The 72,089-nt window shown below is 34.4% G+C and overlaps 8 protein-coding genes across 8 annotated transcripts; 5 read left to right on the top strand and 3 right to left on the bottom strand.

Annotated features, from left to right (window-relative positions):
- Window positions 1–18,257: 18,257 nt before the first annotated feature.
- Window positions 18,258–18,779, top strand: LOC134805820 (cytochrome b-like; the record flags this gene model as incomplete). The annotated part of the gene is given in 1 exon segment (XM_063779032.1): window positions 18,258–18,779. A coding segment is annotated over 1 exon segment (516 nt), but the record flags the coding sequence as incomplete, so codon positions are not given.
- Window positions 18,780–33,801: 15,022 nt separating this feature from the next.
- On the bottom strand, window positions 33,802–34,742 carry LOC134805806 (NADH-ubiquinone oxidoreductase chain 1-like). Its single transcript, XM_063779019.1, is given in 1 exon segment — window positions 33,802–34,742. A coding segment is annotated over 1 exon segment (870 nt). The 3' UTR covers window positions 33,802–33,872.
- A 3,322-nt stretch (window positions 34,743–38,064) lies between these two features.
- On the top strand, window positions 38,065–39,280 carry LOC134805819 (NADH-ubiquinone oxidoreductase chain 2-like; the record flags this gene model as incomplete). The annotated part of the gene is given in 1 exon segment (XM_063779031.1): window positions 38,065–39,280. A coding segment is annotated over 1 exon segment (915 nt), but the record flags the coding sequence as incomplete, so codon positions are not given.
- A 32-nt stretch (window positions 39,281–39,312) lies between these two features.
- Window positions 39,313–41,563, top strand: LOC134805805 (cytochrome c oxidase subunit 1-like; the record flags this gene model as incomplete). The annotated part of the gene is given in 2 exon segments (XM_063779018.1): window positions 39,313–39,372; window positions 39,374–41,563. Coding segments are annotated over 2 exon segments (1,506 nt in total), but the record flags the coding sequence as incomplete, so codon positions are not given.
- A 296-nt stretch (window positions 41,564–41,859) lies between these two features.
- LOC134805816 (ATP synthase subunit a-like) lies at window positions 41,860–43,343 on the top strand. The gene is given in 1 exon segment (XM_063779027.1): window positions 41,860–43,343. A coding segment is annotated over 1 exon segment (678 nt). The 3' UTR covers window positions 42,538–43,343.
- On the top strand, window positions 42,552–43,343 carry LOC134805814 (cytochrome c oxidase subunit 3-like). Its single transcript, XM_063779026.1, is given in 1 exon segment — window positions 42,552–43,343. A coding segment is annotated over 1 exon segment (777 nt). The 3' UTR covers window positions 43,329–43,343.
- Window positions 43,344–44,216: 873 nt separating this feature from the next.
- On the bottom strand, window positions 44,217–45,079 carry LOC134805817 (NADH-ubiquinone oxidoreductase chain 5-like). The gene is given in 1 exon segment (XM_063779028.1): window positions 44,217–45,079. A coding segment is annotated over 1 exon segment (630 nt). The 3' UTR covers window positions 44,217–44,449.
- LOC134805818 (NADH-ubiquinone oxidoreductase chain 4-like) lies at window positions 44,217–46,909 on the bottom strand. The gene is given in 1 exon segment (XM_063779029.1): window positions 44,217–46,909. A coding segment is annotated over 1 exon segment (483 nt). The 5' UTR covers window positions 46,798–46,909; the 3' UTR covers window positions 44,217–46,314.
- Between the last annotated feature and the right edge of the window lie 25,180 nt (window positions 46,910–72,089).

The following is a 72,089-nucleotide window of genomic DNA, read 5'->3' as shown; positions in this document are numbered from 1 at the left end:
AGTTGCGTCGTACTGTTTATTGTGTAATCGTCACATCTCTCCCTTTTTATAATGATTTATTTATTTTACTTTATATATTTATCATGCAACAATAGTTCAGTTTATCGTATTATCTTATACTCGCTAGGTTAATTTATTTTTCCAATCTAGATATGCTACCACCGGTTCGGAAAGGTTAACCTCAGACCCGAGAAGAACCGGCGTAAGAAACTCGGCGAGGTGTGGATGTATTCATTTTACAACAGTTAAATAATAAATATTTTCCAACACTAGCAAGCCTTTAAATCTGTAAAACTATTATTCTACTTTTACAATTTCTTCTTAGGTGTCAGTCCCTCTCCTTCTCCTATTTGCAGTTTTGAGTTTTTTTATTCAATTGCTTATAACTCAAAGATTTACTTTAAACGCCTTAATTACTACATTTTCCTTTTGATGCTTACACATTTCCAGGTATTTCCATTAGCATACAATATAATATTTTACTAATTAATACCTATCTAGACACGCGGTAGCGTGTCCAGCCAAGTTCAAAGAAAAAGGAACTGGCGACGCAGCAACCGTGTGTAATATTACACGAACCATTTCGAGCTACTTTTGACCCCTTCACAACTTGAAACCTACTTAACCTACACTAATGAAATTTGGCACATGTATTCAAGCCCCTTAGCTTGTCCAAAATACAAAATTTCATAAACGTAGCTCAAACAGTTACTGATAAATTAACGTTTAAAAACCGGCATTTTTGTGACTGACTGACATATAGATCATAAACCTAACCCACTTCCAGATGACCTACAAACTTGAAATTTGGCATCAAGGTAGACTGTTAGGTGTATATAGAGGGAAAAATCTGAAATGTGGAAATTATTGATATTTCGATGGAAAAAAAATTATTAATACTTATAGACCAAAAACCTAACCCAATTCTAGATCACTTAGAAACTTGATATTTGGCACCAAGGTAGACTATTAGGTGTATATAGAGGAAAAAATCTGAAAACTGGAAATTATTGATATTTCGAGGGAAAAAAAATAATTAATAGTTTTAGACCAAAAACCTAACCCACTTCTAGATCACTTAGAAACTTGATATTTGGCATCAAGGTAGACTATTAGGTGTATATAGAGGAAAAAATCTGAAAACTGGAAATTATTGAGATTTAGATGGAAAAAATAATAATTAATACTTATAGACCAAAAATCTAACCCACTTCTAGATCACTTAGAAACTTGATATTTGGCATCAAGGTAGACTATTAGGTGTATATAGAGGGAAAAATCTGAAAAATGGAAATTATTGATATTTCGATGGAAAAAAAAGAATTAATACTTATAGACCAAAAACCTAACCCACTTCTAGATGACTTAGAAACTTGATATTTGGCATCAAGGTAGACTATTAGGTGTATATAGAGGGAAAAATCTGAAAACTGGAAATTACTGAGATTTAGATGGAAAAAATAATAATTAATACTTATAGACCAAAAATCTAACCCACTTCTAGATCACTTAGAAACTTGATATTTGACATCAAGGTATACTATTAGGTGTATATAGAGGAAAAAATCTGAAAAATGGAAATTATTGATATTTCGATGGAAAAAAAAGAATTAATACTTATAGACCAAAAACCTAACCCACTTCTAGATGACTTAGAAACTTGATATTTGGCATCAAGGTAGACTATTAGGTGTATATAGAGGGAAAAGTCTGAAAACTGGAAATTATTGATATTTCGATGGAAAAAAAATTAATACTTATAGACCAAAAACCTAACCCCTCTTCAAGATCACTTAGAAACTTGATATTTGGCATCAAAGTAGACTATTAGGTGTATATATAGGGAAAAATCTGAAAACTGGAAATTATTGATAATTCGATGGAAAAAAAATAATTAATACTTATAGACCAAAAACCTAACCCACTTCTAGATGACTTAGAAACTTGATATTTGGCATCAAGGTAGACTATTAGGCGGATAAAAAAGAAAAAAATGTGAAAACTGAAACTTTTTAACAATTGACCGCAGGTTAGCTAGGGTCTCCTTTTCAGCTTAGGCAAACTGCTTTTATGATGAATACCTACTATAGTAATTTCTGTACAAAAAGTAATGATATCCCAACAAAAACATAAATGTGAAATGAGAGCCAAATTCAATATTAAGAATATGTGTCGTTGTTGACTCGCTGACAAAAGAATTTAGATCTATATGGGTGCCAAGTTCTGTGTTGTGTAGAAAATCCTGAAATTATAAAGAAGTTGTCTTGGCTAGTTTTTACGTATAGGCTACTTTTCTAAAATTTGGTTTGTTGGTAAAAACTAGCCAAGTCAAATCCTTTATAATTTCAGGATTTTCTACACAACACAGAACTTGGCACCCATATAGATCTAAATTCTTTTGTCAGCGAGTCAACAACGACACATATTCTTAATATTGAACTTGGCTCTCATTTCACATTTATGTTTTTGTTGGGATTTCATGATTTAGGTACAATAACATTGTAAGGTTGCCAAGCGCCTTGGACATTAGTTACTTATTGGCAATAACTGATTGACTCTGTTTTACTTGTCTTGTATGATGTTAATATATATAATGCAATTTAAAATACTTGTAGAAAATCCAAGGTCAAATAAAGTAGAAATGTTACATTCGTTGTAGAGGTACCACGTCAAGTACCTATGATTAGTTTTACTTGTGAATAGGTTAAGCAAACAATAATCTATATAAATAGATTTATATATTATTAATTTGTTAGGTACCTACTAAGATTTACCTGCCTATTTGACCATTATTATTATTAATTGCATTGCATACATATCTAATTATCGTTCTTTAATTATAATACTTGAATAATATAATCTTGACATCAATTAATCCAAATATTTATTTTATTCATTTTATTGCTCAAAAAGTAACACAGCAAATATAATATCGAATGTAATATTATTCTAGCAACTTACTTATGCGAAGAATCATAATAACAATTTATGTTATGAAAATAACGTACCACTTTACTAATTGAAAGCTGATTTTTCAATTGAATTGTGACCAGTAAGTATTGTATTATTATTCCCACAACAATTACTGTCAGATTGTCACATAAATATTATTATTTGTACTTATACACTTTTTCATCGGTTTATTTCAATTACTTGCAACATATTTTATAAACCTGAAACATAGGTATACACCTTGTAAGTATGTCTGCTTCCTATATCCTGCCATTGGTAAGTATGTCATTTAATTTCAATAAACATCTCCCAACGAACCAATGGAATTCCATTAAACATCAAACATCATCAAACATTATTCTAACCATGATCCCATGAAATACTGAGTACACCAGAGTACAGTTCGAATGTTTAGGTACTTTACCATTTTATCGTTACGTTTAACGTTTCTAAATGATAAGACCTAGGTTTTTGGTCTTTTCAGTCTTAGTGCTCAATTAGTACAATAAATGTGTACTCTTGGGTAGATCAATGAAATGGTTCAAGCTACAACTTTAATCTACTAGTTTTACTTAATTTGTTAGCCTCAACAAATTAAACATCAGGCAAACTGTCATTGAGAGCGATCAAAATCACGGTTAATTCGAATAATTATTGTTTTTATTTTAAAATGTGTATACACACAGTATTTAGTTATTTGTTTCTGTTTTGATTTAATGTATCGGTTCTGAGACTATGTATAATTTCTAATGTATGTATTGTCTCAACCGCATACCTAAGCGTTTTGGCATCCTTAATTATTGTAAGTTTATGCATGTGACTGAGATAAGGAAATATATTTTCCGGTAAAGTGCCTTTTTAATTACACTTAATTATAATTAGTCATCACATCACACACATCACTCATCTTCATCTGAGTAGGTGTACCTACTACCTAGGTAGTTAAAAAGGGACTTCGTCATCTACACTGTTAACCGACAAAAGTCGTATGTCTATTTACAAGACATTAGGTTAACTGCTGGTCACTAGAGTTTTTTTCTGTTAGTACCTTAGTCATGGTTGCCTTGGGTATAGTTTCGTAGTTTAGTTAAGTAAGCAGTGCTTCCTCACCGTGTAAGGCTCCCCGCATCGCCACTTCAGTTTTTACAGCATTGACTTTAGGTACTACATGACATGATGTATTATGACAGGCCCAGCGTCTATTTACGTACCTGTTGTACTTGGGTTTGTAATTGAGCTTTGCCCTGATTATTATTCTATAGAATCATGTATTCCGGCTCTAAAATAGATTGGAATAGGGATTTATTATATGAAATCTGGGTCATATACGATTTTGAAGAATTGTATATCCTCATCTATTTATAGGTTTTATTTGGGCAGTTTAGGCATGCCTCTGTGTTCCACAATTTCCACGGCTACTTACGCAGAATGCATTATTACTCTTATCCTGGTCACCTGCTTGTTTCTCTTAAACTATAATTTAACCTGTCTTCTAACTGTTCCAACAGGATTGCTACAACAATCTTTAACCGGAATACCGTCAAAGTCGTCGTATAATATATTTTTATACTTTGTTCGTTTTTATTTAAGCTAAGTTCTTACCCATACGAACATCTGCAAAATGCAGTAAATTTATGATACGGGTATAGGTTAGAAGAAGGTTAAATTGTAATACTTTACAGGAAATGTTTTCCAACTGGCGTATTTTTTTTTTGTATAATTGAAATCTATCCTGAATCTACATTAGTAGATATGCCTATTCCCGAGGCCATCCATCTATACCTCCGCCTTAAGTTAACTGGAACAGTAGGCAGAGGCACTTAACTGCTTATTATATAATTTCGAATTCAATAAATACATTACATAATAGGAGGTCACTCTATACTAACATAATGTCAGTTAATAGCTATTTTGCCTGCCTATTAAATTTTGGTCGGCTAAAGAATCCATCTAATGGTGGTATCTAGGACATTTTGGATGACCTAAAACAAGATACTATCGTTAGTACCAACCAACACTATATCGCGTCAGTTTACTTTTAAGTACTATGTTGTACTAATTTGGACGACCTATAACAAAAGGTCCTATCGTTAGTACCAACCACCACTATCGCGTCTACTAGACTAGTTACTAGGTACATTTGACTCTTTTGGTTTGTTAGTACCAGTTGAACATTCAACTTACTAATTATTCTCTGTTTGTATCGTAGGTAAGTGTTATGATTTCGCTTATCATTTCTTTTGTTTTGCTAGTACTAGTTGAACATTCAACCTACTACTTATTTATGTTGCTAGTACCAGTTGAAAGTTCCAACCTACTAATTATTTGTTTTGCTAGTACCAGTTGAAAGTTCCAACCCACTAATTATTTGTTTTGCTAGTACCAGTTGAAAGTTCCAACCTACTAATTATTTGTTTTGCTAGTACCAGTTGAAAGTCCCAACCTACTAATTATTTGTTTTGCTAGTACCAGTTGAACAATCAACCTACTAATTATTGGTTTTGCTAGTACCAGTTGAACGTTTCAACCTACTAATTATTTGTTTTGCTAGTACCGGTTGAAAGATTCAACCTACTACTTATTTGTTTTGCTAGTACCAGTTGAACGTTTCAACCTACTCATTATTTGTTTTGCTAGTACCAGTTGAACGTTTCAACCTACTAATTATTTGTTTTGCTAGTACCGGTTGAAAGATTCAACCTACTACTTATTTGTTTTGCTAGTACCAGTTGAACGTTTCAACCTACTCATTATTTGTTTTGCTAGTACCGGTTGAAAGATTCAACCTACTAATTATTTGTTTTGCTAGTACCAGTTGAACATTTCGACCTACTAATTATTTGTTTTGCTAGTACCGGTTGAAAGTTTCAACCTACTAATTATTTGTTTTGCTAGTACCGGTTGCAAGTTTCAACCTACTAACTATTTGTTTTGCTAGTACCAGTTGAACATTTCAACCTACTAATTATTCGTTTTGCTAGTACCAGTTGAACATTTCAACCTACTACTTATTTGTTTTGCTAGTACCAGTTGAAAGTTTCAACCTACTAATTATTTGTTTTGCTTGTACCAGTTGAACGTTTCAACCTACTAATTATTTGTTTTGCTAGTACCAGTTGAACGTTTCAACCTACTAATTATTTGTTTTGCTAGTACCGGTTGAAAGTTGCAACCTACTAATTATTTGTTTTGCTAGTACCGGTTGAAAGTTTCAACCTACTAATTATTTGTTTTGCTAGTACCAGTTGAACGTTTCAACCTACTAATTATTTGTTTTGCTAGGACCAGTTGAACGTTTCAACCTACTAATTATTTGTTTTGCTAGTACCGGTTGAAAGTTTCAACCTACTAATTATTTGTTTTGCTAGTACCGGTTGAAAGTTTCAACCTACCAATTATTTGTTTTGCTAGTACCGGTTGAAAGTTTCAACCTACTAATTATTTGTTTTGCTAGTACCAGTTGAACGTTTCAACCTACTAATTATTACTTATACCAACTGCAGCATAGATGTGATGTACAGTTTACTTCTTGCAATTTATTTTTCTTGTTAGTCCGACTCCGACTTACTACTCAATTCATTTGATGCTGAGTTTACGTGTCTACTCCTACAGTAAAACAATAACAAAGCCCTCGGCATTCATCAGTCTAAGTACGCTATCTATGTTCTTGACTCACTTGACATCGTAACGGTCCTTGATAATTTAACTGGTCCGTTACCTGCTAGCATTGTTTATTATCATAAACAGCACATACCTATGTATATATAAATACATGTTAAGTCGACACTAAGTTAACATCGATTCATACCCATATCGTGCTATAAATAGCATTTCAATTGATTATAACTGGTTATTTTAATCGAACAATATATAAGGTCCATAAAATGTATACAACTATACCGACTTAATATGCAGGTTTCTCTATACGTTCCCTCATGTAAAAATATCTTAGTATTTGATTACACGACTACACGACTAAGTAGGTCGGTATATTTTAAGTATGAACGGTAAATACACAACTCATAATAATTATGATTTCCGCGAAGGTAGTTTGATTATTTACCCTTTATATCATATGAATTCTAATATACGATTTTGAGTCAGAAAATAAACCATGTACCATCTGTATTTGTAACACGCAAACCATCAGCATATTCGTTTCTGTCATTTCATGGAAATATTCATGGCTAATACGTCGGTGCCACATCTTAGGAATAATGTAACACGAGTACATTATTTTTTGTAGTGACCCCAATTATTGATCTATCTTGCATTGATTACACTTTTGGATTTACATTTGGTAACCAGGCTCACGCACAGTAGCCATTGTCAAAGAGTTAGTGTAATAAGCACGCGTATATTTCTTCTTTGCTTAGTAAACATTCCTCCCGAGCTACGTACCATCAATTATTTACTCAATAATAGTTGTAAAGTTAACCACTGTTCTTATGTAAACAGTCAACAAATTTTCGCATTATGTACAACCGTACGTCACTCGTTACACTGAATATCACCTCGCCCAAAATTTTGTATTACCTGAATACAATCGGCAGCTCGGGAGGAAATGGACAAATACGGTAGCTATTAGGGTAGGATTTCCATACCTTAGGTTTGTTTTTTTTCCGCCACCGTTACGTTTCCTTTCCGTATTTTTTTTGTAATATTTTACCCTCGTCGCCATCTGTGACGTCCAGGCTCCGTTGTGTACTGGGTGATCAAATGAAACAACTGTTATTGCTCGTGCACTCCGCCAGCCACCTGCCCGCCATGACACTTCTCCACGGAGTGAAGCTAGCGGGTAGTTGCGTCGTACTGTTTATTGTGTAATCGTCACACATACCTAGAGTTGCGCAATGATATAATCTTGTCCGGTACAAGCTGATGTAGAACTTAATAGAGAGGGTACTAAACTAATAAACAAGGTGTTAAGGTATACAAGAAAATTTATGTGGGAGATTAGTATACATACATGGTGATTCAGAGTGAAAGCAAAGGGTAAATATGTTTCCTATCAAAGCAATTGATATATGTTAAAGATGTTATTAAATATAAAAAAAAGTATTGATATATGCGAAAAGTAGGCTTGAGTCAGTCATTAACTATAAAAACTAAAAAAAATAACCGCCGAAAAAAAACTAAAAGGAAATAAGAAAAAACCGGCACTAACACGAAACGAGTCGACCAACAAAAACAATAGCACACTGAAAAGAAAAAAATAATTATTTTGTCTTCAATAACGCAAGTGAATACCTATAAACTATGTATATACATACTTCTGAAATCAATCACACAAATCTGCGTATTTATATATTTACAATCTGTTATTTTTGGAGTCCAAAAATAACAGATCCCAAATTCTCTTTAAGATCACAAAATTGTGAAATTAAAGAGAATCTGCGTATTTATATATTTACAATCTGTTATTTTTGGATAGGATGAATAAAAATGTCCTAGATACCTCCTTTTTTTTTCGTCGGTTGAAAAGACAGATCTAGTTCTTTTGACCAATTGACTGCATGAGAGCGGAGCACTCTCTTTAGTGAACGAGCAGGCACAAGCCTAGTGAAAATTGCGATCAATTTGAGGTTTATTAATCATAATTTATAATAAAGTAGTATTCATAATCAAACTAATATTTGTGATAATAACTTGGAATTTGGAATTCAAGAGAGTCGAGAGTTTGAAAAACTTAAATTTTGCATTTGACTGTTGAGGATATTAACTATTTATCTTTCTGTTGAAATTGTGATTAGATCACTACAAGAGTAACAGTAATATGAATATGATGAAATTGTGAAAGATATATTCAATACAACTTGTTAAGAAGTGAAACAGAGAAACCTATATTATTAAAGAGATAATTACCTGACCTATGTAAGATGTTCCCTAACATTTATTTATTTTATTTTATATACCTATAGGTACTTATCCATGATCATTTTCTAAAAGTGAGATGGGGAATTTTGTGATCTTAAAGAGAAAAGGTATTGTATAATAACTAACTAGAACTTCATTATATGACATCTGATTCTAATTGTGATTCTGATTCTTGTGTAGCTCCAGCCTCCAGCCTGCATTTTATATCTCAATATTCTGATTAAATCTGATAATCAAGTTAACAGTTGAGGCCACGATCATATACCAATAATTATTTGGCTCATGATTGATCTCTTCCTTTTACTATAACATAAAAAGTTTAATACTTAATTGAAGTTACCTATCACCCTTTCCTTCCTTCTTCACAGGTTTAAATCAACACATTTTATGTTAAAAATAATGTTCACTCGCATCACAATGTCTGTTGTGATAGACGACAGACAACTCTACGTGCCAAAGGTATGCTTTTACCGAGTTTTCAATAACAGGCATTATAACTACATAATATTACAAACACCTAATGTTGGTACACACTGTATTATCCATACTATTTTATTAACATCTGAGCAAAATCTGTGTTGACAGACGAGATAAAATAATTAGCCGATACGCTGTTGAGCCTGGAATAAATATAATATGATATAAAAGGCTAATTTCTAGCCTAGTGTTAAAAATAAAAAAATATTAATTATTATTAATGTTTCGTCTAGACCATCTAGTATTATTACAGTTTACCACATAACATCTATCGTGGCCCATTTTTATTGTAAATATGATTTTTAAGGCAAAAAGAAACGTGAACAAAATAACTGAAAAGTATGTGAATTGACAGAAACACTGCTTGCTAACTTGTCATATTGTCATTTAGCCACATCAAGCGCTGAGTTTGTTTCGGCTCCCCCCACCACTTGCCTTGCACGCAGCGAATACCTACTATTCCTTTTCGTTACCTAGACATAGGTAATATTATTATACTCTGTAACAAATGCTCATGTGTCTTTGTCATTATGCCATTATTTAATTTCAGAACTACTTGCACAGAGTGGTATAATGACTACTATCATAGTTAAAAATACGTTATCACATTTATTTAAATAACCGAATACTTGAGAATTTCTCTTATTCAGAAACCTATCCACCATGGTCTTACTACCGTCTCTATAATTATTATGAATATGTAGGTTCGTATACTTTAGTATTTAGTATCTCGGTTGGGTAGGCGATATCAATTAATATGTGTTGCTTGATTCCAATTCATTTAACAAAATCAAATTAGTTATGCATGGCTAATGGCTATTCTTTAAATTATCTACCACTCCCTTATCCATTTCTGTTCGAGTAAAAGTAAAGTATGTACTATGTACTTAGAAGTATCTAAATCAGTTAGCAGATAATATAGAAACCACTAGCCCATTCAATCAGTAGGACTTTCACTGGGAGTCTTTTCAATAATAACTTATTTTAGCATTTTTAACACTTCAGGTTTGGGTCATCGTATGTACATACATACACAATTCAGAAGTTTAGTTAATCTTTATCTAATCACTAATCTATGGACTTTCCACACTAAGAATCAATGGTTCAGTAATAATAGGAAGTCATTATACCTTAGGGTATTGCTTAAGTGCAAACATATTAGTGGTGGCTTATACTAAACAGTTTTGCCTTTGTCCTTTACATATCCAAGTTGATATTTACTGATTCTCTGATAACAATCTATATTGAAATGTTAATTGGGAATAAATTAAGATACTATGCTTTATTACATCAACAGACAAGTCTTTGGAACCTTAATGTAACGCTGATTAAACGCAATCCATAAAGTAAGTGAATATTGTTTAAATTAATTCGGTAGTTTTTTATTCGTTTACAATCATTTTACCCGTTTATTCTTTCAGAACAGAAATATCATGCATGCCAATTGAGTATGTTACTATTGTTAAATCTAGCGAGCCCCATTTTTGGCCGTTTGCTGGTACCATTAGAATGGCTGAGTGATTCTGATTGAGTTCCAATGATGTTCCTGGTCCTTGGAGTTTGAGTAGTATGTACCTACATTGTACATATGACGTCAAGTTGTAATCTGATTTCAAGTGCCTCCTGCATTTTCATTCAGGCACATTACAACTAAATTGTACCGACTTCCAAGAAACCAATCCGTTACAATTCCTTACGATTGTAACAACAAACAACGATGAGGCAAGAAATTCCATATTAACATCTCTTATGATATGAGTGGTTCTAGTCCTTCAAACGTGGTGAGTGTTAAATTCGAGTTTTTAATTAAACTCAATGGTTCTGATTAAAGCCCAGTGAAAATATGGATCCGCAAAACATACCATTATAATAGCCTGGTTTGTTTGTCTGGAAGATATCAATCTTTTAGCGATAAGACCGCCCGTTGTGCACCATAGTATGAGTGATATGTGTTAAGTTCCTTTACATATTGGTGAGCAATAAAGAATATTGTGTTGTTGTAAAAATATTGATCATATAAGTATAAGGCTAATACGTTAAACATGATACATTCGCTTCATGAAAAGATACGCAGTATAAATTGTTGTCATTTCACCACACTTGCGCTCACGACTAGTTTAATCATGGCTGAGCTGATAATTTGTGATGAAGCGGGTATTCTGCAAGCAATGCATCTTCTAGAAAAGCATGCAATCCAGTAATAATTAACTTGGCGTGGAACTTCATAATCACAAAATATTGTTTACCACCAATTTAACGAAATACCGATGTAATAGAATATATACAAAATCGGAGGTCAGACCTAAACTGGTTTGTAAGCAACAACAGTTGGTAAGCCATAAGTAATATCAACTACCCGCATTAAAAATAAACTTTCAATTTGGTACTAAAACTATTCGGCCACACAGAACAATGAATGTGAGATTATGATTCTTATTATTTTAATATTAAGATCTTAACTCATGCAACGTTACAAACAAAATTGCAAAGGCATGGATGCCAAAAAATTCGCATATAATTATTTTAACAGATCTAATCATTTATGCGATTTCATTTATGTCTTACATTTAATTAAATTACGAAAAATGTCATAATCGTCACTTAAGAACCCAATTTAAAAACAAATATAATTAGTAATGTTAAATTGTTGATCAACTGCATAATTTGAATCTTCTAGCTCAGGTGATAAAGTCGCTGTTTGAAAGGATCCATTCTGGTTCACAAATCGACCAGCAAATTTTAATTCAAAATATATTTATATAGACCGTGATTACCTTTCCCTTAACCGTGAATCGTTCAAGACTGTTATTTTTCAAAATGTCGTAAATTTTTATTAGTGCATGATTTTATCAAAGATTGGTCAGGTAACTAAAACTAAACAAGTAAAGCAACTTGTCAACTACATCATCAAACATAATAAATAAATCAAAATGAAACCATGTTCTTGTGAACATAATCATAACATACACCCAAATATAGATTATATATAAACCTCCTGTTCAACTTAAACTTGTTAGGCATGAGCAGGTATGGTAACGGTACCAATCATATGATATTTAAGAGAACAATAAGATTATTCACAACTTTGAGAAAAAATCTAGTTACTTTTATCAAATATTGCCATTGGAGCTTCTTCACCTTTTCTTTGATACATGACATATATATATTTCAGTTCAGGATTATTGCTGATAAGTGTAAATTTCTACTGCTTAGGGCGTTAAAACTTGAGTTGAATGTCCGTTTCGTCACCCACGTTTTTAGACATGTTTAATGAAAAATGTACGTAATGATTGGTTTCAACGTAATGAAATCTGAGACTTAAGCAGTTCCATGGCTCTTGTTGAAGGTAGTCTTACCAAGTTAGTGTTTAAAAACTGATTATAAACACCTCTCTGATAGAATTTATAGTAAACATACCCATATTGTGCTATCTTTTCTGATGTGACAATCTTAGCCACTCTCTCATTCTTATAACATAGAAATGTTGGAATCCTGAGCGTTGCGAGGGTTTCAAGGCACGTGGGTTAAAAACAAACTTTGCTGCCCTGGTGACACAAACATTTTTATCACATCAACCAGTGACAAATACTGGCTGTAAAACGTTAAATATATAACATATGCTTTCAAATATTTTTATCATTCAAAACCATCACTTGAAATTCCATTCTACTGCTTAACATGAGGAATCAACTCCAAATTTGCACTCTATAGGACTGATTGATTAACACACTGCTTTCAAAGATTAAAGCGAGTTTTTTAGTATTTTGTATTTATATAATTTACCAAGGAAATTGAAATTGAATTGAAATTTTGTATTTAGATAGGTACCTATTTTTTATAAACTATATATATATTTACTGACAGTTGCAATCTCTTGTATATCAAAGAGCAAGAATGTTCAATAAAATGTAGGCACTTAATTGCATATGTGCTCCGGTGAACCACTAACATATTCGCCTGCTTAACGCCTTTTTGCAAGAATAGGATTACATAAATATGGGCTTCATTTCATGCCTGAAATAAAACATTAAATTGAACTGAACAAACCAAAAAATGTAACTCTTTAGTTGTACGTGCATATATAAATTGACTTTTCATATGTTACTTTTGATGATGATTACAATGCATGTGCATAAAATCCCAGCATCTCCACCATGTCGTCAAGCTCACCATACTTGTTAACCTATCGAATGAGATGATGCCTTTACTGATACTGGTTAGCGATATGTAATCATACTACATACCTATATGAGGCCTGGACGTTAGTGAGATGACGATTCACTCATTGCTGGTGTCCTACTTTATTACCTGCATATAAAATAAGTTTCACCTGATTATCCACCTGGTTTCTTGAACCTCATAGTCGCCTCCAAACCTCCCCTTATAGCGACCCCATTCCTCACACTAAGTTTACCATAAGTTCATATTAGCCATCAACAATTCCCTCGGATCACTGTTCACTCTGAATACTGATATACGTTAGTCACAATTTACATGAGGCACATCATTAATCTAATAACACCATAAGAAAACCGTTGAATTGATCCCCAAAGCAAAATTCTCCCCCCGTATATCTGTTCGCACATAACCTCCCTTTCTTACTATCGTTCGGCGTCTACCCTCTTGTCTTGTCCTAAAAAATCACAATAACCTAGAAGCGGTTATTTAACTTAAACATGACTGCGAGCGCCATCTACTCCATGACGCTGGCAACTATTAGCCGGTTCGCATGTTCGCGACAGCTTTGGTTGTTAAACAAACAAACAGACAGATATAAGCCTTGTGGCTTTTAACTCCGCGACGGCGTATATGAGTAATATAAAACGGTCCGCCGTAATCGACAGCCGTGTGTACAAATGCTTTTACTTGAGAGACGCGGATGGCGGGGAGGTCACCCATCGGTGGTTGTGTAGACAACGGTTTAAGTTTGAAACAGGAGTTGCATTTGTGTACTCTTTGACGAATTAAATTTCGAGCAGATAAAATCCAATATTTTTGTCTAATTAATGCTAGTACTAAAGCGGGACCGGTATGCAGGTTCGACGAGTGATAATAATCTACTAAAAGCGATACTATTCTCCTTTTTGCGGACAATAGTGTTTGATGTTTTTGATCAAAACCTAACTGAGAATGAGTGAGTCTACCTCCTACTCTTAGGAGACCTTGGTCGTCAATAAATGGGTGCAGTTTAAGAACTGATTTACTAGGAATTAGTTTGTTATTTTTAATAGCATCAAACTCGCGAGAGAAATGTGTTGCTTGTTCGTAGCGTAGTACGCGGTATTCTGCATATTCTAAGTCATTTGGAGTTATGGAACCTTGAGAGTTAAGTAATTTTGAAAAACGAAATGCGTATACGAGTGAGTGAATTAATTTAGTCCACGTCGCACATCTTACAGCGAGGTCGTGAATTGGGTGGGTAGGTACATCCGTAGATACAGTTTGCGCGGGAAGCGATGTAATTTTAATTTCTTGTAAATCTTCCTGTTTATTATTATTTATTTTAAATTCCTTTACAGGCCAGGTACTAATCGGAGCGGACAGCCATTGCGGGCCGTGGAACCAGAGTGAGTTATTTACTAATCCTGTTGGCGTTACAGGCCGCGAAACAATATCTGCCGGGTTCTCTACACCACGAACGTGGAACCAGTGGGAAGCGGGTAAGTACTCATTTATTTTAGCTATACGATTAGCTACAAATGTGTGAAATTTATAAGCGGGTGAATGAATCCATGTGAGCGTTACAGTGGCGTCTGAAAAAGCGTATACCTTATTTATAGTGCATCGTTTACTTAGGACGTCGCGAACTGAATTTATTAATTTTGCGAGTAACACGGCGGCGCAGAGTTCTAAGCGAGCGAGAGTTTTATTAGGATTGGAAACTTTGGATTTAGCGGTGAGTAATTCTACTGACTGCGCGGTTGAATTTTCATCTGAGTCTACGCGTATATAGATCGCAGCTCCATAGCACTGCTGACTAGCGTCGGCGAATCCTATTAAAGTGATTCTGTTTGTGGATGTGATGCCAATATGGCGCGGTATTTTAATTTGTGATAAGTGCGGAAGTTCCTGGTGGAATTGTTTCCATTTGGAGACAATGAAGTCGGGCACTTCATCATCCCAATCAAGTTGAAGTTTAAAACACTCTTGAATGAGTAGTTTCATGTAAGCTACAACCGGGCTAATTAGACCTAGCGGGTCGAACAAGCGCGCGGTGACAGATAGAATCGAGCGTTTAGTACAAGTCTCTGGAAAATCTATGTTTGTTTTGAAATGAAAGTTATCGTCAGTAGGCTGCCACTGCATACCTACGATTTTAGTGTCAGCGTTAGAATCGTCATCAAATTTGACAGCGAGAGGGCTTTTTAGTGCGGATGGGACGCGCGACATGAGTTGATTATCATTTGAAATCCATTTAACTAAATTGAAACCTCCCGATTTGAACATAGCGATCATCTCCTTATATATTTTTTCTGCCGTATCTACGTTATCAACGGAGCTAACATAATCGTCGACGTACATATGGTTTTCGGTTTCGTAAGCGGCAAGCGGGTACGAATCGCGGTTATCTGCGGCAAGTTGTCGCACGACACGCAATGCTAAATATGGTGAACTGGAAACACCGAAACAGACCCTATTAAATTGATATATTTCAATCGGTGTGTTAGTGTCAAATCTGAATAAAATTCTTTGGAATGAGTGATGATCAGGAGAAAGTTTCACTTGAAAATACATTTTCTCGATATCTGCGGATATTGCGATTGAAAACATGCGGAGATTTAACAGCAATTCGAAAATATTATTCTGTAGGACTGGGCCTACATATAGTAAATCATTAAGGGATTTTCCTGAGGTGGTTTTACAACCAGCGTTCAGTACGATACGCGTCTTTGAAGTTTCTTTGTCTGGACGATAAACGGCTCTATGCGGTATGTAATAAGAATCAGTGGTTTGAAAATCATTTGGGACCTTTGTTAAATAACCTTGATCTATGTAAGTTTGAATAGTTGCGTTATAATCTGACCGTAATCCAGTTGAGTCGAATTTCTTTTCTAAATTTAATAAGCGGTGCTTCGCTGCGGAATAAGAGGATCCTAATTCAGTAGGCGACTGTTTGAAAGGAAGAGCAACGGCGTAGGTACCGTCGTCATCGCGCGTGTAAGTAGACTGAAAATGTTTTTCACATGCTTCGTCATCTGGACTAAAATGGGTTTTTTCTGGGACATTTTCAATTTCCCAAAAGCGTTGCGTTAACTGATCGAGACAGAAGTCTTCAGTTTGGCAAAAGAAAGTCTTTTCCAAATTATGAGCGTTTAATGAGCGAGTTTCATTTTCGAGCGAATTAGGAAAACATTGCGCCCTTCCTCCGGCGATGTATCCGAGCGTAGTTTCGATACCTACAACCGAGGAGGTCGGCGAGGTCACTTTACCTGGTCCGAGTAACGTGGGGAACAATTCATTACCTATCAGACAATCTATTTCACCCGGTAAGTAATAAGCCCCTGCTACACGGCAGCCGACAAGCCCCCAAACCGCGTGGCCTTGGTCTGTCCCGGACCGTGTAGACAGTTGTTACCAACAAAATTTCGTTTGACCTCCGGACGCCCTTGGCATGCGAGCGCGCGCCAGCGACCGCGGTCTGAGCGGTCGGTCCGGAACCGTGTAGCCGCCCGACGCCGACCGCACTAGGCCATTTCGCTTGAAGGACGCGCCGTGTGCGCTCGTGTGGTTAATAGCCATGCCATGGGTACTCAGTAGCATTTCTAATAATTCATCAAATACTTTCCTCTTCATTCTCAGAAAGTTATGTATGTCCCCGTAGCGTAGTCCAGCGAATTCATTAAGTTGAAATGATTCAACAAATGCCGTTTTTTGAGCCAGCGTTTCATTCATATACCCTTTTCTTTTTTTACAAACTTTTTATTAACTTGCAATATACCTAATGTAAGTATGTAAATATGTTTTTATGGGTCAAATCTTGCAAGTTAAATTAGACCCACTTTCTAGTTTCCGATGGAGCTGAAAATTTGCATACATATATAAGTCGGGTGACAATGCATTATTATGGTACCATAGAGCTGATCTGATGATGGAGACAGGAGGTGGCCATAGGAACCCTGTGATAGAACAACGCGACCTAATTGTGTTTGGGGTTTTTAGAATTGTCTCGACGAGTATTAGATGCCTCTGGAAAGAAAAGTACAGTCAGCGATAAAAGCTTGTACCAAATATTATTTTTTTGCCAAAAACTTATTTTTTTGTCATTGCACTAGTATGAGTAGGTAGGTTATGAAATTTGGCGCCCCGGCCAATAAGTTTTGCCGCCCCAGAAGTGAAGGAAGAAAAACAAAATGCAATCCGCCAGGGGTGGCATACGCAGCCCTTAGGGCCATACGCCACTGAGTAGGTACTAATGCCACGCCAACTTTCTGAAAGGTTAGGGGCCATTTTGTGCGCTTGCAATACGTGTTGTCTGTCCGCGAGTTCTGAACACACTGTGGTTTGCCACCGTCTAGCCAGACAACTCAGACGGACCCACACACCAAGGACAGACCTAGGTCAGACGGTTAGTAGGCTTGTCGGCTGCCGTGTAGCAGGGGCTTAACGTGTCACTGTTTAAATTTCGAGCAGGAATGGTAACTGATAACGCGATGTTGTCGTTATTCACCTGAGCGCTTGTCTGACCGCCGTGCGTGCGAGCGGCACTCGTCGTAGGCGAGCGCGGCTGACGCGGCGGGTGAGACAGAGACGGAATATTCGAGGAGCTAGTGCTTGGGAGCGGCGCTGTGGAAGCGCGCGCGCCAGCTGAGTTGTTGTTATTATTATCATTTGCTGAATCAGCTGATCGCGGGGAATGCGTTGTATTCGAATGGGTTTCGTAGTGTAATAAAGAATGATGTTTCTTATTGCAAATCGAACACCGGTTTGTTGATTTACATGTATTAATATGATACTTAGGAAATATATTAGTAAATTGAATCTGAGGTGGATTTGCTGTTGATAATGCAACATTAACACGGTTTTATACATTTCATTTTCTTCTTCCATTTATTCTCGCAATAATAACAATAATTCACTTATTATTCCTACATCAAACAGGTTCTAATAACCCATTAGGTATTAATAGAAACTTAGATAAAATCCCATTTCATCCCTTTTTCTCATTTAAAGACTTAGTGGGATTTCTAATCATATTATTTATTCTAATTATATTAACTATGATTAATCCATATCTTTTAGGAGATCCAGATAATTTTATTCCAGCTAACCCATTAGTAACTCCTGTTCATATTCAACCTGAATGATATTTTCTATTTGCTTATGCAATTTTACGATCAATTCCCAATAAATTAGGAGGAGTTATTGCCTTAGTTATATCTATTTTAATTTTAATTATCTTACCTATTACTTTTAATAAAAAAATTCAAGGAATTCAATTTTATCCCATTAACCAAATTTTATTTTGATTTATAGTAACTGGGCGTTTTCACTTTTAGGGACACCCCCCGTTTTTATGATGTCCCGCGTGTTCATAAATATTTTACTCCGTTATGTATTCTTTTTTCCTGACTTTAATAATTTATACCCATAGAACACATATTTAACTAATGGTTTCGTCAATAGTTTTAGTTAAGATAAGCATAATGTAATTATAATATATTTTTTAAACAGTTAAAATAACGGTTTTTGACGTGTCCCACCCTAACTTGAAGGTTTTGCAAGTCACATCGTGCAATTTTTTTCTACTAAAGCTGTCGAGTTTATATGTTACCTAGAATCTAAAGAGTCTTACGGGGGACATGAACAAAGTTTTGAATTGAACCTTGCTGCTTTTGAATTAAAAACTAAATCAAATTAACATTACTTGAAAGTTATGCCACCTGACACATCAGGTTTGTAACGATCAAAACTACATTTAAATTTCTACTAATCCACATTAAAATTTGGGAATGGCAACATTAATAACACGTGATCAGACCGCAAACAATTTTAAACCGCCAGTACGCGACAGGAAGTTGTAAAGTGAGCTTGTGTCAGTGGACTGCAGACCGTACACGTTTCGTCAGTCAGGTTTGTGATCAATTTTCTTTAATAATATTAGCTTTTACATAATGCTCATATATTATAGATGGAAATTGATAATCTCGCAACTGTTTTTTTTATAAAAACATAAATATAGTATCTAAGATGAGTTCAGTGTTAAATTATGATTGTAGTAAAGTAGAAAAACGTGACGTCAGGTTTGTAACAAATCGCTCCGTTACGTATAGGCTGACCGACAATGTTACAAAACTGACGTCTATAGGGTGGTATTACATGGGCGTTCCATTCGAAATCTCAATATCGTCAGTAATTTGAAAAAATAACACAGAATGAAAATGTAGTAACAACGCATGAGTTGAATACATACTATTAGGGCGTTTTAACTTTAATTTTTATATAAAGTTTGATATTTTGGTCATGAATACGAGATTTTATCAAAATATTGACGATTATTGATAATTGTTTAGTAGTAGCAAAAAGTATAGGTAGATTGTATAGAGGGGTCCTGTCGTTGTAAATTTTGTAGTCACAGTAAATTTACTGCCATTTATCGACACACGACTAAAACTCAAAATGAAAACGTATAAAATTATCAAAAAAATGTATATATATGGATAAATGCTTTTATTATTTTTATATCATTTTGATCCATGTTCATCCACTGATATCTATGTGTTAAAATTGTTAAATATGAAACGGTGTCGTCACGCCATCTACCCGAACATAGGCTAAAGGTGTGTGCGCCATCTATGCGAGAATGACTATTTCTTGATTTCCTGTTCATCTTATACGAAGTTACATATGTCTTTGGTAGTATGTAGTTAGAATCGTCGTAGTAGGTACAGTTATTTCCAGTAAAGACGACAAACAAAACAATACAGTATGTTGATTGTAGAACCACCATCGCGAACATCTAATGTTTTTTCATCATGCACACTTGCTCGAAAAATACCTTATTTCATGCAGGTGTATTGAAGGACAAAGGCCTATTATTGTTCCCGCGGGAGTTATGGATTGTGAAAAAAAAGCTTTAACTCCCATGGGAGTTATAGCTTTTTTGTTTTAATTATGTCACTATATCGTAAGAACCATGTAAGTTATAAGTAAAATACTTTGTTTAAAGTCATGGTAAAAAGGATTTTAACTTTTACCTTTACCTTTTACCTTTATTATTTAATATTTTTGTTTATGCTTAAAAATATTTAATTTGATTAATTTAATTGGCGTTTTAAATATTTTTACACAAAATGTTCAATCGTGGCTGAATGTGAAGGTTTAGTGACAATTTAGCGGACGTATTTTTGAAATGTCACCGTATTTAATACTGTCACAAACACAAACTGTCATCAAACAAACTGGATTAGTATCACCAAAGACATATGTAACTTCGTATAAGACGAATAAAGTCTAAGGAAAAAACGTGCCTCGGAATTCAAGTAAAAGTCATTCTCGAATAGGTGGCGCACACACCTTTAGCCTATCCTCGGCTAGATGGCGTGACGACACCGTTTCATATTTAACAATTTTAACACATAGATATCAGTGAATGAACATGGATCAAAATGATATAAAAATTATAAAATTATTTATCCATATATATACATTTTTTGATAACTTTATACGTTTTCATTTTGAGTTTTAGTCGTGTGTCGATAGATGGCAGTAAATTTACAGTGACTACAAAATTTACAATGACAGGACCCCTCTATACTATCTATTCTTTTTGGTATCACAAAACAGTCAGTCTAATATAAAATGTCAGTTGTATTAACAAAACTACCGTGAGGTTGAGACATACTTATTACATATATAAAACGGATCACTCACGTACTTACGCATTTTCGACTTAGTACGTGAACGATCCGTGTTATAATTATTTCATGTATAATGTCACGTTTAGTAACTGTTATTTATATTTACTATCTATTTTTTATTACAGAATAAAAAAAACGTAACGACATTTAATACTTAATATTTTTTATATTTCATAGAATAAAATTACAAAACTAAAGTGTATACCTGTTATTTGACCACCCTGTACAAAACCCTTCCAGTGCGAGTTTGACTCGTACTTGATCGATTTTTTTTTCATTCAAACGCCCATAACACGGTTTTGTATATTTTAGGTTTTCCGGACTCACCATGCCTCTTAGTGGTGCAGAAAGAGCTCGGAGGTATAGAGAACGATTAAAACAAGACCCTGAAAAGTTAGAATCAGTAAGAAAAAAAAATGTAGATCGAATTAGGTTCACCAAAAAGAAAATTGCACAATTAACGATAGAGGAAGCTGAAAAAAGAAGAGAGAACTGGAAGAAATATCAAAGGGCAAGTCGGATGAAAAAAAAGAATAAAATGGTTACTGAAACTGTACAAGATGAGAATTTAGACCCGAATGAAAATTGTAGTACGTCTCATGGCACGAGTAGACAACCTGCCAACAAAAAGATGCTTAAAAGATTGCGAAAGAAATGTAAACTTTTATCAAACAAATGTAGGCGTATCACAGCCTATAACAGTATTATTATCACTCAGAAGGAAACTAATAGAAAAAAATATCAAAGGGCCAAAAAAGAAATGCAAAAAACCATCGATAATCTAAACTTACAGTTAGAAAAATTGAAAGCAAGACAAGAAATTTTAGAAAGCACAATAAAAAAAACATATCAGAGTAACTGTAGCAAGAACGAAAAAACAGTTATGCAAAAGTTAGTAAGGAATTCGGAAAACAAAAACTTAGTCTCGAAAATGCTAGGACTGAAGTTTAAACCCAGAGCTAAGCCAAAAAAAATACGACGAATTGATATAAAAGAAATTACGCAATTCTACTTGAAAGACGACGTCAGCCGTAATACGGCAGGGAAAAAAGAAACACGGACTAAAAACAAAGAAAAGGTTCAGATACGTTATTTATTGGATACACTGGTTAATACGTTCAAAAAATATAAAAGTGAAGGTGGGCGTTATGGTTTCACGACATTTTACAAGCACAAACCATTTTATGTCCTGTCGCCTGGTTTAAGCTCAAGAAATACGTGCTTGTGCATCAAGCATAGTAACTTCGGTTTCTTGCACACTGCAATGGTCAAACATGGATTAGTCACTGGTGGCATTAAAGAAATTATGAGCAAAGTATCTTGTGACACTAACAATTACAATTGCATGTGGAATAAATGCCGACAATGCAAAGACATAAATGTTGTCTATGAAGTAACCAGTGATGACAAATTGGATCAACCAGTCGAATGGTCACAGTGGGAAAGAGTAGATCATATCTATCAGAAAAATGATGGCGAAACTACTAAAGAAATGCGTACTAAAAAAACAGCAAAGGTTACGAAAACTGGAACCTTAAATGACTTGAAAAATCAGTACGAAAAAGACTTGGTATTGTTTAAGAAACATCACTTTAATATGATTCACCAGCAAGCACAGTACCAAAAGGCTATAACAGGATTAAAACAAAATGAAGCCCTAATTGTTTGTGATTTTTCCGAAAACTACGATGCTAAGCTGGCGAACGAAGTCCAATCTATGCATTATGGAGCGTCTAATCGTCAAATATCCTTGCATACAGGCATGGTATTCTGGAAAGACTACTCGCAATCTTTTTGCACCATATCGGATAACACGAGTCATCAGCCAGGAGCAATTTGGGCACACTTAATTCCTATAATTGATATGATCAAGCAAAAAACCCCGGATACGACAGTAATCCATTTTTTCTCGGACGGGCCATCATCACAATACCGTCAAAAAAAAAATTTTTATTTATTAGCTTACTTTACAGCTAAATATGGCCTCAAATATACGACATGGTCATTTTATGAGGCTGGTCATGGCAAAAACGTTGCAGACGGAATCGGAGGGTCTGTAAAACGTACTCTGGACAAAAAGGTTTGTTGCGGTAATGATGTTGTCGATGCAAAAGACGCGCACCATTTGTTGAAGCAAAGTTTAAGAATCACCAAAGTATTTCTCATTGACGATTGCGAAATCGACCGCATATCGAATATTTTACCTGCTACATTGCCAGTGCTAAAAGGAACTATGCAGTTGCATCAAATTATGACCAGCGACAATGGCGTACCGTTTAAAATAAAATACAGGCATATTAGTTGCTTCTGTGGGGATATGAAGGGACAATGTGGCTGTTTTTCACCACAACCACATTCCGTGACTACGTCTGACGTCTTAATTGCTAAGACGGCAATGTCTAGTAGTCTGTCTTGTGCTTCGGGAGTGATCCCTGAACAAAACCTGACTGACGACATAAGTGAAACAATAACACTTGATAACCAGCATGACAATGTACCAGAGCCTGATCTACCCTTGGACTTGGTAGATATTTGTGTTAAACCTTTTACTGATGATACACCAGAATTGATTGACCATGCCGTATTTCCTTTGGGACACGAAAACAATGTTTTGCTTCGGAATAATCAGGATAGTAATTATCAATGCCAACGTAACACCATCGACGACATACCAGTCATTTATGTCGAAGAAAATCATGAAAGTCTACCTGTAGAGATAGAACCGGTCCGTGAAGACATGGCAGAACTAGCGAAACAGACACCAGAGGTTGACTTAATATCTATTGACGAAATTTCAGTTAATATCCTGGAAACAGACAAGACATCAATGGCTGAAACAATATCAAACAGGAAAAGTCCGATACCTGACATTACCGTACACGTCAAAAACGAACCTGACAAACGCTGTAGAAGTAGATGTCATCCGCAAAAAAAGATTTTGCATCAGGCCGTAGAAAAAGTAACTACACGTTCAGCTAAAAAAAATCTGAAACAAAAGACCCCACTACTGGACAATACTAAACACACTGAAGAAACACAAGAGCTTGAGAAACATGTTAGCAAAAATAGAACCAGAAAACAGTTTTTACATCAGAGAGTAGAAATTGTAGAGACACGATTAACTAAAAAAAATCAGAACATTAAAAGAGAATTGAAGTCACCCAGTGAAGAAAAACAAATACCCGACAAACGTAGAATTAAAAAGGATCAGTCAGCCGCTTTACAGGCTGTAGAAAAAGTCGTTACAAGCACAAATAAAACAACCCAGGAATCAATGAAATGTAAACAAGTTACTGAAAATACCAGTAGCAGAAAACGTCCGCAGCGGTTGCTGACTAGTTTTCTTGATTGTAACAAATGTCTCACCTCTATCTTGGGACAAAAAGGAAAATGTATAGTTTGCCAAAAATGGTACTGTACTGACTGTATTGATGGCAACTTTGGCATTGATTATATATGTGATTCATGTCTGGAAGGTGAGTTAGCAATTTAGTTGCATGTATTGAGTAATAGCAGTATTAGTATTTACTAGTTATCAACAGAACGAAAAAATATTACATCATATGTTTCTTTGTTTCAGGTTAATACCTCGTACCAAATCGAATAGGTATCGACGATTGTCCATACAACACTGTTGTACATCAATATGGTAATCTTTTGTGACGTGGACAAAATTCTAACTATGGCCGACTTAGAGGAGATATATATTAATGACATAAAATGGCCTTGGCCCATTACTCACTTCACACTTGCTGAGAAGTGTTTCGGATGTCGAAGAGAATTAATGAACACTGTATGGCCCAGACATTTCACTTTGTATATGAACCAAGCGGACATTGTGTATTTATTACTGAGCTCATACTTTTGGTGCCATTTCTGTAATTATTGTGTTTATGACCATTTTACAAGCGATGAATGTGAGGTTTGTAATGAATAATTTTTTGTGTGTGTGTTAAAAAATAATTGAGTCATAATAGTGATTATTTTAATTCTCATAAGTACTAATTAAATTACTAATTTATATACAAGGCATAATTTGACTGATATGTATTTGTGTTTTAACTAAGTATATATATTAATGGCGTTATTCATAAACGTTTGTCAAAGTTAGTACGTTCATGATCGTCGTTTGTCCCTCTTTATTCAACCGACGAAAAAAAAAACGGAGGAGGTTCTCAAGTCGACGCGTATATTTTTTTTTTTTTTTTTTTTTTTTTTTTTTATCAAAGCGAAAGATGGGGGCAAACGACGATCATCAACGTGTTAACTTTGACAGACGTTTAGGATTTATGAATAACGCCATAAGAGTTTAAATAACGTTTAATGATCTTTTGATTGTACGAAGAAAGTTTATAGCACATTGTAGGTATAACAATGTTCCATGTTAATAGGTGCTTGTTATCAGAGATTATTTAACTTAGTAGGTACGATAGGGTCCATTTCAAAAGAGCTTCTAATACTATGTCATTATGCTTTATCTGTTAAACACAATTTAAAAATCTTTATTATCCATTTCCTCTTAATACGTTGAGTTCTACTTAACAAAGTACAAACTTTTTTGATACGGACCTTTGCCAGGGGTGAAAAAGACACAAAATATTATTTTGAAATGTTGGTTCCTAAGATACAACTTCTTGCCTTCTACGATTTTTTTGGTTATTTCTATAAAAAATGTTTATTTTTGTTATATCATTGTATATCAGTATACCTAAATTACTGCTGTGTATTTTGTTTAAAGTTTTTCTGAGTTGATCATCTACGAATTTGAATACTCACGCTAGTATATATTGAGGTGAAGTGTAGGCATCTAAAAGTGCTCTTTTAGTATTGATTTTTCTAAGAGTTTATAGTTTTGTGTTTTAAAAATACGTATATTTTTGCTACGGAGAAATGTTGACAGTATTGTCGATATTATGTAACATTTGATTTTTCATACTTGGAAAGTAAAGCAATACTCGATACTTTCGACAGAATCTGAATGTTTTTTTAATTGTTGATTTAGACTATTACTTTTGTGGTAACTTATATGTGTCAAATGTAGCTCAAATAAAGACTGATTACAATAATTGGTTAACTAATTTATATAAAAAAGTGAGATTTATACTAAGAGTAAAATATTAAGAATATGACTGACATCTAACATATGACTGTCGTTAATAGTGAGATTATTTTTTTTGAAACTGTACCTAAATAAGTAAATTGCAGTATTAATCATTAGTAATGCTAAGTATAACATACTTAACCAATTCGAAGTATTTTTATGTACGTAAGACTGATTATGTTCTTAAATAATTACCGCACTGTCCTATAATAAAACGAATTAATATATTTGCAGTTTTCTCATCTAATATTAAGAATATGACTGACATCTAAAGTATGACTGTCGTTAATAGTGAGATTATTTTTTTAGAAACTGTACCTAAATAAGTAAATTGCAGTATTAATCATTAGTAATGCTAAGTATAACATACTTAACCAATTCAAAGTACGTATACTATGTAGGTACGTAAGACTGATTATGTTCTTAAATAATTATCGCATTGTCCTATAATAAAACGAATTAATATATTTACAGTTTCTCATTACCTTACCGCATCATGTAATCCCAGCCTAAGAATTTTGAGCTTGTCAGTTTTGTAACTGTCCCACTTGCTCAGTTGCTTTGTTTGGTCTCTATTTCGTTTTCTATTAAGCTTTTAACCCAAAGTTTTGTTTTATAGAGAACTACCTAAAAATATACATTAAAAGAAATGCAACTATGAACGATTTTTTCAGAATATTTATCGAAATAAACAAAATAAATAACATAATGGTATCAATCGTTACAAAACTGACAATAAAATTTATTTTCAGGCAATAATAACTGTTTGTTTTATGAAACGACCTGTTTATATAAAAATATAAGTCATTTGCAGCAAAAGAAATGCAAAATATTGCTAATTACTTTTGTAGTTAAAGCGTGTCAACAAAAATTAGATTGTTACAAAACTGACCAGTTTGGACTACACTGTCAGGTTAGTTTATCAATAATTAAAAAACTAAGCGTATTTATGTGGGACTCATCACAGTTTTAGTAACTTTAGAAAATAAACTTCATTATAGATTAGAACATTCAGCATAAAAACATGTTTTTTTTTTAAGTCGTAATTTTCAATCTGGTGCACGATTTAGTGAAAACGCCCAACTACAGTTATTTAGGTCTCCGTGCCTTCGCTTGAACCACATTATGAGATAACACCCTTGTAACTCAGCCCTAATCAAGCGAATTCATCAACTAGTAGCGCCATCTATCGCGCTACCCAATTACTAATGTCGCCCGGTTGCCAGCGCGCAGCTGCTTTCTCTTCAGTACGCTTTTGTAACTCAGCCGAGCAACACGTTTACAAAGCAAGTTTAAAAAGATCAAGAAATTTAAACCGTAAAAATATTTTGAAAACCTCCGACTTCGTGACATTCCGCTCGGTGCCCATGGCCCAGCGACGAGACGCAGTGACCTTCCTACAGGCACCGTCACAAAAAGTACACGGGTACTTACGCCTCATGGCCTCGTCCTGTGGGACAACAAGCGTCGTCCCGTGAGACGATATGGGGTCGTCCCGTGAGACGACATGGCGTCGTCCCGTGAGACGACATGGCGTCGTCCCGTGAGACGACATGGCGTCGTCGCGTGAGACGACATGGCGTCGTCGTGTGAGACGACATGGCGTCGTCCCGTGAGACGACAAGCGTCGTCCCGTGAAATGACATGGCGTCGTCCCATGAGACGACATGGCGTCGACCCGTGAGACGACAAGGCGTCGTCCCGTGACACGACATGGCGTCGTCCTGTGGTATCGTCCTGACAGACGACATGGTATTGTCCTGACTGACGACATGGCAGCGTCTTGTAAGACGACGAGCATCGTCTCGTTAAAAGACCTTGTGACATTCCGCTCAGTGCCCGTGGCCCAGCGATGAGACTAAGTGAGCTCTTATAGCCATCACCATAAATAGAATACCTACGGGTATAAATGGCACACGGCGTCGTCCCGTTGGACGACAAGCGTCGTTGCGTGAGACGACATAGCGTAGTCCCGTGAGATGACATGACATCGTCCTGTGGGACATCAGGCGTCGTCCTGTAAAACGATAAGGCGTCATCCTGTGATACGACAGGCATCGCGATGAGTTACGTCATCATGTAAGAAGACATTGCGCCATCCTGTGGTATCGTCCCGTGAGAGGATATTGCGTCCCATAGGACTACATTGCATTGTTCCATAAGACTACATTTTGTCGTATCGTGAGACATTAATGCGTCGTCCTATGAGATGATATCGCATCGTCCTATGAAATGACATTGAAATGACGTTGTCTTGTTAAACAAAAACCGTTGTCTCATGGTCTACCATTAATACGGTAGCGGACGTCTTATTGGTCGCTTTATCGTTCGATGTCTGCACGGTGGGCCTCGCATTTAAGATCTGCATGGTCATGAACCAATGCACGACTTAGCTAGTGGCGTCATCATCATTGTAGCCGACCAAATGGTGTGTCACCTTTTAGAACGACGAGCAGCAGAATTTCTATTAGCGGGTTTGGCGCGAAATTGATAACGAAATGCAGTTACAGTTATTGTCTCAACCTGCCAGGAAAAAAGGAAGGTTTCCGTCTTGGTCGTGTACAAATGTTGGTCTGGGTCGATAACAAACAATTGCCGTGAGATACCAAACAAATCAAAAATATACATTCTGAGGATCCTAAACTGTATGACTAACCGGCATGAAAAATAGCAGTTAAGAAACTGTGAAAAGGGAAAAGTACAAAGTGAAAAACCTTGTGTTATACTTTGCCCAACTAGATCCTATACCAAAAAGAGAGAGGGGGAGGCAAGAAAAATGGACGTTAGCCTTAAAGAAGGAAAGAAAACTAAAACTCTCTCTTCTGAATAGGAATGCCAATTCATTAACGGCTCTGTCATAGGCTAACAAGAGATATCTCTATATTGCGGCTCTAAACCTGAAAAGAATAGAGTTTATGATACTCATATATATTAGTGAAAAATCATCGCACTAAATCCCTCTTTTGAATGATGAATGACTAGTCAGGTTGATAGTGTCTTTGGGAATACTGAAGCATCTCCTGTATACTCGCTAAATATTGACCATTAGCTAAAAAATTGCGGCCTGTTACAAAGAGAAATCTTTTACTTACTTTAAATCGTCTACTATGTAGCTGTGAAACAGAGACCACTGAACTAAGAGTAACACGTAGAAAACAGCAAGTACCTTCCATCGCATTCCGTCCAATAGACCGAACTGACAAAGGCATTTATAATGTAATTAGTGCTCTATTCACATCAGTCAGGTAGAAACGTGTGAAATTAGGTTCAAAATTCAAGTAACAAGCTCCACTTCGGAAGATTATCTAAGCAGCGGGTTGTCAATCGACCTGCCGTTGGTATAACAATCATACATCATAAAACGTTGACCATAAACGTTACATAGTTCAATTTCAAAGGAAATGAACTCTTACTGGTAATCTAACTATCAGAAACAGACGGTATTTGTAGGAGGTGCTTTCACAGAATGTCTAAAAGGACCAACTAGTAAAATATTAAATTAGTATGGCAATCCGCATAGTTACCCATGATTGTTCAATAGGTGAAACATCGGTTTCTTTAGTGGTAAATGTTATGCCTATGTAGAAGATGAAGCTCCCCTTCAAGTTATGTAAATAAATAAAGAATTAATGAAAAGATTTTTCGGTAGTTTAGTTAGAGTGGAGTTACTGATTCTGTTTCGAAAAATCGCGAATTGAATTAGAGGTGAAGCCGCCTAAGAGAACTAAGCTGTCGAACCAATAGCCACGGTCCACGGCTTTACATCTAAACGATGATTGTTTAATTTCTCCAAATAGACAAATTAAAATGAAGTCACTTCAGAAACTTTGAAACCATGTGGACTGCGGGGCAAGCCAACGTACATACAAACGTACAACGTACGTAAATGTACACACATGCGTAATATGTAGAAAATATTTGCAGGCAGTCACCGATAGCAGATACCGGATTCTGAAAGAACACGGATCAGAAATATCCTTCTTTCGATTTCCAGATGAGAGGTTTCCTTTGCAGATAAGGAAGTACTCACGTGATTTTATAAAAGAACAACAACATACGGTGGTTCAGGAAAAAATGCAAGATCTAAGTGAAATATGATCCCAGTAGTGACTCATGACTACAAATATGTTTGCCGGTTAAATAGAGCCTGCAATTTACTCTGAAAATCAACACTAGTTCTGCTGTCATTGCCAGATCTAAGTACAATAAGCTTAGCTGAAAGGTAGTAGTCCAGGGTTTACAGCATACTGTTGTAACAGGTCTCGTAGGGCATGTAATTGGAAACGTCATCGTCAATGCAATCAATTAGAGTTCCAGGTGTAGTACCCTACAAAATCATCGTGTCTTGGTTATAGGGCAGATGCGCTGCTAATAGAATTACAGCATTAGTTGTGAAGACAACTACAATTCATATATTTATATATTCATGATAATATGCTTATATCATTATATACAGTAAATATGAGATGTCAGTAGACATATATCAACGTTACGTCAGGCGTAGCTCACTCCGCGATTTCGTCGCGTCGCTACAAGTACATGCGGCCCATAACAATTTTGGTGTCTAGCACTAGTAGTTGCCGCGCACCGCTATGGAACGGACGCCTGCTCGCGCTTGCGCCACCTTGCGGTCATAATCTGTCGTAATAGTACATACTATTATTTATTGTATGGTTACGTCAAGGTAGTGACATGAATATAATATGTCGCAGAAAGGCCTAGATCATCAAATAATTGTTTATTTGTGGGCATCATGATGCCTAATTAACCCTAGGGTTCCCTCAAGATCATCAAATGATACACGACTTGATTGCACGAAAGCCAATAAACAACATACAACGTCCTTGTATTGCTAAATTTCTAATCAAAAGTACCTACAAATTAATAATAATAATAATTCAGCCTATATACGTCCCACTACTGGGCACAGGCCTCTTCTCACTCGCGAGAGGGCTTGGGCTATAGTCCCCACTCTGGCCTAATGCGGATTGGGGCTTCAAAGTACAAATTAAGTAATCAAATTAATATTTGGTAATGAACGCGTCTACACGTGTTAAGGTTTGACAGGAATTGTGCCACAGCATAGCCCGCGCGCGCCGGTGCTGGCGCAGCACTTGAGATTAGATGACATCATGAGACACCCGTGGTTTGTGCCACTGCAATGGTATAATGCCAAGAACTTACTGGTTCGGACCAATATACAAATAATAATGTTTTAATTTGTCTGGGTGTTACGAAAGTTCCGCAATTGGTTTGAAAAGGTTGCACTACAATTTAAAGTAGATAGGTCCACCTCCTCTACTCTTACTCAAAGAGTCTTTCATCGTCAGTCAAGAGGTTCTTACACTCTTATTAGAAGATCGTATGTATACGAAAGCATTAAAAACTCACAAATCGTGCTAAGTCTAACAATAAAGCACAATCCAGCGCACAAGCACAAGCGCGAACCATAAAATCTTCAGTTTGGGAATCAGCTTGCCACCAGAAAGAGTGAACATTAAACAACCTACAATTACAAGCCTTTATTATAATTAGCCTAAAAATTATGGGTGAAGGCATTGGAATTATTCAAAGATTAAAAAATCTTCTAAAATATCCTACTTGGTAGACGGATCTTCAGTCTACGCACAACATCATGGTGAGATGCCATCCACAATAACTGGAGTTGTCAGCATCACTTTAAATTCATAATCATCGCCTCCATACGATTGTCACCTTCGTGTCAGTGATTCTGTTCATTCGTTACATGCGCTTGCATGACTGACAAGCATATAATATAAGCTTGGTTGACCCGGCACCAGCCTAATTGGCAAGTTTTCAGTTATCTGTGGGGAGTAATAAATTTAGCAGCATAATTGACACTTAAAATAGGTAGGAGCCTACCATTTCATATAAGAATTAATATCTATTCATGGCTTACTATTAATATGGTTGTTTTTAAAGCAACCCTCACCTAAAACTAATCAGTAAGGAAGGATGTATTATCGCCTCAGTTGAAACTACTGCTAGGTTGTTGAGAGTTGTTACTTGTTAGTAACGCACACATTAAATCATGAAGTGTTGTATTTTCTTCTTCACTTTCTGATGCTACTTTCAGGCAGAGGAGTACTTGATTCGAAATAAATCTCAATTGCTTCCACAAATAAGAACATCATGTTTATAATTTTTAACACATTTACGGAATAAGTTGTCCTTATGTAATGATAGCCCATTAACAAATAAACCTGCTATACCTAGTCAATAACTATGTATTAATATCTAAATAATGTCAATATCGTATTGCAGTGGGCACCTATACAAACCTTTGGTTATTTGTCCACATTAAAAGTCATATTACATTACATCTGGCCTATGATGCAACTTACCAATTGACATTAAATTGTTGGAAAATACGATAAATCAGAGAGGACCCAAGCTTTTCCAATTAGTTACAAAAATTTTTAAACAGTGGATGGGCCGGCAGTGCTTTATTTGTGTTAAGCAGTAGATAAGCTGTAGTAATATCATGACATCATACAACAAAACCTTTTTATCACCTAGTGGGCTATTGTAATGAAAGAATCAGGTAATTTGGACGGGTTTAATGTAAAACTCACTCGATGAGGTTCACGTTACATGCATCAGAGCTACTACTTCAGATAGTGGTTACACTTAAATTGGTACGACCTACAAGTACCTTCTTGTCTTTAATTATGATTTTAGGGACAGTCTTTCAACTAATAGTCACACAGTTTTGTTTTATATAAAAAGTTAAGTAGTTTTATAGTCGCAATGGATAACTTATGTTGCCAGTCAGTGCTAACAATTGTCTCGTCTATCGGTAATTACAAATAAGGAAAATCTAGTTAAGGTTTGACGTAAACAATCCTTTAATATATCAATACGGAATAAATTTCAAGCCCATATTCTTATCAAGTGATTTTTGCATAAATTTAATTATTATCAGTCACAGTACGCCCGGGCCAGCGCCGGCAGAGGTTTAAACACGTCTCATAATGTGGTTCAAGCGAAGGCACGGAGACCTAAATAGAACCGTTTTTCCCCCGAAGGGTAAAAAACGGATATTTAGGTTCCTGCCGAAGCTTGAACCACATCTAAGGGCCTTGCCGGCTTATGTGGTACTGAAGAGAAAGCAGCCGCGCGCTGGCAACCGGGCGACATTAGTACTTGGGTAGCGCGATAGATGGCGCTACTAGTTGATGAATTCGCTTGATTAGGGCTGAGTTACAAGGGTGTTATCTCATAATGTGGTTCAAGCTTCGGCAGGAACCTAAATATCCGTTTTTTACCCTTCGGGGGAAAAACTGTTCTATTTTATTAACTTGAATTGGAGCACGACCTGTAGAAGAACCCTATATCATTACAGGACAATTACTTACTATTATTTACTTTTCGTATTTCATTTTAAACCCTCTTTTAAGAAAATATTGAGATAATCTAATCTTTAATTAATTAATGAGCTTGTTATAAGCATTTGTTTTGAAAACTTAAAAAAGGATTTATACTATCCTATTAATTTATACTAAAAAAATTATATTTTAAATAAAAAAAATCTTCACACCAATAAACAATATTAAAAAATTTAAAGAAAGAGGTAAATATCTTTTTCAAGCTAAATACATTAATTTATCATATCGATAACGAGGTAAAGTTCCACGAACTCAAATGAAAAAAAATGAAATAAATGCTAATTTTAAATAAAAAAAAATTCTTAAGCTATAACCCCCCATATATATTAAAATAAATAATATACTTATAAATAAGATTCTAGAATATTCAGCTAAAAAAATTAAAGCAAAACCACCTCTTCTATACTCAACATTAAACCCAGACACCAACTCTCTTTCACCTTCAGCAAAATCAAATGGTGTTCGATTAGTTTCAGCCAAACTTGAAGATAGCCAACATAAAGATAAAGGCATTATAACAAAAATAAATCAAATTAATGATTGATAATTATTAAATTTTAACAAATTAAAATCCATAATTATAATAATAACAGATAATATAATTAAAGCTAAACTAACCTCATAAGAAATAGTTTGAGCAACTGCCCGTAAACCACCTAATAATGCATAATTAGAATTAGAAGATCAACCAGCCAATATTAATGTATAAACTCCTATACTAGTACAACAAAAAAAAAAAAAACCCCTAAATTAAATCTAATTATATTAAAATAATAAGGAATAACCATTCAAATTAATAATGATAAAAAAAAAACTAAAAATAGGAGAAAAATAATAAACAAAATAGTTAGAATATAATGGATAAGTCTGTTCCTTAGTAAATAATTTAATTGCATCACTAAAAGGTTGTAAGATTCCCATAATCCCCAACTTATTAGGACCTTTTCGAATTTGAATATAACCTAATACCTTACGTTCTAATAAAGTTAGAAAAGCAACACCAATTAAAACCCCTAAAATTAACATTAATATACCAATAAAAATCAATAAATAATCATTTTTAATCATTTACTACCTATATAATATACTTTATATATTTATGATTTCTAAAACCATTACACTTCTCTGCCAAAATAGTTTACCTTTAAATAAATTTTAATAAAATTCCATATAATAAAATTATTTTAAATATTTGATCCTTTCGTACTAAAATATTTCATTTTTCTAAAGATAGAAACCAACCTGGCTCACACCGGTTTGAACTCAGATCATGTAAGATTTTAATGATCGAACAGATCAAAATTTTAAACTTTTGCATTTAAATTTTATCTTAATCCAACATCGAGGTCGCAAACTTTTTTTTTTATTTGAACTAAAAAAAAAATTACGCTGTTATCCCTAAGGTAATTTAATCTTTTAATCATAATTTATGGATCATTTATTCATTTATTAATGTTATGTATATATATATATATATATATTAATTTAAAAAAAGTTAATTTTATTTTTCTATCACCCCAATAAAATATATTTACTAATTTAAATTTATTTATTAATAAAAAAACTTATAATCAATAAAAATATAAAACTCTATAGGGTCTTCTCGTCTTTTAAAAATATTTTAACTTTTTAATTAAAAAATTAAATTCTATAAATAATAATAAGACAGCTTATATCTCATCCAATCTTTCATACAAGTCACCAATTAAGAGACTAATGATTATGCTACCTTTGTACAGTCAAAATACTGCAGCCCTTTAATTTTCATCAGTGGGCAGATTAGACTTTAAATTATTTCAAAAAGACATGTTTTTGATAAACAAGTGAATATAAATTTTTGCCGAATTCCTTATAATCAATTTTCACTTAAATTAAATATTTACAAATATTAATCAAATCAAACCTTAAATATACTAATTTTATCATTATATCTAAAATTTTATAATTAAATTTTATTTTTTTATAAAAACTTAAAATAAATATTAAATTTTATTTTCAATGAAATTATTTATAAAAAATTATAATTTTTAAACAATATAAATTTTAAAATTTTCAAAAAATTTATTTTCTTATAAAAAATTAAATTAAAGCTTATCCCTTAAAATATTAAATTTAATTTTTAAAAAATTTTTTAATTAAATTTTTAATTAAATTAATTTAAAATTAATTTTTTTTCTAAAAAAACTAGATATATTTAAAAACGATTAACATTTCATTTCTAATTAACTATGAAAAATATTTTTGCCACAATAAATTTTTTAATTAACTAACTCTTTTAAATTCGAGAATTTTTTTTCTATAAAAAAATTAATTAATAAACTCTGATACACAAGATACAATAACTAAAATTTACTTTTTAAATAATTAATTTTCAAATATTTCAAATTTCTTTCACAATACTAATTTACTATAAATTAAATATTTTTTTCTTTATAAAATACTTTAACCCCCATTATTATATTTTATTAAAATTACTTTTATTATTTATTTTTATACTAATTTTACCCCAATCAAATTAAATAAATAATACTATCTTTTCAATGTAAATGAAATGCTTAATCTCAAGCTCTAATTTGATCTTTCTAGAAACACTTTCCAGTACCTCTACTTTGTTACGACTTATTTCAATTTATAAATGAAAGCGACGGGCAATATGTACATATTTTAATTTTTAATCATTTTATCAAATTAAATAAAATTACATTTAAATCCACCTTCAATTTAATTTTTCAATTTAATTTCCATATAAATAAATTTATTGTAATCCATTATATTCTTAATTATAATCTGCATCTTGATCTGATTTAATTTTTATTTAAAATTTTAAAATATTAAAATTATTTAAAAATATTTTTTTAACAACGATATACAAAATTTTTAATTAAGTAAAATTATTCGTGGATTATCAATTAATAAACAGATTCCTCTAGATGAACTAAAATACCGCCAAATTATTTAAGTTTCAATAAATAATTATCTACTATTTTAGTATTTTAATTTAAATTTTTAATAATAGGGTATCTAATCCTAGTTTATAATAAAATTTATTAAATCATATTTTATTTAAAATTTTTAATTAAATTAAAATTTCACTTAATAATCTAATATTTAAATTAATTTATTCAAATTATTAATTAATACCTAATAAAATTTAATTTAATTTTTGTATAACCGCAACTGCTGGCACAAAATTTGTTATTAATTTTTATATTACTAAATCTTAATTTCTTAAATTTTTAATGTTAATTACTACTTATAAAATTAATTATTTTTAAAATAATTAAAATTTAACACTAAAATTTATATGTAAAATAAATTTAAAAAAAATTATTAAAATCATAAAAAATTTATTTATATGTAAAATTTTCTATATAGATTTTTTTTTTTTTTTTATTATAATTATTTATATATATATATTCATATACATTCCAATATTAATTAATATTAAATATTTAATATTAAGATATTATTTAAATTAAATATTTAATTATAATAATATATATAAATATTTAATAATAATAATATTAATAAATATTTAATAATCTTTTCTTTTTTTATAATAATATTCATATTGAAAATTATATTTGCCATTTAAAATTTTATAAATTAATGTAAAATATTAAATTATATATATTCATATACATTCCAATATTAATTAATATTAAATATTTAATATTAAGATATTATTTAAATTAAATATTTAATTATAATAATATATATAAATATTTAATAATAATAATATTAATAAATATTTAATAATCTTTTCTTTTTTTATAATAATATTCATATTGAAAATTATATTTGCCATTTAAAATTTTATAAATTAATGTAAAATATTAAATTATATATATTCATATACATTCCAATATTAATTAATATTAAATATTTAATATTAAGATATTATTTAAATTAAATATTTAATTATAATAATATATATAAATATTTAATAATAATAATATTAATAAATATTTAATAATCTTTTCTTTTTTTATAATAATATTCATATTGAAAATTATATTTGCCATTTAAAATTTTATAAATTAATGTAAAATATTAAATTATATATATTCATATATATATATATGTATATGAATATCAATATTAATAATTTCTGAACCATTCTTAATAATTTTTCTTTAAAAAAAAATTAAAAATAAGCTAAATTAAGCTTTTGGGTTCATACCCCAAATATAAAGGAAATCCCTTTTTTTTAAAAATAAAGTGCCTGAAAAAAAGGATTATTCTGATAGGATAAATTATGTAGAATTCTACCTTTATTATACTTTATAGAATTAAACTATATCTAATAATATCAAAAATTATTGTGCATCATACACTAAAATATAATTATAAGAACTTAAAATTCTTTTTGAAATAATTTAAATTTCTATTTTATATTTTTTTTTTATTTAATTCAAATAAAATATTTTTTATATTTATCTTATTTTTTAGAACATTAATTTCTATTTCTTCAAATTCATGATTTGGGTGTTGAATTGGATTAGAAATTAATTTACTAAGATTTATTCCCCTAATTTCTAACTAAAAAAATTTATTTTCTTCTGGAGCATCCTTAAAATATTTTCTTATTCAATCTATTGCATCAATTAATTTATTATTTATTATTTTAATAAAAATATTATTTATAAATTTAGAAATAAATATTATACCTATTATAATAAACTCAACTTTATTAATAAAAATAGGTTCAGCTCCTTTTCATTTTTGATTCCCCAATATTATAGAAGGTTTATCCTGATTAAATTGTTTTATTTTAATAACATGACAAAAAATTTCCCCCATAATTTTATTATCATATTATTTCCATAACAAATTTTTGTTAATTATTTTAATTTTAAATGTAATTATTGGAGCTATTGGAGGATTAAATCAAACTTCTTTACGTAAATTAATAGCTTTCTCATCAATTAATAATCTAGGATGAATACTATCATCAATCATAATTAGAGAAAATTTATGAATATTCTATTTTTGTTTTTATAGTTTTTTAAATAGATTGTTATGTATAATGTTTTTTATATTTAATGTTTATTTTATTAATCAATTATTTATTATTAATTTAAATAATATAATTAAAATATCACTTATAATTAACTTTTTATCTTTAGGAGGATTACCCCCATTTATTGGATTCTTCCCTAAATGAATAGTAATTAATTTTATATTAAAAAATAACTTTTTTATTTTAACATTTATTTTTGTAATAATAAGATTAATTATATTACTATATTATATTCGAATTATTTATTCCTCTTTAATATTTAATTATTTAAAATTAAAATGATTTAAAATTAAAATTAAAAATAATTCTTTTTTTTTTATTAATATTTTAAGAATAATTTCTTTATTAGGAATAATTACTAGAACTTTTTTTTACTTATAAGGTTTTAAGTTAATTAAAACTAATAATCTTCAAAATTATTTATAAAGAAAAGTTTCTTTAAGCCTTAGAATTTTATTCATCTTAAAATTTGCAATTTTATATTATATTTTTAACTATAAGACTAAGCTTAACTTTATAATAAAAGAGAAACTTTTCTCGTTAATAAATTTACAATTTATCGCTTATTCTCAGCCATTTTATTTAGCGAAAATGACTTTATTCCACAAATCATAAAGATATTGGAACATTATATTTTATTTTTGGTATTTGAGCAGGAATAGTAGGAACTTCTTTAAGTCTTCTAATTCGTGCAGAATTAGGAAATCCTGGATCTTTAATTGGAGATGATCAAATTTATAATACTATTGTAACTGCTCATGCTTTTATTATAATTTTTTTTATAGTAATACCTATTATAATTGGTGGATTCGGTAATTGATTAGTACCATTAATATTGGGAGCCCCAGATATAGCTTTCCCCCGTATAAATAATATAAGATTCTGATTATTACCCCCCTCTATTATACTTTTAATTTCAAGCAGAATTGTAGAAAATGGAGCAGGTACTGGATGAACAGTGTACCCCCCACTCTCATCTAATATTGCCCATAGAGGAAGATCTGTTGATTTAGCTATTTTTTCCCTGCACTTAGCTGGAATTTCTTCTATTTTAGGAGCTGTTAATTTTATTACAACTATTATTAATATACGCCCTAATAATATATCATTAGATCAAATACCCCTATTTGTTTGAGCTGTAGGTATTACAGCCCTTCTTTTACTTTTATCGCTACCAGTATTAGCCGGTGCCATTACCATACTTTTAACAGATCGAAATCTTAATACTTCATTTTTTGATCCTGCTGGTGGAGGTGACCCCATTCTCTATCAACATTTATTTTGATTTTTTGGACATCCTGAAGTTTATATTTTAATTTTACCAGGATTTGGTATAATCTCCCATATTATTTCTCAAGAAAGAGGTAAAAAGGAAACATTTGGATGTTTGGGAATAATTTATGCTATGTTAGCAATTGGTTTATTAGGATTTGTTGTTTGAGCACATTATATATTCACAGTAGGTATAGATATTGATACTCGAGCTTATTTTACATCAGCTACAATAATTATTGCTGTTCCTACAGGAATTAAAATTTTTAGTTGATTAGCTACTCTTCACGGTACTCAAATTAATTATAGTCCATCTATATTATGAAGATTAGGATTTGTATTTTTATTCACAGTAGGAGGTTTAACAGGTGTTATTTTAGCTAATTCATCAATTGATGTTACCCTCCATGATACTTATTATGTAGTAGCCCATTTTCATTATGTTCTTTCTATAGGAGCCGTATTCGCTATTATAGGAGGATTTGTTCACTGGTATCCACTATTCACCGGATTATCAATAAACCCATACTTATTAAAAATTCAATTTTTTATTATATTTATTGGTGTAAATTTAACATTTTTCCCCCAACATTTCCTAGGATTAGCTGGAATACCTCGACGATATTCTGACTACCCCGATACTTATACCTCATGAAATATCATTTCATCATTGGGGTCTTATATTTCTTTAATTGCAACAATATTAATATTAATTATTATTTGAGAGTCTATAGTAAAAAAACGAATTATTTTATTTCCATTAAATATAAATTCCTCTATTGAATGATATCAAAATCTTCCACCAGCTGAACATTCATATAATGAATTACCTATTTTAAGAAATTTCTAATATGGCAGACTATATGTAATGGATTTAAACCCCATTTATAAAGGAATATCCTTTTTTTAGAAATGGCAACTTGATCTAACTTTAACCTCCAAAATAGAGCTTCTCCATTGATAGAACAAATTATTTTTTTTCACGATCATACCTTAGTTATTTTAATTATAATTACAATCTTAGTTGGATATTTAATAATTAGATTATTTTTCAATTCTTATATCAATCGATTTCTTCTAGAAGGACAAATAATTGAATTAATTTGAACAATTTTACCAGCAATTACTTTAATTTTTATTGCTTTACCTTCTTTACGCCTCCTATATTTATTAGATGAACTAAATAACCCTTTAATTACATTAAAATCTATTGGTCATCAATGATATTGAAGTTATGAGTACTCAGATTTTCATAATATTCAATTTGATTCCTATATAATCCCGCAAAATGAAATAAATAATAATAATTTTCGTCTTTTAGACGTAGATAATCGAATTGTTATTCCCATAAATAATCAAATTCGAATTATAGTTACAGCAACAGATGTTATTCACTCCTGAACAGTACCTTCTCTAGGTGTAAAAGTAGATGCTAATCCAGGTCGACTTAACCAAACTAATTTTTTTATTAATCGCCCTGGAATTTTCTATGGACAATGTTCTGAAATTTGCGGAGCAAATCATAGTTTTATACCTATTGTAATTGAAAGTATTTCAATTAAAAATTTTATTAATTGAATTAATAACTATTCTTCATTAGATGACTGAAAGCAAGTACTGGTCTCTTAAACCATTTTATAGTAAATTAGCAATTACTTCTAATGAAATAAAGAATTAGTTAATTCAATAACATAAATATGTCAAATTTAAATTATTACTTTAGTAATATTCTTTTATTCCTCAAATAATACCAATTAATTGAATAATTTCTTTCTTTTTTTTTATTTGCGTTTTTATCTTATTTAATATTTTAAATTATTATATTTTTAATTTAAAAATAAATAATACAGAAAACAATAAAAAAATTAATTTAAAAAATTTTAACTGAAAATGATAAATAACTTATTTTCAATTTTTGATCCAACAACTAATTTATTTAACTTATCAATTAACTGAATCAGAACATTAATTGGTTTAATATTTATTCCCTATTCATTTTGATTAATTCCTAATCGATTTATAGTTTTATGAAATACAATTTTAAACACATTACATAAAGAATTTAAAACACTATTAGGCACTAATGGATTAAATGGATCAACCTTTATTTTTATTTCAATATTTTCATTTGTTTTATTTAATAATTTTTTAGGTTTATTCCCCTATATTTTTACAAGTACTAGCCACTTAACCCTTTCACTATCTATTTCTTTACCTCTATGATTAAGATTTATATTCTACGGATGAATTAATAACTCCCAACACATATTCGCCCACATAATCCCCCAGGGTACCCCTGGTATTTTAATACCTTTTATAGTTCTAATTGAAACTATTAGTAACATTATTCGACCCGGAACTTTAGCTGTTCGATTAACAGCAAATATAATTGCAGGCCATCTTCTTATAACTTTATTAAGAGGTACTGGACCAAATATAGCTTCTTACTTTATTATTCTATTAGTAATAATTCAAATTTTATTAATAATTTTAGAATCGGCTGTTGCTATTATTCAATCATATGTAATTTCAATTTTAAGAAATCTTTATGCTAGTGAAGTTAATTAAATAATTAATAACTAATGACAATACATCACAATCACCCATATCATTTAGTAGATTATAGACCATGACCTCTAACTGGAGCTATTGGAGTTTTAACCTTGGTAACAGGAATAGTAAAATGATTTCATAATTTTAATATAAATTTATTAATTTTAGGATATATTATTACAATTTTAACAATATATCAATGATGACGAGACATTTGTCGAGAAGGTACTATACAAGGTAAACACACAATTTTAGTCTCTAAAGGACTTCGATGAGGAATAATTTTATTTATTATTTCAGAAGTCTTTTTTTTCATTTCATTTTTTTGAGCATTTTTTCATAGAAGTTTATCCCCAAATATTGAAATCGGAATAATATGACCTCCTATAAGAATTATACCTTTTAACCCATTTCAAATCCCCTTATTAAATACTATTATTTTAATTACTTCAGGAATTACAGTAACTTGAGCACATCATGCTTTAATAGAAAATAACTTTACACAAACTACACAAGGTCTTTTTATTACAGTCATATTAGGTATTTACTTCACTATTCTTCAAGCTTATGAATATATTGAAGCACCTTTTACCATTGCAGATAGAATTTATGGATCAACTTTTTTTATGGCTACAGGATTCCACGGTCTTCATGTAATAATTGGAACAATTTTTTTATTTATCTGTTTAATACGACACATAAATAACCATTTCTCAAGTAATCATCACTTTGGATTTGAAGCTGCTGCTTGATATTGACATTTTGTAGATGTAGTATGATTATTCCTTTATATCTCTATTTATTGATGAGGAAATTAACTATTTATATAATATATTTAGTATATTTGACTTCCAATCAAAAAGTTTAATTATTATTAATATAAATAATTATCATAATAACGTTAATTTCAATTATTTTTATTATTTTAGCAAATATTATAATATTTTTATCAGTAATTTTATCCAAAAAATCATTTATTGACCGAGAAAAATCTTCCCCATTCGAATGTGGATTTGACCCAAGATCTTCAGCTCGTATTCCTTTTTCACTTCATTTTTTTTTAATTACAGTTATTTTTCTAATTTTTGATGTAGAAATTGCCTTAATCTTCCCCATAATCTCCACATTTACACATGTAAATTTAACTATTTGAACAAAAATTAGATATTTCTTTATATTAGTATTAATTTTAGGATTATATCATGAATGAAATCAAAATATATTAAAATGAACTAATTAAACTTATCCCAGGATAATAGTTTAAAAAAAACATTTGATTTGCATTCAAAAAACATTAAATTTTTAATTTATCTTATAAATAAGAAGCAATAATGCATTTAATTTCGACTTAAAAGATAGAGTTTAATTAACTCCTTATTTACATTAATTGAAACCAAAATAGAGGTATATCACTGTTAATGATAAAATTGAAATTTTATTTCCAATTAAAAATAAGTACAAAAGAAATAAAAAGATTAAAATTAAGCTGCTAACTTAATTTTTAGTGGTTAAATTCCATTATTATTTCTTCTTTATTTCTACTCTTCTTATATAGTATTTATATAGTTTAAATAAAACATTACATTTTCATTGTAAAAATAAAAATTAACCCTTTTTATAAATATATCCTTATTTAAAGATTAAAAATCTCCTTAATATCTTCAATATTATGCTCTATATATAAGCTATTTAAATAAATAAATAAAATAAATAATATAATAATTATTCATAAAACAAATCTAAATAAATAAATTTTAAAATTATTTATTTGATAAAAATAATAAAAAATAGAATACTTTTTTAAAATAAAAAATATCCCCTGACCTCTATACATCTCTCTTCACCCCATATCAACAATTTTTAATAAGTTTTGACCAAAATTTAAAAAATTATATCTTAAACCGTAAGTTGATAAATTAGGTATAAATCACATTAATCTTAAAAAATTTCTTAAAGTATAAGTACATAAAAATTTATTTAATGAATAAATTTTTATATTACTAACTAAATAACCTATTAATATACCCAATAAACTTACATAAATAACTATCATTTTTATATTAAATGATAAATAAATTGTATATGGGTAAGAAAAAATTATTCATCTTAAAAATCTTCCTCTAACAACTCTTATAAATAATAAGGTAAACATACTCTTTAATATAATAAAATCCTCATCATATAAATTATAAACTCTTAGTAAATTAAAATCATTAACTATTAAATATATTATTAAACGAAATCTATAATATATAGTTAAACCAGTAGAAACATAATATAAAAAAAAGATAAACATATTTAAATATCTTAAAGAAACTATTTCTAAAATTATATCTTTAGAATAAAATCCAGCTAAAAAAGGAATCCCACATAAAGCCATATTAGAAATATTTAAACATAGGGAAGTAAAAGGTAAATAATATCTAATTCCCCCCATATAACGAATATCTTGAATATTATTCATTATATGAATAACTACACCAGCACATATAAATAATAAAGCCTTAAATATAGCATGAGTTAATAAATGAAAAAATGCTAAATCTGGTAAACCCATTCTTAAAATTCTTATTATTAACCCTAATTGTCTTAGAGTAGATAATGCAATAATTTTTTTCAAGTCAAACTCATAATTTGCTGTAATCCCAGCTATAAATATGGTTAAACCAGATAATAATAATAAAATTTTTAATATAAATAAATCTAATAATAAACTATTAAACCGAATCAATAAATAAATCCCAGCTGTAACTAATGTAGATGAATGAACTAAAGCTGAAACAGGAGTAGGAGCAGCTATAGCTGCAGGTAATCAAGATCTAAAAGGAATTTGAGCTCTTTTAGTTATAGCAGCTAAAATAATCATAATCCCAACCATTTTTATAGAAAAATCATTAGATATAAAATTTAAATAAAAAATATAATTTCAACTCCCATAATTTATTATTCAAGAAATAGAAATTAAAATACAAACATCACCAACTCGATTAGAAAGAGCTGTCAACATACCAGCATTATAAGATTTCACATTTTGATAATAAATAACTAAACAATAAGATACTAACCCTAAACCATCTCACCCTAAAAAAATTCTAATTATATTTGGACTAATAATTAATAAAATTATAGAAAATACAAATAATAAAACTAAAATAATAAAACGATTTAAATTTTTCTCAGAAGATATATATCTCTTTCTATAAAAAATTACAACAGAAGAAATTAGAGAAACAAATATTATAAATAATAAAGATATTCAATCTAATAAAATTGATATAACAATCATATTAGAATTAAAAGAGATAACCTCCCACTCTAAAAAAAAAATTATATTATTATAAATAAAATAAACTATAAATAAAAAATTTATTATACTAAAAAAAAATAAAAAAAAAAAACTTAAAAAACAAATAAATTTTTTTTGAATAACTTAAAATGAACATTATTCATATTTTTGACACCACAAATCAATATTTTATTTAAATTATTTAAGTAAAATCAAATTATACTATAATCAATTTTTATAATTAAAATATTTAAAGGTAATCAATGTAAAAGTAATATTAAATATTCCCGAGATACTCCCGTATAAAAACTATAAATTCCACAATAATATTTACCATGTTGAGTATAAGAATATAAATATAATCTATATCCAGCTCTAAAAAAAGAAATTAACATCAAAAAAATTATGGAAAATCAACATCATCTAACTAATCTATTAATTAACATAATTTCCCCCATTAAATTTAATGATGGAGGAGCAGCTATATTACTCGACATTAATAAAAATCACCACAATCTTATTGAAGGAATAAAATTTATTATCCCCTTATTAATAAATAATCTTCGTCTATGTAAACGCTCATAATTAATATTAGCTAAACAAAATATCCCAGAGGAACATAAACCATGCCCAATTATTAATACATAAGAACCCATAAATCCTCAATAACTTATTGTTATAATCCCACCAATAACTAATCTTATGTGGGCCACTGATGAATATGCAATTAAGGATTTAATATCAACCTGACAAAAACAATTTAATCTAACATAAAATCCTCCCAATAAACTAATAATAACTCAAATAAAATTAAACCTTAAACCTACTTGCTGTAAAAAAACTATAACTCGTAATAATCCATAACCACCCAATTTTAACATAATTCCAGCTAAAATTATTGATCCAGACACAGGAGCCTCTACATGAGCTTTTGGTAATCATAAATGAACAAAATATATAGGTATTTTTACTAAAAAAGCTATAATCATTCTAAAATAAAGTAAATATATGTTTAAATTTAAAAATTTAAAAAAATAAATTATAATATAATTTTCCCTATTAAAAATAAAAAAAATTCCCAATAATAAAGGTAATGAAGCAAATAAAGTATTTAGGTGTCCGTGCCTTCGCTTGAACCACATTATGAGATAACACCCTTGTAACTCAGCCCTAATCAAGCGAATTCATCAACTAGTAGCGCCATCTATCGCGCTACCCAAGTAGTAATGTCATCCGGTTGCCAGCGCGCGGCTGCTTTCTCTTCAGTACGCTTTTGTAACTCAGCCGAGCAACACGTTTACAAAGCAAGTTTAAAAAGATCAAGAAATTTAAATCGTAAAAATATTTTGAAAACCTCCGACTTCGTGACATTCCGCTCGGTGCCCATGGCCCAGCGACGAGACGCAGTGACCTTCCTACAGGCACCGTCACAAAAAGTACACGGGTACTTACGCCTCATGGCCTCGTCCTGTGGGACAACAAGCGTCGTCCCGTGAGACGACATGGCGTCGTCCCGTGAGACGACATGGCGTCGTCCCGTGAGACGACATGGCGTCGTCCCGTGAGACGACATGGCGTCGTCCCGTCAGACGACAAGCGTCGTCCCGGGAAATGACATGGCGTCGTCCCATGAGACGACATGGCATCGACCCGTGAGACGACGAGGCGTCGTCCCGTGAGAGGACAAGGCGTCGTCCCGTGACACGACATGGCGTCGTCCTGTGGTATCGTCCTGACAATGGTATTGTCCTGACAGACGACATGGCAGCGTCTTGTAAGACGACGAGCATCGTCTCGTTAAAAGACCTTGTGACATTCCGCTCAGTGCCCGTGGCCCAGCGATGAGACTAAGTGAGCTCTAGCCATCACCATAAATAGAATACCTACGGGTATAAATGGCACACGGCGTCGTCCCGTTGGACGACAAGCGTCGTTGCGTGAGACGACATAGCGTAGTCCCGTGACATCGTCCTGTGGGACATCAGGCGTCGTCCTGTAAAACGATAAGGCGTCATCCTGTGATACGACAGGCATCGCGATGAGTTACGTCCTCATGTGAGAAGACATTGCGCCATCCTATGGTATCGTCCCGTGAGAGGATATTGCGTCCCATAGGACTACATTGCATTGTTCCATAAGACTACATTTTGTCGTATCGTGAGACATTAATGCGTCGTCCTATGAGACGATATCGCATCGTCCTATGAATCGTCCATTGAAATGACGTTGTCTTGTTATACAAAAACCGTTGTCTCATGGTCTACCATTAATACGGTAGCGGACGTCTTATTGGTCGCTTTATCGTTCGATGTCTGCACGGTGGGCCTCGCATTTAAGATCTGCATGGTCATGAACAATGCACGACTTAGTTAGTGGCGTCATCATCAATGTAGCCGACCAAATGGTGTGTCACCTTTTAAACCGACGAGCAGCAGAATTTCTATTAGAGGGTTTGGCGCGAAATTGATAACGAAATGCAGTTACAGTAATTGTCTCAACCTGCCAGGAAAAAGGAAGGTTTCCGTCTTGGTCGTGTACAAATGTTGGTCTGGGTCGATAACAAACAATTCTCGTGAGATACCAAACAAACCAAAAATATACATTCTGAGGATCATAAACTGTATGACTAACCGGCCATGAAAAATAGCAGTTAAGAAACTGTGAAAAGGGAAAAGTACGAAGTGAAAAACCTTGTGTTATACTTTGCCCAACTAGATCCTATACCAAAAAGAGAGAGGGGGAGGCAAGAAAATTGACGTTAGCCTTAAAGAAGGAAAGAAAACTAAAACTCTCTCTTCTGAATAGGAATACCAATTCATTTACGGCTCTGTCATAGGCTAACAAGAGATATCTCTTTATTGCGGCTCTAAGCCTGAAAAGAATAGAGTTTATGATACTCATATATATTAGTGAAAAATCATCGCACTAAATCCCTCTTTTGAATGATGAATGACTAGTCAGGTTGATAGTATCTTTGGGAATACTGAAGCATCTCCTGTATACTCTCTAAATATTGACCATTAGCTAAAAAATTGCGGCCTGTTACAAAGAGAAATCTTTTACTTACTTTAAATCGTCTACTATGTAGCTGTGAAACAGAGACCACTAAACTAAGAGTAACACGTAGAAAACAGCAAGTACCTTCCATCGCATTCCGTCCAATAGACCGAACTGACAAAGGCATTTATAATGTAATTAGTGCTCTATTCACATCAGTCAGGTAGAAACTTGTGAAATTAGGTTCAAAATTCAAGTAACAAGCTCCACTTCGGAAGATTATCTAAGCAGTGGGTTGTCAATCGACCTGTCGTTGGTATAACAATCATACATCATAAAACGTTGACCATAAACGTTACATAGTTCAATTTCAAAGGAAATGAACTCTTACTGGTAATATAGCTATCGGAAACAGACGGTATTTGTAGGAGGTGCTTTCACAGAATGTCTAAAAGGACCAACTAGTAAAATATTAAATTAGTATGGTAATCCGCATAGTTACTCATGATTGTTCAATAGGTGAAACATCGGTTTCTTTAGTGGTAAATGTTATGCCTATGTAGAAGATGAAGCGCCCCTTCAAGTTATGTAAATAAATAAAGAATTTATGAAAAGATTTTTCGGTAGTTTAGTTAGAGTGGAGTTACTGATTCTGTTTCGAAAAATCGCGAATTGAATTAGAGGTGAAGCCGCCTAAGAGAACTAAGGTGTCGAACCAATAGCCACGGTCCACGGCTTTACATCTAAACGATGATTGTTTAATTTCTCCAAATATACAAATTAAAATGAAGTCACTTCAGAAACTTTGAAACCATGTGGACTGCGGGGCAAGCCAACGTACATACAAACGTACAACGTACGTAAACGTACACACATGCGTAATATGTAGAAAATATTTGCAGGCAGTCACCGATAGCAGATACCGGATTCTGAAAGAACACGGATCAGAAATATGCTTCTTTCGATTTCCAGATGAGAGGTTTCCTTTGCAGATAAGGAAGTACTCACGTGATTTTATAAAAGAACAACAACATACGGTGGTTCAGGAAAAAATGCAAGATCTAAGTGAAATATGATCCCAGTAGTGACTCATGACTACAAATATGTTCGCCGGTTAAATAGAGCCTGCAATTTACTCTGAAAATCAACACTAGTTCTGCTGTCATTGCCGGATCTAAGTACAATAAGCTTAGCTGAAAGGTAGTAGTCCAGGGTTTACAGAATACTGTTGTAACAGGTCTCGTAGGGCATGTAATTGGAAACGTCATCGTCAATGCAATCAATTAGAGTTCCAGGTGTAGTACCCTACAAAATCATCGTGTCTTGGTTATAGGGCAGATGCGCTGCTAATCGAATTACAGCATTAGTTGTGAAGACAACTACAATTCATATATTTATATATTCATGATAATATGCTTATATCATTAAATACAGTAAATATGAGATGTCAGTAGACATATATCAACGTTACGTCAGGCGTAGCTCACTCCGCGATTTCGTCGCGTCGCTACAAGTACATGCGGCCCACACCAATTTTGGTACCTAGCACTAATAGTTACCGCGCACCGCTATGGAACGGACGCGTGCTCGCGCTTGCGCCACCTTGCGGTCATAATCTGTCGTAATAGTACATACTATTATTTATTCTATGGTTACGTCAAGGTAGTGACATGAATATAATATGTCGCAGAAAGGCCTAGATCATCAATTAATTGTTTATTTGTGGGCATCATGATGCCTAATTAACCCTAGGGATCCCTCAAGATCATCAAATGATACACAACTTGATTGCACGAAAGCCGATAAACAACATACAACGTCCTTGTATTGCTAAATTTCTAATCAAAAGTACCTACAAATTAATAATAATAATAATTCAGCCTATATACGTCCCACTACTGGGCACAGGCCTCTTCTCACTCGCGAGAGGGCTTGGGCTATAGTCCCCACGCTGGCCTAATGCGGATTGGGGCTTCAAAGTACAAATTAAATAATCAAATTAATATTTGGTAATGAACGCGTCTACACGTGTTAAGGTTCGACAGGAATTGTGCCACAGCATCACCCGCGCGCGCCGGTGCTGGCAGCACTTGAGATTAGATGACATCATGAGACACCCGTGGTTTGTGCCACTGCAATGGTATAATGCCAAGAACTTACTGGTTCAGACCAATATACAAATAATAATAATGTTTTAATTTGTCTGGGTGTTACGAAAGTTCCGCAATTGGTTTGAAAAGGTTGCACTACAATTTAAAGTAGATAGGTCCACCTCCACTACTCTTACTCAAAGATTATTTCATCGTCAGTCAAGAGGTTTTACACTCTTATTAGAAGATCGTATGTATACGAAAGCATTAAATACTCACAAATCGTGCTAAGTCTAACAATAAAGCACAATCCATTACCAGCGCGCGAACCATAAAATCTTCAGTTTGGGAATCAGCTTGCCACCGGAAAGAGTGAACATTAAACAACCTACAATTACAAGCCTTTATTATAATTAGCCTAAAAATTATGGGTGAAGGCATTGGAATTATTCAAAGATTAAAAAATCTTCTAAAATATCCTACTTGGTAGACGGATCTTCAGTCTACGCACAACATGGTGAGATGCCACACAACAACTGGAGTTGTCAGCATCACTTTAAATTCATAATCATCGCCTCCATACGATTGTAACCTTCGTGTCAGTGATTCTGTTCATTCGTTACATTCGCTTGCATGACTGACAAGTGACAAGCATATAATATAAGCTTGGTTGACCCGGCACCAGCCTAATTGGCAAGTTTTCAGTTATCTGTGGGGAGTAATAAATTTAGCAGCATAATTGACACTTAAAATAGGTAGGAGCCTACCATTTCATATAAGAATTAATATCTATTCATGGCTTACTATTAATATGGTTGTTTTTAAAGCAACCCTCACCTAAAACTAATCAGTAAGGAAGGATGTATTATCGCCTCAGTTGAAACTACTGCTAGGTTGTTGAGAGTTGTTACTTGTTAGTAACGCATACATTAAATCATGAAGTGTTGTATTTTCTTCTTCACTTTCTGACGCTATTACTTTCAGGCAGAGGAGCACTTGATTCGAAATAAATCTCAATTGCTTCCACAAATAAGAACATCATGTTTATAATTTTTAACACATTTACGGAATATGTTGTCCTTATGTAATGATAGCCCATTAACAAATAAACCTGCTATACCTAGTCAATAACTATGTATTAATATCTAAATAATGTCAATATCGTATTGTAGTGGGTACCTATACAAACCTTTGGTTATTTGTCCACATTAAAAGTCATATTACATTACATCTGGCCTATGATGCAACTTACCAATTTACATTAAATTGTTGGAAAATACGATAAATCAGAGAGGACCCAAGCTTTTCCAATTAGTTACAAAAATTTTAAACAGTGGATGGGCCGACAGTGCTTTATTTGTGTTAAGCAGTAGATAAGTAGTAGTATCATGTAGTGGTAGTAGTAATATCATGACATCATACAACAAAACCTTTTTATCACCTAGTGGGCTATTGTAAGGAAAGAATCAGGTAATTTGGACGGGTTTAATGTAAAACTCACTCGATGAGGTTCACGTTACACGCATCAGAGCTACTACTTCAGATAGTGGTTACACTTAAATTTGTACGACCTACAAGTACCTACTTATGTCTTTAATTATGTTTTTAGGGACAGTCTTTCAACTAATAGTCACACAGTTTTGTTTTATATAAAAAGTTAAGTAGTTTTATAGTCGCAATGGATAACTTATGTTGCCAGTCAGTGCTAACAATTGTCTCGTCTATCGGTAATTACAAATAAGGAAAATCTAGTTAAGGTTTGACGTAAACAATCCTTTAGTATATCAATACGGAATAAATTTCAAACCCATATTCTTATTAAGTGATTTTTGCATAAATTTAAATATTATCAGTCACAGTACGCCCGGGCCAGCGCCGGCAGAGGTTTAAACACGTCTCATAATGTGGTTCAAGCGAAGGCACGGACACCTAAATAGAACCGTTTTTCCCCCGAAGGGTAAAAAACGGATATTTAGGTTCCTGCCGAAGCTTGAACCACACCTAAGGGCCTTGCCGGCTTATGTGGTACTGAAGAGAAAGCAGCCGCGCGCTGGCAACCGGATGACATTACTACTTGGGTAGCGCGATAGATGGCGCTACTAGTTGATGAATTCGCTTGATTAGGGCTGAGTTACAAGGGTGTTATCTCATAATGTGGTTCAAGCTTCGGCAGGAACCTAAATATCCGTTTTTTACCCTTCGGGGGAAAAACGGTTCTATAAAATAATAAATATAAGCCAGCTTGAATCCGTTCAGGTTGATATCCCCATCCCTAATGCTTATGAAAGTATTTTATTTGGATATTGCCTTTCATGTTTCTTGCACGTGGCTATTGGTAACATGAAGTTTGTAAAACAACCTCAGAGATTGCAGTTGGATATCGTTTGTTCTTCGCCCAATAAACGCTATTTTCGACATGGTTCTCTTTTACCTGATACTATTCGCTGTATAATATGTGGTCCGTCCAACTGTGGAAAAACTAATTTAATTGTTAGTTTGCTGCTACATTAACAAGGTCTCCGCTTTCAAAATGTTTATGTATACTCTAAAACCTTATTCCAGCCCATGTATCAATTCCTAGAGCAAGTTTTAAAGCTGGTTCCATCAGTTTCATTTCAAAAATATAGTGACAATGATGAAGTACTAAGTCCTCACATAGCTAACATTAATTCAATCATGATATTTGATGATGTTGCATGTGATAATCAAAACAATATACGCGATTACTTTGCAATGGGAAGACATAAAAATATAGATAGCTTCTATCTGAATCAAACGTATAGTAAAATACCTAAACAATTAATAAGAGATAATGCTAACTTAATCATTCTTTTTAAACAAGATGATATTAATTTGAAGCATGTTTATGATGAACATTTAGGAAGTGATATGTCGTGGTCTCAATTTCGCGAAATGTGTGGACAAGTATGGAACATGCCGTTTAATTACTTAGTTATAAATAAAGATTGTAATAAGAATTCTGGATGTTATAGGAAAGGTTTAGATACATTTATCATGCTAGATTAACTGGATATATAAAGCATAGTATTTATATTAAAAACTTATTACTTAAAATGAAGTCGACTAGTTCGGACATGAAACATAAAATTAACGAGGAGAAATTATTTAAACAAAAAGTACTCCAATCTGCTGAAGCAGTAAGAAAAAAAGTTAAGCTCATTCGAGATGTGAAATCAAACGATAATATGATGTTGGAAGCAATGTTGAAACCAATCACAGATCCACTTAGTGAAATGGTAAATAATAATAATAATGATAACAATCTAAACATTAGTGACACAGATTTTGATAACGATAGGTTTAAATGGACCAAGTCAGTAAAAATATTGAAATATAGTCCTCCTGAAGATGGAATGAAAGGAAGTTTAGATAATAAAACATTACTGAGAAAATCACCTGAATCTGAATCAAATTATAGTGATAATGAATTAAATGACAGCGATTCTATATCACATGAAAGTGTCGACCAACATGATTCTGACACAACGAATAATGCTTCATTTAGAACGTCAGACTCGTATGCTTCTCCTCGCGAAGATCCCGCTTGGCAAAAACAATATTTTAACATAGACATTCCATTCGGTATACGAAATGAGCGTGGTAAGCTAATGCTTGGATCGTATCCAATTTCTGTGAATGATGGCAAACTCACGATAGGAGGAGAAAGTTATTTTTTAACGCAGGGCTTAAATGATTTATTGTTTAAGAAAGTACATAATTTAAAGTAGTAACTGAAGATGATAAACGAGCATATAAAACTTTGTTATTGAAAACTAATGCACATAGACGTGACTTCGATCCAAATAAACCAATAAAAAGTAACAAGGGCATGAAATATTTATACGTTATAAAACCTCTTTTCAAATTATCCAAACAACGTACAGTAAGTGAAGAATTATATGTATCCGGTAAAGGTTTGCCATCAATGAAAAAATTTAAAAGAGACATCTCATATGTGTATTGGGATGATCCAAACGAATTAGTAGAAAGATTAAAACTACTTATTGCATCGCGTGATGCTGGCAATACAGGGTTAGAAAACGAAATAATATCTATCATTGAAGAATTACGTGAAGCAGGCTTAGTAAATAATATATATGTCGGACCCTGACACCAGAAAGACGTATTGCAGCGTTATAGTTCATTATTTTAGACGCCTGTATAAAATCGATTAGCAATGTTGAGCTACGTATTATTTGGTTGTAACGAAATAAATAAAGTTGCGTAGAGAGTAACGCCGTCTATTGGCGCATTGTTGAAATAAAGTTGCGTAGAGAGTAACGCCATCTATTGGCGTATTGTTGAACTAAGATGACAGGTAGAAGGCTTTGGAACGTCGAGAGGTTTCTCTCGAGTGAGCGTAGGCACGAGTTGGCGTTTTTGTCGGTATGTTGGTAGACTGGTCGAGCAGGTTTGCCAACTTGACTTGAGGCGGGAGCAGAGAGGCTCCGCCGCTGGTAGTTCTTCTTGATCGGACCGCGCTAGAGATCGGACATACTCGTTAGCCAACCTCGTGCCTAACTCGCTACGTTCCTGAAGGTTTATACCTGAAGGATTATTCTGATAGCTTATAAAATCCCGCGTTCTTTAACCATTTAGCTAAGTGTTTTATTTCAAGTGTTGTTTTGATTTCTTATGTTTCATTAGAAGCTTACTTTTGTGAAATAAAGAAATGATGTGTTATGTGTTGTTTTAACTTGTTTTGAAAAGATTTGTCCCTCTGAGTTTGTTGCCGGTCCCATATAGGGCTGAATCTTCTCATGTTAGAGGCGTAGGGTTGGAGCCGGCCTAGTTTGACTTGAATAAAGATTTAAACGGTTTCTTTTTACTTTCATATCGCTCCCTTGAGTTAAACATAGCAATTAGTTCTTTTAAACATTTAGTACTGAAGTATAGTAGGCACTAGTATGGTTAACGAGTCCTAAGGTTTATTTCATGCACTGGTAGCATGGTAGCATACTGGTTTAGCTGTGAAGTAATACATCGAGATACTACCCCACGCGCCTACCGCCTTTAAGACCCTCGGTTTTCGACATCAGCAAGTGGGATAGATGCGGAGTTTCATGTATTGCTTACACAGCCACCTGGGAGCGTGGTGTATTTCCGTGTGTTTTGGTGACCTACATTCCATAATCTGGACACGTGGTAATGGTAAGCTCACGTGTCTAACCTTTATTGAAAGGTGAGTGCAATTCATTGTTATTTGGTGAGAATTATTGTGAAATTGTGATTGATGCAGTCGAGCATAGCGGTCGTTACGTGACGTCATCTCTGGGATCGTTACGTTTCTTTGTAATCCATTTAAATCGAAGCGATCTTGAGTTATTTTGATTTGAAATCCATACTGTTAATTAAAACCGAGTATTAGCTATTACAACATGATACTATTTTATCGCTCACTTGTGAATCTACCCTCAATAATTGATTTTTTATAAAGATACAATTAATTTTTATAATCCATTTAAATCTAAGTGATCTTGAATTATTTTGATATGAAATCCATCTTGTTAATTACAATCAAATATCGGCTATCACGACGTGATATTATTTTATCGCTCACTTGTGAATCTACCCTCAATAATTGATTTTTTATGAAGATACAATTATTTTTTATAATCCATTTAAATCTAAGTGATCTTGAATTATTTTAAAGTGAAATCCATGTTGTTAATTACAACCAAATATCGGCTATCACGACGTGATATTATTTCATCGCTCACTTGTGCTTCTACCCTCAAAAATATTTTTTTTTTGAAAATACAATGCACCGTTAGAAATTGATCCTGCTGATTTGCCAATGCATAGGATTATGTAATACTACTTACTTACTTTACGTTACCCTGTAACGTTTAGTAATTAATAAAATTGCGACAAATTATTGCCCGTAATGCCGTGATAGATCACAAATCGTGCATACTATGGAAACATGAGCTACGCATATGAAAATTAATGTTACAGTGTGCTGCAACCTGAGCAGGGACAACTTACAGACGCCATCACACCTGTAACACAGAAGCAGCTGTGCAGTATCTTCTGTGCTGGAGATTTGGAAATAAAAGGACAGGTTTCGTTCTAATTGTTTATTAGTGAAATTTATTTTCAGTGTAATGGCGAAGCATAACTTGAGCATAACAGTCTAACGTAACTAATTAGCTGTCACTTTTCGTATTGGCCCATTTTACCGTGTTACTTATTTTTGGAACACATGTTTGTTTGTTCATAGAATGAAATAAAACGCACTCATTGAAGTTTAAATTTTATTCTGAGATTTTTGAAGTCCCGTATACATTGGAAACATGTTTTTTTTGTCTGCTACATTGCATTTAATAAACCTTTGAGTTTATCCTGCTTACATGATAAACCTGATGCCGTGCTAATGATGATTTCAGTAACAGCCAGCTATGTTAAACTACATCGTGCATCTCGCCATCTGCCGCAGCAACGGCAACGGCAAGGCGGAAAGCATCAGCCTTCGTGCTTGGGTTGGACTTCACCACCACCTTTGACTGGGACGCGTGCATCGTGCTTTATTAATCTGGTGAGCAGTTCCCATTTTGTTGGGATTATTTTGAGAGGATTTACTTCTGCATAGAAGTTTTGAGCGAGTTTCTGTTGTTAAAGCTAAAGTAGAAAGCTGAGTTTCTGTTGTTAAAGCTAAAGTAGAAAGCTGAGTTTCTGTTGTAAAAGCTAAAGTAGAAAGCTATCTTTAGTGATTTTGATCAGTGATGTTCAGTTTCAGTTGATCAGTTGACGCTGATAGTACCAATGGTTCTGAGTAACATGATTTAAAGAACCGTTTTTATTTTCTTTTTGGAATTCACTCTTAACATTGTTTTTGCTTTCGATGGACTGAAAGCTTGTACTTTCGAAGGACTGAAAGTACGCCCGATGGACTGGGCAATACTGTTTTGCTTTCGATGGACTGAAGGCACGCCCGATGGACTGGGCACTACTGTTTTGCTTTCGATGGACTGAAGGCAAGCCCGATGGACTGGGCACTACTGTTTTGCTTTCGATGGACTGAATGCAAGCCCGATGGACTGGGCACTACTGTTTTGCTTTCGATGGACTGAAGGCAAGCCCGATGGACTGGGCACTACTGTTTTGCTTTCGATGGACTGAAGGCACGCCCGATGGACAGGGCACTACTGTTTTGCTTTCGATGGACTGAAGGCACGAACAGAAGGAAGGAACAGTAGTGCCCAGTCCATCGGGCGTGCCTTCAGTCCATCGAAAGCAAAACAGTAGTGCCCAGTCCATCGGGCTTGCCTTCAGTCCATCGAAAGCAAAACAGTAGTGCCCAGTCCATCGGGCTTGCCTTCAGTCCATCGAAAGCAAAACAGTAGTGCCCAGTCCATCGGGCTTGCATTCAGTCCATCGAAAGCAAAAATTAATTGTATCTTTATAAAAAATCAATTATTGAGGGTAGATTCACAAGTGAGCGATAAAATAGTATCATGTTGTAATAGCTAATACTCGGTTTTAATTAACAGTATGGATTTCAAATCAAAATAACTCAAGATCGCTTCGATTTAAATGGATTACAAAGAAACGTAACGATCCCAGAGATGACGTCACGTAACGACCGCTATGCTCGACTGCATCAATCACAATTTCACAATAATTCTCACCAAATAACAATGAATTGCACTCGCCTTTCAATAAAGGTTAGACACGTGAGCTTACCATTACCACGTGTCCAGATTATGGAATGTAGGTCACCAAAACACACGGAAATACACCACGCTCCCAGGTGGCTGTGTAAGCAATACATGAAACTCCGCATCTATCCCACTTGCTGATGTCGAAAACCGAGGGTCTTAAAGGCGGTAGGCGCGTGGGGTAGTATCTCGATGTATTACTTCACAGCTAAACCAGTATGCTACCATGCTACCAGTGCATGAAATAAACCTTAGGACTCGTTAACCATACTAGTGCCTACTATACTTCAGTACTAAATGTTTAAAAGAACTAATTGCTATGTTTAACTCAAGGGAGCGATATGAAAGTAAAAAGAAACCGTTTAAATCTTTATTCAAGTCAAACTAGGCCGGCTCCAACCCTACGCCTCTAACATGAGAAGATTCAGCCCTATATGGGACCGGCAACAAACTCAGAGGGACAAATCTTTTCAAAACAAGTTAAAACAACACATAACACATCATTTCTTTATTTCACAAAAGTAAGCTTCTAATGAAACATAAGAAATCAAAACAACACTTGAAATAAAACACTTAGCTAAATGGTTAAAGAACGCGGGATTTTATAAGCTATCAGAATAATCCTTCAGGTATAAACCTTCAGGAACGTAGCGAGTTAGGCACGAGGTTGGCTAACGAGTATGTCCGATCTCTAGCGCGGTCCGATCAAGAAGAACTACCAGCGGCGGAGCCTCTCTGCTCCCGCCTCAAGTCAAGTTGGCAAACCTGCTCGACCAGTCTACCAACATACCGACAAAAACGCCAACTCGTGCCTACGCTCACTCGAGAGAAACCTCTCGACGTTCCAAAGCCTTCTACCTGTCATCTTAGTTCAACAATACGCCAATAGATGGCGTTACTCTCTACGCAACTTTATTTCAACAATGCGCCAATAGACGGCGTTACTCTCTACGCAACTTTATTTATTTCGTTACAACCAAATAATACGTAGCTCAACATTGCTAATCGATTTTATACAGGCGTCTAAAATAATGAACTATAACGCTGCAATACGTCTTTCTGGTGTCAGGGTCCGACATATATATTATTTACTAAGCCTGCTTCACGTAATTCTTCAATGATAGATATTATTTCGTTATCTAACCCTGTATTGCCAGCGTCACGCGATGCAATAAGTAGTTTTAATCTTTCTACTAATTCGTTTGGATCATCCCAATACACATATGAGATGTCTCTTTTAATTTTTTTCATTGATGGCAAACCTTTACCGGATACATATAATTCTTCACTTACTGTACGTTGTTTGGATAATTTGAAAAGAGGTTTTATAACGTATAAATATTTCATGCCCTTGTTACTTTTTATTGGTTTATTTGGATCGAAGTCACGTCTATGTGCATTAGTTTTCAATAACAAAGTTTTATATGCTCGTTTATCATCTTCAGTTACTACTTTAAATTATGTACTTTCTTAAACAATAAATCATTTAAGCCCTGCGTTAAAAAATAACTTTCTCCTCCTATCGTGAGTTTGCCATCATTCACAGAAATTGGATACGATCCAAGCATTAGCTTACCACGCTCATTTCGTATACCGAATGGAATGTCTATGTTAAAATATTGTTTTTGCCAAGCGGGATCTTCGCGAGGAGAAGCATACGAGTCTGACGTTCTAAATGAAGCATTATTCGTTGTGTCAGAATCATGTTGGTCGACACTTTCATGTGATATAGAATCGCTGTCATTTAATTCATTATCACTATAATTTGATTCAGATTCAGGTGATTTTCTCAGTAATGTTTTATTATCTAAACTTCCTTTCATTCCATCTTCAGGAGGACTATATTTCAATATTTTTACTGACTTGGTCCATTTAAACCTATCGTTATCAAAATCTGTGTCACTAATGTTTAGATTGTTATCATTATTATTATTATTTACCATTTCACTAAGTGGATCTGTGATTGGTTTCAACATTGCTTCCAACATCATATTATCGTTTGATTTCACATCTCGAATGAGCTTAACTTTTTTTCTTACTGCTTCAGCAGATTGGAGTACTTTTTGTTTAAATAATTTCTCCTCGTTAATTTTATGTTTCATGTCCGAACTAGTCGACTTCATTTTAAGTAATAAGTTTTTAATATAAATACTATGCTTTATATATCCAGTTAATCTAGCATGATAAATGTATCTAAACCTTTCCTATAACATCCAGAATTCTTATTACAATCTTTATTTATAACTAAGTAATTAAACGGCATGTTCCATACTTGTCCACACATTTCGCGAAATTGAGACCACGACATATCACTTCCTAAATGTTCATCATAAACATGCTTCAAATTAATATCATCTTGTTTAAAAAGAATGATTAAGTTAGCATTATCTCTTATTAATTGTTTAGGTATTTTACTATACGTTTGATTCAGATAGAAGCTATCTATATTTTTATGTCTTCCCATTGCAAAGTAATCGCGTATATTGTTTTGATTATCACATGCAACATCATCAAATATCATGATTGAATTAATGTTAGCTATGTGAGGACTTAGTACTTCATCATTGTCACTATATTTTTGAAATGAAACTGATGGAACCAGCTTTAAAACTTGCTCTAGGAATTGATACATGGGCTGGAATAAGGTTTTAGAGTATACATAAACATTTTGAAAGCGGAGACCTTGTTAATGTAGCAGCAAACTAACAATTAAATTAGTTTTTCCACAGTTGGACGGACCACATATTATACAGCGAATAGTATCATTTAAAAGAGAACCATGTCGAAAATAGCGTTTATTGGGCGAAGAACAAACGATATCCAACTGCAATCTCTGAGGTTGTTTTACAAACTTCATGTTACCAATAGCCACGTGCAAGAAACATGAAAGGCAATATCCAAATAAAATACTTTCATAAGCATTAGAGTATATATTCATTATTTTAAATAGGGTTAGAGCCACATCGGATCATCAACAACACAAAAACTGTAGACGATTATGGATACGTATTAGGAACCATCCTAAATATGCAATTGGATTCTGCCCCATTGTTGTAGCTAGGATATTGGGATGATTTGGGCCTTTTGGAACGAGTGTAGTGGAGCGAAGCGACGCGGAACGAAGTGTAGCGGAGCAAAGTGACGCGGAACGTGTTCCAAAATGGACCAAAAGTCCCAATATCCTACTACTCATAGCGCTGTCTCGGTTGGACATGTCATTCCGAACGTCTGCGGCCAGGCTCCGGACGTACGAGAGACCACCTTTCACACGATCGAACGTGAGTCAGACCGCACCAAGGTTGCAGCCAGTGGTGGCCGTTTGTAAAATATAACATTGACGGCTATTTATTTTCTGATTAAATCGGTAATATTTTTACTGAAAAAACCCTTTCCTTACGGAACAACGTGCAAGCGAGACAGCGCTATGCATTTATAAAGTGACGTCCCGTTCCCACCTGTTATTCGGTTTCCATACGGAATGACAGGTGGGAACGGGACGTCGCTCTACAAATGCGTAGCGCTGTCTCGCTTACACATGTTTCGTTTGAAAATTCCGAACCAGTGCGGCCAGGCTAAGGGTGTATGAAGCATCTATTGCATGCCCATTGTTGCAAGATCTAAAGAGCCTAAAGGCCAATCCAGACGGGATGATAAAATCGAACGATTTGATCAACTAACTCACATCAACCGAATCAACAACTAACTCACATACACAGCAGCGCCATCTAGCGGGGAGCGGATGTTTTAGGAACTAACTAGCGGTGTCCACTGACGAGGCGACTGCACTAGCGACATCTATACCTTTCAGCGAATCAACAACCAACTCACATACAAAGTGACGCCATCTAGCGGGGATCATTGGGAACTAACAAGCAGCGCCATCTAACGGATCTTTCAGAAACTAACAAGTGGCGCCCTCTACGGACGTTTTTGGTACTAACGCCATCTAGCGGAAATTTTTGGAACTAAGGCACAGTTTTGGTCGGGAATCGGCATATCCTCACTACTTTCATAAATTTTTGTATCAATTGATATTGGCTACAAATATAATGACTACCATAAAATACTTTGGTAACCTAAATAAAAAAATCATGCTTACCAAAAAAAATTACCACCGTTTTAATTACGACAGCAAATTGTATTCGAATACCAAATATAATGAATGATCACCAAATCTGGAAGCGCTAATTAATGCGATTATTTCACCTAAATAAACCACTATGATTACCAAAAAATGTACATATACAAATTACCAAATAAAGTAAAATACTTATTATTATTATATAATTATAGGCGAGCAGCTATTTAGCTGATGAGCCTATGTCACACAGTGTCTAGTACTATATAGTTCAAAGTTTGTAAAGTCATATCACATCACTAGTAACATCAGTCTAACTTATTGTTTAAAAGCCACTTGCCAAAATTACTTAGCTTGATGCCAAAATTACTAGCCCCTCCCGCTCAACCCCCCGTACCCCGCACCGCATACCTACCTAACCTAACCTACTTTTCTAGTAGCATACTGAAATGCTACTAGAAAAGTAGGTTAGGTTAGGTTTGAACTGCTATCAGTTAAGTGGGTTAGGTTAGCACTGCGACCCTTACAGAAATGAAATGTTACTATAAAAGTGGGTTAGGTTAGGTTAGAACTCCGAGGAGGGAGCCCAAGTTACCGTGGGAGGAACTTCCATCGCCGTCGGGTCGACGATGAAGTACCTAGGACTCGTTCTCGATGGTAAATGGAAGTTCGAGGAGCATTTCAGGCGCTTGGCTCCGAAATTGCTGGCTGCAGCCGGAGCCCTTGGGCGGATTCTCCCAAATCTAGGCGGACCAGGAGGAGCATGCAGGCGGCTTTATTCTAAGTGTGGTGCGCTCAATGGCGCTTTACGGGGCGCCAATATGGGCGGGCACCCTGACAACTCGAGGTGCGGCGCTATTGCGTCAGCCGCAGAGGGCCATAGCTCTCAGGGTGGCTAGAGCGTATCGCGATAACTCGCACGCAGCAGCCGGCCTGCTAGCCGGTTCAGTCCGCGGTCTATTGGCGGGTGCTAGCAGCAAGAAGGGAGGAAAACTGGCCCGCCCCTCAAGAAGTTCGCAAGTGGCGGGAAGAAGCACGAGAGGTGCTCTATGCAAAATGGTCGGAGCGTCTGGAGATCCCGGGACCTAGCCGGGACCTGGTGGCCGCTGTTCGGCCCGTTCTGAAAGAATGGGTCGAACGCAAGCACGGTGTGCCCTCCTTCCACCTCACACAGCTCCTGACGGGGCACGGCTGCTTCGGCTGGTACCTGTGTGAGAGGGTGGGAAGAGAGCCGACGACAGTGTGCCACCATTGTGATGGAAGAGCCGTGGACACGGCCCAACACACGCGTGAGATGTGCCCTGCGTGGGCGGAGCCTCGCGCTGCCCTGGCCGCGGCTGTGGGAGGAGACCTCTCACTGCCGGCGCCGTATGATCAGCAGTGATGAGGCATGGGCGGCAGTGGCGTCCTTTAGCGTCACCGTTCTGACACAAAAGGAAGCCGCAGAACGATCGCGCGAGGACGATGCGAACTCGCTTCCTCAGCGCCGAAGGAGGCCAGGTAGGCGGAGAAGAGCCTTCGCAGCAAGGATTATGCCGCCTTAACGGGAACCTGCGGGTGATGGGTCGGGAGTTCCATCACTCGCCTGAAGAGGTTTCGAGCTGGAAGGCCCTCAAGTGTTCCGAGGTGCCTTCAGCGGAGTAAGCTGCTAGAGCAGCCCCATATGATGGGCTCGCAAGAGCAACGCCGACGGGGTATCGGAGGCCTATAATCGAGTTCCCGAAACCCCGCCTACAAAGCGCGCGGCAGAACACCCCAGGGGGTTTAGTCCGTGGAAGTCGGACATACCCACTGAGCTTCTCCCGGGCGAGTGGGATCCATAAAGGATTCCCCCTGGGTCATCAAAAAAAAGGGTTAGAACTCCGACCCGAGAAACGAAATGCTACTAGAAATGTGGGTTAGGTTTGAACTGCGACCCTTAGAGAAACGAAATGCTACTAGAAAAGTGGGTTAGGTTAGGTTTTAACTGCGACCCTTACAGAAACAAAATGCTACTAGAAAAGTGGGTTAGGTTTGGTTAGGTTTGAACTGCGACCCATACAGAAAAAGAATGCTACTAGAAAAGTGGGTAAGGTTAGGTTTGAACTGCGACCCTTAGAGAAACGAAATGCTACTAGAAAAGTGGGTTAGGTTAGGTTTTAACTGCGACCCTTACAGAAACAAAATGCTACTAGAAAAGTGGGTTAGGTTAGGTTTGAACTGCGACCCTTACAGAAAAGAAATGCTACTAGAATAGTGGGTTAGGTTAGGTTTGAACTGCGACCCTTACGGAAACGAAATGCTACTAGAAAAGTGGGTTAGGTTAGGTTTGAACTGCGACCCTTACAGAAAAGAAATGCTACTAGAAAAGTGGGTTAGGTTAGGTTAGGTTTGAACTGCGACCCTTACAGAAACAGAATGCTACTAGAAAAGTGGGTAAGGTTAGGTTTGAACTGCGACCCTTACAGAAACGAAATGCTACGGCTACAAATATACCAAAAAAAAACACCAAAAAATACATTGGTACCCTAAAAAAAACATGCTTACCAAAAAAATTACTGAACACCAAAAAAATAAGGCCTAAAATTACAAAAGTACCACCGTTTTAATTACGACTGCACTTCAAATTATATTCAAATACCAAATATATTGAATGATTACCAAAAATCATTAATGATCACCAAATCTTGAAGACCAAATTAATGCGATATTTTCACCTAAATAAACCACTATGATTACCAAAAAATGTATACATATTACCAAATAAAGTAAAATGATGCCAAAATTACTAGCCCCTCCCGCTCAACCCCCCGTACCCCGCACTGCACGCGCCGCGCTCATCCGTTCCAATGCTCAATTCACGGCGCGATTCGGGAAATGAATTAGAGATTAACTAGATACGATATAGTAAAGATATGTGACGTCCCACGTAAAGGTACCTTTTGGCGGTTGGCGCTTACGCTATTATTAACGCCGCTCCAATATTATTGCGGCGCTATGTGACGTAAGCGCCAGCCGCCATAAGGTACTTTTTTCCGTGGAACGTCACATATCTTCACTATTTCATATCTAGTGAATCTCTAATTAATTTCCCGAATCGCGGCGCCAGCCGCCATAATGTACCTTTTGCAGTGGAACGTCACATATCTTTACTATTTCATATATAGTGAGTTTCTAATTCATTTCCCGAATCGAGCCGTCAGTCATGCGCCAGCAGCGTTCATTGTGTGTGTCATAGATTTATAAGGCATAGATACCTAGTCCGTACACCCCCAGTGAAGCCATTTCAAGTGCGACGTCACGTCGCACTCGTGTCATCGTATTCGAACGGCCCTCGCAGTACTCAAAGTCAAATCGGTTTGTGTACACCTCCCATTTAAAAATTAAAAAACTACAGGAAAGATGGTTGTTTGTACAGTGAATGTCACAACACATCATATAATAAAAACAAACCGCCTGATATTACATTTCACGCGTAAGTATCGAGCTTAATGTGATATTTTTACATAATCGTAAATACAAAAATCCAAATTTTCGTCAGCCGCCACTTATAAATGTTGCCAGTGTAGTGAATATTATTTCCTCCAAATGGGACATGACGTCCACATTCTAAAATAAATAAGCTCAATTGAATTTCATTGTATATTATATTATTTATAGAAAATTATATTAAGTTAATTATTTAGATATATTTTCTTATTTTTATTTTGTGTAATGTTTTTTTTTTTTTTTTTTTTTATGAAATAGGAGGCAAACGAGCAGACGGATCACCTGATGGTAAGCGATTACCGCCGCCCATGGACACCCGCAACACCAGAAGGGTTGCAAGCGCGTTGCCGGCCTTTAAGAGGGGAGTACGCTCTTTTCTTGAAGGTTTGTAGGTCGTATCGGTCCGGAAATACCGCTGGCGACAGTTCATTCCACAGTTTGGCTGTGCGAGGCAGGAAGTTTCTGGAGAAACGCACAGTTGAGGACTGCCAACCATCCAAGTGATGAAGATGGTAATGTTGTCGCGTAGGGCGATGGCGAAAAGAAGCGGCAGGGATTAATCCGAACAATTCCTCGGAGCACTCCCCGTTATACATGCGATAGAAAATGCAGAGCGAGGCCACGAGGTTCGTTTCAGTTTCCTGACTGATCTGCTTCTGTCTGCGAGATGGAAGGAAAAAATTAGACTCAATCGGAATGACGCAATATGGAAACATTGGAAACCGACTAAACACAGTCGAATATGCTCTGTCCTATTTTAATTTATTCTTATTATTTTATGCACATTTGTTAAATAAAAAAAATAGTAAAAACTTATCAGCTATTTATTTAAACCTTATTTCACAAAGCACAGATATGCAATAAATCCCAAAATAAACAAAAAGCTTTTACTACAAAATCGAATCTACACACTTCCAAATTATTAATAACCAAGTGTGGATGTTGTTAAAATTCCCCTAGTTTGAGAGAAGTAAATGAATACTGGCAACATATTTTGTATATATGTGTGTGTTTGCTGAGCGTAAAACACGAGCGTCGCACGCACACATCCATCGTGTTTCGGCTTCACTTTTGGCAGGTTAACCGTATGGGGACTAGGGTGGAGCGTCGTTGTATGGGAAAAAATAAAGAAAATATTATCAATGTGGAACCGGTACGGAAGTTGCAGTTTGTCATGTAGATTATAGTGATTATATCAAGTTTCAAAATAAACACTACGTTTAGCTCTCTACCCAGCCGCTAAAGAAATTAATAAATGTAAATTTTCATCAATTATTTAAATAATTATACTATTTCACTAATATGTGTACATTTTATTGAAATTATATAATACTTAATAAGCGTATAATAAGTTATTAGCAAATTTTTTGTGCCTTTTTCAATATTTAGGTCTCCGTGCCTTCGCTTGAACCACATTATGAGATAACACCCTTGTAACTCAGCCCTAATCAAGCGAATTCATCAACTAGTAGCGCCATCTATCGCGCTACCCAAGTACTAATGTCGCCCGGTTGCCAGCGCGCGGCTGCTTTCTCTTCAGTACGCTTTTGTAACTCAGCCGAGCAACACGTTTACAAAGCAAGTTTAAAAAGATCAAGAAATTTAAACCGTAAAAATATTTTGAAAACCTCCGACTTCGTGACATTCCGCTCGGTGCCCATGGCCCAGCGACGAGACGCAGTGACCTTCCTACAGGCACCGTCACAAAAAGTACACGGGTACTTACGCCTCATGGCCTCGTCCTGTGGGACAACAAGCGTCGTCCCGTGAGACGATATGGGGTCGTCCCGTGAGACGACATGGCGTCGTCCCGTGAGACGACATGGCGTCGTCCCGTGAGACGACATGGCGTCGTCCCGTGAGACGACATGGCGTCGTCGCGTGAGACGACATGGCGTCGTCGTGTGAGACGACATGGCGTCGTCCCGTGAGACGACAAGCGTCGTCCCGTGAAATGACATGGCGTCGTCCCATGAGACGACATGGCGTCGACCCGTGAGACGACAAGGCGTCGTCCCGTGACACGACATGGCGTCGTCCTGTGGTATCGTCCTGACAGACGACATGGTATTGTCCTGACTGACGACATGGCAGCGTCTTGTAAGACGACGAGCATCGTCTCGTTAAAAGACCTTGTGACATTCCGCTCAGTGCCCGTGGCCCAGCGATGAGACTAAGTGAGCTCTTATAGCCATCACCATAAATAGAATACCTACGGGTATAAATGGCACACGGCGTCGTCCCGTTGGACGACAAGCGTCGTTGCGTGAGACGACATAGCGTAGTCCCGTGAGATGACATGACATCGTCCTGTGGGACATCAGGCGTCGTCCTGTAAAACGATAAGGCGTCATCCTGTGATACGACAGGCATCGCGATGAGTTACGTCATCATGTAAGAAGACATTGCGCCATCCTGTGGTATCGTCCCGTGAGAGGATATTGCGTCCCATAGGACTACATTGCATTGTTCCATAAGACTACATTTTGTCGTATCGTGAGACATTAATGCGTCGTCCTATGAGATGATATCGCATCGTCCTATGAAATGACATTGAAATGACGTTGTCTTGTTAAACAAAAACCGTTGTCTCATGGTCTACCATTAATACGGTAGCGGACGTCTTATTGGTCGCTTTATCGTTCGATGTCTGCACGGTGGGCCTCGCATTTAAGATCTGCATGGTCATGAACCAATGCACGACTTAGCTAGTGGCGTCATCATCATTGTAGCCGACCAAATGGTGTGTCACCTTTTAGAACGACGAGCAGCAGAATTTCTATTAGCGGGTTTGGCGCGAAATTGATAACGAAATGCAGTTACAGTTATTGTCTCAACCTGCCAGGAAAAAAGGAAGGTTTCCGTCTTGGTCGTGTACAAATGTTGGTCTGGGTCGATAACAAACAATTGCCGTGAGATACCAAACAAATCAAAAATATACATTCTGAGGATCCTAAACTGTATGACTAACCGGCATGAAAAATAGCAGTTAAGAAACTGTGAAAAGGGAAAAGTACAAAGTGAAAAACCTTGTGTTATACTTTGCCCAACTAGATCCTATACCAAAAAGAGAGAGGGGGAGGCAAGAAAAATGGACGTTAGCCTTAAAGAAGGAAAGAAAACTAAAACTCTCTCTTCTGAATAGGAATGCCAATTCATTAACGGCTCTGTCATAGGCTAACAAGAGATATCTCTATATTGCGGCTCTAAACCTGAAAAGAATAGAGTTTATGATACTCATATATATTAGTGAAAAATCATCGCACTAAATCCCTCTTTTGAATGATGAATGACTAGTCAGGTTGATAGTGTCTTTGGGAATACTGAAGCATCTCCTGTATACTCGCTAAATATTGACCATTAGCTAAAAAATTGCGGCCTGTTACAAAGAGAAATCTTTTACTTACTTTAAATCGTCTACTATGTAGCTGTGAAACAGAGACCACTGAACTAAGAGTAACACGTAGAAAACAGCAAGTACCTTCCATCGCATTCCGTCCAATAGACCGAACTGACAAAGGCATTTATAATGTAATTAGTGCTCTATTCACATCAGTCAGGTAGAAACGTGTGAAATTAGGTTCAAAATTCAAGTAACAAGCTCCACTTCGGAAGATTATCTAAGCAGCGGGTTGTCAATCGACCTGCCGTTGGTATAACAATCATACATCATAAAACGTTGACCATAAACGTTACATAGTTCAATTTCAAAGGAAATGAACTCTTACTGGTAATCTAACTATCAGAAACAGACGGTATTTGTAGGAGGTGCTTTCACAGAATGTCTAAAAGGACCAACTAGTAAAATATTAAATTAGTATGGCAATCCGCATAGTTACCCATGATTGTTCAATAGGTGAAACATCGGTTTCTTTAGTGGTAAATGCAGGGGCGTATTTACCCTAGGGCCATCCGGGCCATGGCCCGGGGCGCCAACCCGCCAGGGGCGGCAAATGCCGCCCCTGGCCGAGTGCATTTTGTAGGTTTTGGCGCCATTCAACCAACTTTTACTTCTCACTTTTTGATTTTTTTCTTGTCTATCTCAAGTTAAAATTAACATAAATTAGTGGTGATTTACGTGAAAAAGTTATTGCAAACGCCGCTTGGGGCCGCTTATAGGGATCCCATAGTGTAAAGGGCACCGCAGGCGCCCTGTATGTAAGAGTGCGCTTCGCGCGACCTTTGTGTCGAGTGCGCCGCAGGCAAAGCTTATAGTGTAAAGGGCCTTAAGAGTAAGAAGCCTGACTTTACAGTGTAAAGGACCCCGCAGACATCTTGTAGGTATGTCAGAGCTCTGCCCGACATTACAGTTAGGGCTTGCAAATATTCGAAACTTTCAGGTATTCGAATATTCGACTTTTTCTGACGAGATATTCGAATATTCGAATAATTATTCGAATATTTAAAAAAATAAGAAAAGGAACGAAAAATCGGTTTATTATCGTTTTATTCAAAAGCTTTTTTCACATATTGCTAAAATTAATGATATTTTGCAGAAATCCACTTATTGACTAGATTTTATCATCCTACTCTGAAATACCCACGTTTATAAAAGCAAGTAAGTACCTAAAACGCAAAAATTAGACATTTTCAATATTTCTTGATAAAACTTTTTATTATAAATGCGTCGTTGCGTGAATTAATATAACTTTAACCATCCAAACACGTATGTAAGAGAGAAAACATTTTAGTAGGTAATCACTAATCATTTTCTGATTTAAATTAACTTCTTGTCGTTAAGAAGCCTGTAAAATGGCCTTTAATTCCATTGTATTTTGAATCTTTATTGACTTTATTAGTCTTGGCAAGTTTAGTTTTGATTCCTAATGGTCGGCTGTTATATAATAAGTTATATAATTGTTATTGGAATATTTAAGGGAAAAAGTTGGCTGACTACGGGGTGGATTATTCGTTAGCTAAAGGTGCATGGTTAGATTACCTAGTTCGGTAGGTTTGGTATGATCAAATTTGTGAATTGCGATAAAGGGCAAGGTTTAGACTTCGAATATTCGCTTAAGGTACGCTTTTACTCAATAAACAAAATGACCCTTTATCTTAAAACTTACGTAAAGTTACTTGTACCTAGAAAAAGCATTAGCCGCACCGTAATAAAACATACTTTTTGATTTCGTTTCCTTTGAAATTGAGTTAGGTTCTTAGGTTTAACTGTATTCACGAAGCCTATTGAGAGGAATACAGTAAAAACATTATTTCCTTCGCATTTGGGTACCTACGGTTCCTCATTCACTGTTAATACCCGGCAAAATACACAGAAACTGTAACTATAACGGATGAAAATAGATTTTACCTAGTAATAAAAAATATTCGAATATTCGAAACCTGAGCGGCCGAATATTCGAATATCAAAACAGGTCGAATATTCGACATATTCGAATATTCGAATATTCGAATTGCAAGCCCTAATTACAGTGTAAATGGCGTCGCATGCGCCCTGTAGGTATGCAAGAGCGTTCTAATCATTTTGCGTCAGTTTTGTGCATTAATTTTCGCACACGGTAGCCTCAAGCAAGAACATCGTAAAATTTCTGTAAAAAATGCCACATTTTTAGTTTTTTACAGCTTAAGCTGACGTATTATATTATAATCCCTCGTATTTTATATTTATATATATGTCATTAAGGGGCTACCCGAGGTTTTTATCGATTTTTGACAAGTTTTGTATCGTATCTCCTTTTTTTGCACTACAGATAGAATTATAAGACAAATGGTTATTGGTTTATCTTTTATCTCCGGTTTTGTCCACCGGATCTTGAAAGAAATGAATACTTACTTTTTTATGATTTTTTTAAACATTGTCTAAAAAAACACTTTTTTCGTATCTAGTTTGCAGTGAAGGATCTTACATGTACGAAATCTACATATTTGGGTTCGTCTTAGACGTCTCGAAAAACGTGTCCAGGGTTTTAATTTTAAACTAATTAACACAAAAGTTATGGCCAGCAAAC

This window comes from Cydia splendana, unplaced genomic scaffold, assembly GCF_910591565.1.
Source record: "Cydia splendana unplaced genomic scaffold, ilCydSple1.2 scaffold_66_ctg1, whole genome shotgun sequence".
Lineage (NCBI taxonomy): Eukaryota > Metazoa > Arthropoda > Insecta > Lepidoptera > Tortricidae > Cydia > Cydia splendana.
This window is presented reverse-complemented; position numbering and strand designations above follow the sequence as displayed.